Here is a 72089-nt window from a genome sequence, read left to right as displayed (position 1 = left end):
CAACCCCAAGGAGTAAGGCGACCAGGCCCACAAAGTTGGCGAGACAAGTACGTGGGATCACGGCCGGTCCTACCTGTCGTACTTGACGGCATCCCAATGAACGCATTGCTGGACACTGGGTCCCCGGTGACCACGATGTCATATGTCCTTTATAAACAATACTGGGCTGATTTAGACATTACTCGCCGTCCAGATGAATATCTTAACATCTATGACAGCAATGGTCAGCCCTTGCCTCACGTGGGGTATAAAGAGGTGACCATAAAAGTTGGCAAAGTAGAATTGCTATCACAAGGAATGATAATTGTTGATATTGATCGCCGAGAAAGTCATCCCATGATAACCTTAGGCACTAATGTTATAGAAAATTGTCTTTCAGAAATTATTGTCTACTCTAATAGTAGGCCCACCATTTTGACAGCCAGGGGGGTGGTTGATGTCCGCAGAGTGCCAGTCCGCATCCTGAATTGTGGGGAGGAGGAGGTCCATTTACCCCGCTATGCTACCCTTGCTAAATTATTCATAGTTAGTAACAACTCTACAAAAGCAGTAGAGCCCCTGCCTCTATCCAAACCGGCGGAGGATAATGGCTCTAAGGGACAGATGGAGGATTGGTGTCAGAAGCTACACGTGGGCACTGACTCCACCCCTCAGCACCAAAAACATGGAGTATACCGGGTGGTCCAGGAGTATGAGTGGATCTTCAGCAAATACCCACTAGATTATGGGCAGGTAAAAGGGGTACAACACCATATCTCCACGGGAGATCATCCACCTATTAAAGAGCGGTACTGGCCTGTGCCCCCAGCTCACTATCAATGTGCCAAAGGGATGTTACGGGAGATGAAGGAGTCTGGGGTGATAAGAGATAGTTGTAGCCCCTGGGCTTCTCCATTAGTTCTCGTCAGGAAAAAGGATGGTACAATGAGAATGTGTGTTGACTACAGACAAATTAACTGCATTACACATAAGGATGCCTACCCGTTGCCCAGAATTGAAGAGTCCCTAGCTGCATTAAAATCTGCTAATTATTTCTCTACTTTGGATCTCACCAGTGGGTATTGGCAGGCTCCTGTAGCAGAGGCGGATAAATAAAAGACCGCATTTACAATGCCGATGGGCCTCAGCGAGTTCAACTGCATGCCATTCGGGCTCTGCAACGCCCCAGGAACCTTCCAGCGGTTGATGGAGTGCTGTCTGGGAACTTCGAGACTGTCCGGCTGTACCTGGATGATGTCATTGTCTACTCCAAGTCCTATGAAGACCACGTGAAGCACCTGGCAGAGGTGTTTGAAGCCCTAGCTGGGTTTGGCCTGAAGGTGAAGCCGTCCAAATGCCACCTGTTGAAGCCCAAGGTACAGTACCTATGTCATGTGGTAAGCGCCGAAGGTGTAGCACCAGACCCTGAAAAGGTCACCGTAATCAAGGACTGGCCAAGACCCTCCACTATTAAGGAAGTGCGGCAGTTCTTCGGGGTGGTAGGCTACTACCGAAGGTTTATCAAAGGCTTCACCAAGATAGTGGCACCTATGCAGGACCTCCTAGTAGGCCAGTCCAGAAAGGCCAAAACCCCGAAGCCTCCGTTCAAATGGGATAAGCCAGAAGACGAATCCTTCACCCGACTGAAGATGGCCCTCACGGGAGACGAAGTCCTGGCCTACCCCGACTATGGCCAACCCTTCATACTCCATACGGACACGAGCAACGTGGGGTTAGGAGCGGTGCTGTCCCAGATACAGCAGGGCAGAGAGGGAGTAATTCCCTATGCCAGCAGGAAGCTCCGGCCCACGGGAAGGAACCCCGATAACTACAGTTCCTTCAAGTTGGAGTTCCTCGCCGTAGTCTGGGCTGTGACAGAGCACTTCAAGCACTATCTCTCCTCCTCCAAAGTTACAGTCTTCACGGACAATAACCCGCTGATGCACCTGGAAACTGCGAAGCTTGGTGCCCTGGAACAACGATGGATGGCCCGACTATTTAACTACAAGTTCACCATCAAGTATCGGGCTGGGCACAAAAATGCAAATGCTGACGCACTGTCCAGGATGTCCAACTTTCCAGATGGGGGGTAGACCTGGAAGAGATAGAGATACCGGCTTTCCATCGTCATGGGGTAACCCAGTGCTCCCTGTAGTGCCGGCGTCCCTGCCCTCTGCTAGGCAGGGACGCTGCTCCTCTCACCGCTCTGCTCCGTGCCCGGCATCCTCCCCCCGCTCTGCTGTCAGCGCGCGCTCCGTCCCGGCGTCCTCCTCCTGCTCTGCTCTCAGCGCGCGCTCCTTCCCGGCCCCTGTGCTTAGGGCGCGCGCGCGCGCGCTCCCCTCCTCTTAAAGGGGCCGCGCGCGCCGCCCTAAAGAGTCCCCGGCCAATGGCCGGAGGACTTCATCATATATAAGGCACCTCCTCCAAAATGGAGGTGCCCGAGCAATGTTGTTTGCACCTGTGTCTCACCTGTGCTTCAGCCCTCAGGTCCCGTTGCCAGTTACCTGCCAGTTACCTGCCTGATTCCTGCCAGTTACCTGCCTGTTTCCTGCCTGAATACTTGTTACCTGTCTGCCAGTCTGAGGTCCGACGGTCTGCCTTACTACTCCTGTCAGTCTGTCTAAGGACCAGCCTGCCCGCTCACCTGGGAGCGCATATCAGCTACCTGCCTGCTTGTCTGAGGTCCGACGGTCTGCTTTACTACTCCGGTCAGTCTGTCTTTGGACCAGCTTGCCCGCTCACCTGGGAGCGCTTCTCCGTTACCTGCCTGCTTGCCAGCCCGGAGGCTCCGTTGTCACGTGCTGTGACCACCAGCTATCTCAGAGACTCTTGCCCGCTCACCTGGGAGCGCATCTCCGTTACCTGCCTGCTTGCCAGCCCGGAGGTCCCGTTGTCACGTGCGGTGACCACCAGCTATTCCAGAGACTCTTGCCCGCTCACCTGGGAGCGCTTCTCCGTTACCTGCCTGCCTGCCTGCCCTGAGGCTCCGCCGTCACGTGCCGTGACCACCTGCTATTCCTGAGACTCTCGCTTGCTCACCTGGGAGCACCCATCTACCATCTGCCTGCTAGCCTACCCGGAGGCTCTGCCATCACAGGTCGTACCTACCCCTTACCCAGAGACTGCCCTGATCACTTGCCGTATCTCCCTGTCCGTTCACCCAGAGACTGCCCTGATCACTCGCCGTATCTCCCTGTCCGTTCATCCAGAGACTGCCACCCGCTCCCTTACAAGGGCCGCCCCCTTGTATAGTAGCTCAGAGGTTCCGCCTCCCGGACCCGTTACAGTTTGCTCGGGCCATGGAACCCGGTGGCACCCAAGCTCCCTCGCTCTCGGACCTCTGTCTTGAACTGTCCCGTCAGAGGTCCCAACAGGAGACCATCCTGGGTCACCTGCGGAATGTTAATACTCGCCTGAACACTCTGTCTGATCCACCAACAACCTCCGCCAGTACCATGGTATCCTTTTCCGGACCCCGGCTCTCTGCACCTCCTCGCTTCGGAGGCGACTCCGTCCTGGCTCGGGGCTTCATAAATCAGTGCACCCTGCATTTTGAACTATTATCCCACCAGTTTAACTCCGACCGAGCCAAAATTGCCTTTATCATGTCCCATCTCACCGGGGAGGCCCTGGCCTGGCTAAATCCTCTATGGGAGAGAGGAGATCCCCTGGTGTCCGACTTGCCTGCCTTTCTCATGGCTTTCCGGAAAGCCTTCGACGAACCCGGACGGAGGACCTCATCCGCATCTTCTCTGCTTCGCCTCCGTCAGGGAAGCCTCACCGTGGGCCAATATGCCATACGGTTCCGTACCCTTGCCTCGGAGCTGGCCTGGGATAACGAAGCCCTGGTATCCGTCTTCTGGGAGGGTCTGTCCGGCCGTATTAAAGATGAACTTGCTGGTCGGGACATTCCTACCACTCTCGATGATCTAATAACCCTTGCCACCCGGATTGACCTACGGTTCCAGGAGCGTGCCAAAGAGGTCACCCGTGAGAGAAGGATTCCACGTCTAGCTCCTACTTTCCAGGAACCCGTCATTCCTTCCGTTTCTCCACAGGTACACTCTCCTGAGCCTATGCAGGTCGACCAGACCAAGATGGTCAAATCCCGTCAGGATTTCCGCCGTGCCGAGGGGAGCTGCTTCTACTGTGGCAGTAAGGAGCATCTGATCCGTGCCTGCCCGGAGAGGTCGGGAGAACGCCTGTATCTAGGTTCACTCAGAGGGGTCGATCTAGACAAAAATAAATCCTCTCCATCCCTGCTGTTGTCAGTCTCAATCATCTGCGGGGAGAATCGTTATTCCGAACTAGCCCAACTTGACTCTGGAGCAGCCGGAAATCTTATTTCACAGTCCCTGGTGGAGAGATTCCGCATCCCCACCAAACCTCTGGCTGTACCCTTGTCTGTTGTTGCCGTGGATGGGGGCCTCTTACCTCGCCCCATCCAATTCATCACCGAATCCATTACTCTGCAGGTAGGAATGCTGCATTCAGAGAGTATCTCCTTTCACGTTCTGCCTGGTCTCCCTCACGCCCTCTTGCTAGGTCTGCCTTGGCTCCAGAGACATGCACCCGTGCTTGACTGGCAAACCGGAGAAGTCCTTCACTGGGGACAGGCCTGTCATAAAACCTGCCTGGTTCCCGTCCATTCCGTCCGTCCCTCTCCTATCCCAGCTAATCTACCTGGACTTCCGATTCCTTATTGGTCTAGTGCTGATGTCTTTGTTAAGGAGGAGGCAGAGACATCACCACCTCATAGACCATGTGACTGCCCCATCGATCCCGCCAGAGTAATGCAGGTGGCTCCCGTGAGTCTAAATTGTCTCCCTCCTGGTAAGACGTTCGTATCGGTACCTGATCGGGAGAGAATCCTACACTGGGGTCATTCGTCTAAACTAGCTGACCACGCCGGTCGGAAAAAGACCCTCCAGCTTATTACCCGACACTACTGGTGGCCTAACCTGCACAAGGATGTTATGGACTTTGTTTCTGCCTGTGTATCCTGCGCCCGCAACAAAGTTCCGAGACACCTGTCGGCCGGCCGCCTTCTTCCTCTGCCAGTACCTGCTGCCCCCTGGCAGCATTTAGCGATGGACCCTCCTCAATTCCGTCCTGGGGATAAAGTCTGGCTCTCGTCCAAATATGTCCGACTCAAGATCCCTTCCTATAAGTTAGGGTCTCGGTTCATCGGCCCACTGGTGGTCATCGGTCAGATCAACCCGGTAGCCTATAAATTGAAACTCCCGGCCAACTTACGGATCCCTAACTCCTTCCATGTATCTCTCCTCAAACCTGTGGTACTTAACTCTTTTTCTAAGTCTACAGGTACGCCTCCTGCTCTGGTTTCTGCTGAGGACAAGTTTGAGGTAGAGAACATTCTTGCCAGCAAAAGGGTAAGAGGAAAGACCTTTTTTCTAGTAGATTGGAGGGGGTTTGGTCCTGAGGAGAGAACGTGGGAGCCCCGGGAGAACATCCATGCCCCTCTCATCCTAGCTAAATTTCTGTCTGGCCTAAAAAAGGGGGGGCCTAAAGGGGGGGGTACTGTAGTGCCGGCGTCCCTGCCCTCTGCTAGGCAGGGACGCTGCTCCTCTCACCGCTCTGCTCCGTGCCCGGCATCCTCCCCCCGCTCTGCTGTCAGCGCGCGCTCCGTCCCGGCGTCCTCCTCCTGCTCTGCTCTCAGCGCGCGCTCCTTCCCGGCCCCTGTGCTTAGGGCGCGCGCGCGCGCGCTCCCCTCCTCTTAAAGGGGCCGCGCGCGCCGCCCTAAAGAGTCCCCGGCCAATGGCCGGAGGACTTCATCATATATAAGGCACCTCCTCCAAAATGGAGGTGCCCGAGCAATGTTGTTTGCACCTGTGTCTCACCTGTGCTTCAGCCCTCAGGTCCCGTTGCCAGTTACCTGCCAGTTACCTGCCTGATTCCTGCCAGTTACCTGCCTGTTTCCTGCCTGAATACTTGTTACCTGTCTGCCAGTCTGAGGTCCGACGGTCTGCCTTACTACTCCTGTCAGTCTGTCTAAGGACCAGCCTGCCCGCTCACCTGGGAGCGCATATCAGCTACCTGCCTGCTTGTCTGAGGTCCGACGGTCTGCTTTACTACTCCGGTCAGTCTGTCTTTGGACCAGCTTGCCCGCTCACCTGGGAGCGCTTCTCCGTTACCTGCCTGCTTGCCAGCCCGGAGGCTCCGTTGTCACGTGCTGTGACCACCAGCTATCTCAGAGACTCTTGCCCGCTCACCTGGGAGCGCATCTCCGTTACCTGCCTGCTTGCCAGCCCGGAGGTCCCGTTGTCACGTGCGGTGACCACCAGCTATTCCAGAGACTCTTGCCCGCTCACCTGGGAGCGCTTCTCCGTTACCTGCCTGCCTGCCTGCCCTGAGGCTCCGCCGTCACGTGCCGTGACCACCTGCTATTCCTGAGACTCTCGCTTGCTCACCTGGGAGCACCCATCTACCATCTGCCTGCTAGCCTACCCGGAGGCTCTGCCATCACAGGTCGTACCTACCCCTTACCCAGAGACTGCCCTGATCACTTGCCGTATCTCCCTGTCCGTTCACCCAGAGACTGCCCTGATCACTCGCCGTATCTCCCTGTCCGTTCATCCAGAGACTGCCACCCGCTCCCTTACAAGGGCCGCCCCCTTGTATAGTAGCTCAGAGGTTCCGCCTCCCGGACCCGTTACACTCCCATTGTGTGAAGAACAGGTGCTACACCAATAGAGAGGTCACGTTCAACTCATTGCCCCACCATGGATGCACAGAAACGCAGGATAGCGACCCGGCTGTCCGCCTAGTCAAGGAGTTGCTGACGCAAGCTGACTCGCGCCCTGACCCAGATACTCCACAGGAGACCCAACAGTTGTGGAAGGAGAAGGGCAAACTGTTCATTTACGAAGAAAAGCTGTGTCGAAGAAGCATCAACTCCCAGACGCATGAACTTGTCTGGCAAGTGGTAGTCCCGAGGCGGGATGCGTCGATGGTCTTAGAAGCGTACCATGATGCAGCAGGACACTTCGGGTGGAAGAAGTTGGAAGTCCTGCTACGTGAGCGATTTTACTGGGCTGGCATGAGAAAAGCAATCGAGAGATGGTGTCGAGAATGCGGACCATGCAACCTGAGACGAAAAGACCGTGACAGCCAGAGGGCTCCCCTGCAGCCCAACATCACCAAACAGCCACTCGAACTGGTAGCCTTGGACCACGTGAAGCTAGCCCCAAGCAGGTTAGGCTATGTCTACGCTCTCACCATCGTAGACCACTACTCCCGGTTTCTGGTAGTAGTGCCAGTGAAAGACCAGACGGCTCAGACGGCAGCCAAGGCATTTCAAAAGCACTTCTGTCGCCTGCACGGTTACCCTGACCGTGTGCTTACTGATCAAGGTCCAGCCTTTGAAGCGGAAGTGTTCCAGGAATTCTGCAACCTGTACGGCTGCAAGAAAATCAGGACAATGCCGTATCACTCCCAAACCAACGGGTTGTGTGAAAAGATGAACCAGGTGGTGATAGACCTGTTGAAGACGTTGCGCCTTGAATAACGTAGCCTGTGGCCAAAGAAGTTGCCAGATCTGGTGGATCTATATAATCACATCCCGGTGAACCAATTGTATACCCGCTTACCTGATGAGGGCAAGACCTGGTAAGCTGCCTGTCGACTTGGACATGGGAGTCCTAACACCAGATATAACCTCACCAGATGCGGATTGGGATACCGAGCGGCAGCAACAATACTACAAAGTGCAAGAGTGTGTTGAAAGAAGTTTGTCCCAGGCAAGACAGAAGCAAGAGAAAACTTAAAATCAACATGCACCTGCTGTCCCCTTGCTACCTGGAGAACAAGTCCTTAAGAGAAAGAGACGACTCCACAAACTAGATGATCAGTGGGAGGTAGAGCCGTACACCATCCTACCCTCGAGTTACGATAACACCTAAGTGTGCCTCATCTGCAAAGATGGAGGAGAAATTTCAGCGGCAGTCTCAAGAGACCACTTGAAGATATGTCCTGAGCAGTTAAAACACACTAAACAAAATCAAGACAACCCTCAGCCCACAGAAGAATTGGAGGAAGTGGTCCAAACAGTACTCGGAGAATTTCCCCGGTCGTGGACACAGGTAAACAATGCAATTGTAGTACCGGTCATTAACTTTCTCCAAGCAGCCTCACCGGAAACTGCAGAACTCCCAGAACAGCTGGAAGACCAGTTGGCACCAGAGACGGAAGTTTCATCATCAGCAAACCAGGAGAATCAACCCTCTGCTAGCAGTGAACCTGTCGTACCCATGGTGAGCCAAAGAATTCGTAGGAAATTATCCATCCTACCAGTGTTACCTCAGAATACCTGTAGTGTAGTTCACACTGAACCCACCACACCAGGGGTAGACACAAGGGACCAGGGTAGAGCACTAACTACCGATGTACTACGTAGATCGACTAGAAGTACAAAAGGTCAGCTCCCTGCCCGTTGGAGAAACTAAAATGTAAAGTTTAAAGTATAAAAGTATTAAAATGTATGCTGTATATAGTTACCCGTAAGGGTATGCCAGAGACATTGCCAGTTTGATAAGTTTTATGTAGTGCCGGCGTCCCTGCCCTCTGCTAGGCAGGGACGCTGTTCCCCTCACCGCTCTGCTTCGTGCCCGGCGTCCCTCTCCCGCTCTGCTGGCAGCGCGCGCTCCTTCCCGGCCACTGTACTTAAGGCGCGCGAGCGCGCCCTCCCTCCCTCTTAAAGGGGCCGCGCGCGCCGTCCTAAGGAGTCCCCGGCCAATGGCCGGAGGACTTTACCATATATAAGGCACCTCCTCCAAAATGGAGGTGCCCGAGCAATGTTGTTGCACCGTTCTACTCTGCTTCAGCCCTCAGGTCCCGTTGCCAGTTACCTGCCAGATTCCTGCCAGCTTGCTGTCCTAATCCTGCCTGATTTCCTGTTACCTGCCTGCCTGCCTGAGGTCCGACGGTCTGCCTTACAACTCCGGTCAGTCTGTCTAAGGACCAACTTGCCCGCTCACCTGGGAGCGCACATCAGCTACCTGCCTGCTTGCCTGAGGTCTGACGGTCTGCCTTACAACTCCGGTCAGTCTGTCTATGGACCAGCTTGCCCGCTCACCTGGGAGCGCTTCTCCGCTACCTGCCTGCTTGCCTGCCCGGAGGCTCCGCTGTCACGTGCTGTGGCCACCAGCTATTCCAGACTCTTGCCCGCTCACCTGGGAGCGCTTCTCCGCTACCTGCCTGCTTGCCTACCTGGAGGCTCCGCCGTCACGTGCTGTGACCACCTGCTATTCCAGAGACTCTCGCTTGCTCACCTGGGAGCACACATCCTCCATCTGCCTTGCTAGCCTACCTGGAGGTTCTGCCATCACAGGTCGTACCTACCCCTTACCTAGAGACTGCCCCGGTCACTTGCCGTGACCTCCAGCCCGTTCTTCCAGAGACTGCCCCGGTCACTTGCCGTGACCTCCAGCCCGTTCTTCCAGAGACTGCCCTGATCACTTGCCGTGACCTCCTGCCCGTACACCCAGAGACTGTCCCGGTCACCTGCTGTGACTGCCTGCCTGGTCGCCACCCGCTCCCTTACAAGGACCGCTCCCTTGTATAGTAGCCCAGAGGTTCCGCCTCCCAGACCCGTTACAGTTTGCTCGGGCCATGGAACCCGGTGGCACCCAAGCTCCCTCGCTCTCGGACCTGTGTCATGAACTGTCCCGTCAAAGGTCCCAACAGGAGTCCATCCTGGGTCACCTGCGGAATGTCAATACTCGCCTGGACACTCTGACTGTTCCACCAACAACCTCCGCCAGTGCCATGTCTCGCAATCCGGCAGCTCCGCTGTCCACTAACACCATGATATCCTACCCCGGACCTCGGCTTTCTGCACCTCCTCGCTTCGGAGGCGACTCAGCCCAGGCTCGGGGCTTCATAAATCAGTGCACCCTGCATTTTGAACTATTGTCCCACCAGTTTAACTCCGACCAAGCCAAAATTGCATTCATCATGTCCCATCTCACCGGGGAGGCCCTGGCCTGGCTAAATCCTCTATGGGAGAGAGGAGACCCCCTGGTGTCCAACTTGCCTGCTTTTCTCACGGCTTTCCGGAAAGTCTTCGACGAACCCGGGCGGAAGACCTCATCCGCATCATCGTTGCTACGCCTCCGTCAGGAAAGTCTCACCGTGGGCCAATATGCCATACGGTTCCGTACCCTTGCCTCGGAGCTGGCCTGGGATAACGACGCTCTGGTTTCCGTCTTCTGGGAGGGTCTGTCCGGCCGTATTAAAGATGAACTTGCCGGTCGGGACATTCCTACCACTCTCGATGACTTAATAACTCTTGCCACCCGGATTGACCTACGGTTCCAGGAGCGTGCCAGAGAGGTCACCCGTGAGAGGAGGTTACCACGTCTAGCTCCTACTTTTCAGAAACCCGTCACTCCTTCTGTCTCTAACCAGGTACACCCTCCTGAGCCTATGCAGGTCGACCAGACCAAGATGGTCAAGACCCGTCAGGACTTACGCCGTGCCGAGGGGACCTGCTTCTACTGTGGCAGTAAGGAGCACCGGATCCGTGCCTGCCCGGAGAGGTCGGGAAACGCCTGTGTCTAGGTTCGCTCAGAGAGGTCCACCTAGACAAGAATAAATCCTCTCCATCCCTGCTGTTGTCAGTTTCAATCGTCTACGGGGAGAACCGTTATTTCGAACTAGCCCAACTGGACTCTGGAGCAGCCGGGAATCTTATTTCACAGTCCCTGGTAGAGAAATACCGCATCCCCACCAAACCTCTGGCTGTACCCTTGTCTGTTGCTGCCGTGGATGGGGGGCTCTTACCACGCCCCATCCAACTCATCACCGAATCCATTACTCTGCAGGTGGGAATGCTGCATTCTGAAAGTATCTCCTTCCATGTTCTGCCTGGACTCTCTCACGCCCTCTTGCTAGGCCTACCTTGGCTCCAGAAACATGCACCCGTTCTTGACTGGCAGACCGGAGAAGTCCTTCGCTGGGGACAGGGCTGCCATAAGACCTGTCTGGTTCCCGTTCATCCCGTCCGTCCTTCTCCTACCCCAGCTAATCTACCTGGACTTCCGATTCCTTATTGGTCTTATGCTGATGTCTTTAATAAAAAGGAGGCAGAGACACTACCCCCTCATAGACCATACGACTGCCCTATCGACCTGTTACCTGGTACTTCTCCTCCCCGTGGGCGTATTTATCCATTATCCGCTGCTGAGACCCGGTCGATGTCCGAATATATTGAGGAGAATCTGGCCAGGGGATTCATCCGGAAATCTACCTCCCCGGCGGGAGCAGGCTTCTTTTTCGTCAAAAAGAAGGACGGCTCTCTCCGTCCCTGTATAGACTATAGAGGCCTTAACCAGATCACGGTGAAGAATAAGTACCCCCTTCCGCTCATTCCGGAGTTATTTGATCGTCTGAGGGGGGCTAGAATCTTCACCAAACTGGACCTCCGTGGGGCGTACAACCTGGTTCGTATCCGTCAGGGGGATGAATGGAAGACGGCATTCAACACCCGGGACGGCCACTATGAATATCTGGTAATGCCCTTTGGCCTCTGTAACGCTCCTGCCGTCTTTCAAGAGTTGGTCAATGACATCTTCCGGGACCTTCTCTACTCCTGCGTAGTGGTGTACCTGGACGACATCTTGGTCTTCTCTCCGGATCTCCAGACTCACCGGAGGGATGTTCGTCAGGTCCTGCTCAGGCTCAGGCAGAACCATCTCTACGCTAAATATGAGAAGTGCCTCTTTGAGCAGACCTCGCTTCCGTTTCTGGGCTACATTATCTCTCAGACCGGCCTACAAATGGATCCTGAGAAACTGTCTGCCATCGAGAAATGGCCCCGACCAGAGGGGTTGAAGGCTATTCAACGGTTCCTGGGCTTCGCCAACTATTACCGCCTCTTCATCCCGCACTTCTCTTCCGGACTGCCCCAATTTCCGCGCTCACCCGTAAGGGTACTAATCCCAAAGAGTGGCCGCCCGAAGCAGAGGAGGCCTTTCTTTCCCTAAAACAGGCCTTCTCTTCCGCCCCGGTGCTGCATCGCCCGGACGGCAACAAGCAGTTCTTCCTGGAAGTTGACGCCTCCTCCTCTGGAGCCGGAGCGGTACTTACTCAAAAATCATCTTCCGGGAGAATGGTAACTTGTGGCTTCTTCTCCAAACTCTTCTCCTCTTCTGAGCGCAACTATTCCATAGGAGACCGAGAGTTATTGGCCATCAAGCTGGCGTTGGAGGAGTGGCGTTACCTACTCGAGGGGGCTCTTCATCCGGTAATAATTTACACTGACCACAAGAACTTGGCTTACCTCCAGCATGCCCAGAGACTTAACCCGCGCCAAGCCAGGTGGTCCTTGTTTTTTGCTCGCTTTGATTTTGTTCTTCATTTTCGCCCGGCTGACAAAAACGTCAAAGCAGACGCCTTGTCCCGATCCTTTCTGGTGTCCGATCTCGAGGAAGAACCTAAACATATCATCGATCCCGCCAGAGTAATGCAGGTGGCTCCCGTGAGTCTAAATCGTCTCCCTCCCGGTAAGACGTTTGTTTCAGTACCTGATCGGGAGAAGATCCTACACTGGGGCCATTCGTCTAAACTAGCTGGCCACGCCGGTCAGAAAAAGACCCTCCAGCTTATTGCCCGGCACTATTGGTGGCCTACCCTGCACAAGGACATAATAGACTTTGTTTCTGCCTGTGTGTCCTGCGCCCGCAACAAAGTCCCGAGACATCTGCCAGCCGGACGCCTCCTTCCGCTTCCTGTACCTGCTGCCCCCTGGCAGCATATAGCAATGGACTTTATAACTGATCTCCCCGTCTCTGCCGGTTGTACGGTCATTTGGGTGGTCGCTGACCGCTTTTCCAAGATGGCTCACTTTATTCCCCTGCCAGACCTTCCGTCTGCACCCGAGCTGGCTAAAGACTTTATCCGCCACATCTTCCGTCTTCATGGCCTGCCCCTCCACATCGTGTCGGATCGTGGGGTACAGTTCACCTCACGTTTCTGGAGAGCCACTTGTAAACTACTAGACGTCACCCTGGACTTCTCTTCCGCTTACCACCCACAGTCCAATGGTCAAGTGGAGCGGATCAATCAGAACCTGACCAGTTACCTCCGGCACTTCGTTAATGCCCACCATTCTGACTGGGTGGATCTCCTACCATGGGCCGAGTTCTCTTATAATAATCACGAGAGCGAATCCTCCTCCAAATCCCCGTTTTTTGTAGTCTTTGGTCAGCATCCTCGGATTCCTTTTCCTGTCTCCACCTCTGTGGACAACCCGGCTGCGGAATCTCTCGTTAGCAAATTTTCCTCCATATGGGAGAGTACCCGGTCCGCACTCCTTCTGTCATCCGAGCGTATGAAAAGACACGCTGACAAAAAACGCCTGGATCCTCCACAATTTCGTCCAGGAGATAAAGTCTGGCTCTCATCTAAATATGTTCGACTCAAGATACCTTCTTACAAGTTAGGGCCTCGGTTCATCGGTCCTCTGGAGGTCATCAGTCAGATCAACCCGGTGGCCTATAAATTGAAACTCCCGGCCAACTTACGGATCCCTAACTCCTTCCATGTATCTCTCCTCAAACCCGTGGTGCTTAACTCTTTTTCCAAGTCTACAGGTACGCCTCCTGCTCCGGTTTCTGCTGAGGACGAGTTTGAGGTAGAGAACATTCTTGCCACCAAAAGGGTAAGAGGAAAGACCTTTTTTCTGGTAGATTGGAAGGGGTTTGGTCCTGAGGAGAGAACGTGGGAGCCCCGGGAGAACATCCATGCCCCTCTCATCCTAGCTAAATTTCTATCTGGCCTAAAAAAGGGGGGGCCTAAAGGGGGGGGTACTGTAGTGCCGGTGTCCCTGCCCTCTGCTAGGCAGGGACACTGTTCCCCTCACCGCTCTGCTCCGTGCCCGGCGTCCCTCTCCCGCTCTGCTGGCAGCGCGCGCTCCTTCCCGGCCACTGTGCTTAGGGCGCGCGCGCGCGCTCTCCCTCCCTCTTAAAGGGGCCGCGCGCGCCGTCCTAAGGAGTCCCCGGCCAATGGCCGGAGGACTTTACCATATATAAGGCACCTCCTCCAAAATGGAGGTGCCCGAGCAATGTTGTTGCACCGTTCTACTCTGCTTCAGCCCTCAGGTCCCGTTGCCAGTTACCTGCCAGATTCCTGCCAGCTTGCTGTCCTAATCCTGCCTGATTTCCTGTTACCTGCCTGCCTGCCTGAGGTCCGACGGTCTGCCTTACAACTCCGGTCAGTCTGTCTAAGGACCAACTTGCCCGCTCACCTGGGAGCGCACATCAGCTACCTGCCTGCTTGCCTGAGGTCCGACGGTCTGCCTTACAACTCCGGTCAGTCTGTCTATGGACCAGCTTGCCCGCTCACCTGGGAGCGCTTCTCCGCTACCTGCCTGCTTGCCTGCCCGGAGGCTCCGCTGTCACGTGCTGTGACCACCAGCTATTCCAGACTCTTGCCCGCTCACCTGGGAGCGCTTCTCCGCTACCTGCCTGCTTGCCTACCTGGAGGCTCCGCCGTCACGTGCTGTGACCACCTGCTATTCCAGAGACTCTCGCTTGCTCACCTGGGAGCACACATCCTCTATCTGCCTTGCTAGCCTACCTGGAGGTTCTGCCATCACAGGTCGTACCTACCCCTTACCTAGAGACTGCCCCGGTCACTTGCCGTGACCTCCAGCCCGTTCTTCCAGAGACTGCCCCGGTCACTTGCCGTGACCTCCAGCCCGTTCTTCCAGAGACTGCCCTGATCACTTGCCGTGACCTCCTGCCCGTACACCCAGAGACTGTCCCGGTCACCTGCTGTGACTGCCTGCCTGGTCGCCACCCGCTCCCTTACAAGGACCGCTCCCTTGTATAGTAGCCCAGAGGTTCCGCCTCCCAGACCCGTTACATTTTATATGTGTTTATCCAGTTACCTGAAAGGGGTACAAAGACTTGTAGGTTATGGACAGTGAATAACCAAAGAACTTTCCATTGTAAATAGTTGCACTTATTAGAGTGCCCCCCTTATTGGTTTTATGATTATAACAAATGACCTTAGAACAAAAAAACGTTTGGCGTGGCCGAAGACGTGGTCCAACACCTGGATCATCCATGCCCTGCAGCCACGCCCAGGGCCTACATTGAGGGTTTGCGGACGGGTCCCTCATGTTCAAGTTTGCACCTTAATAAGGAAAATGGACACCTGGTTGCAGATTATACTGTAACCTGTTAAAGACTGTAATGTTAATAATTTTCTATGTGCCTTGTTGTTGTTATTTGTTACTTTTGAAAAATATTCTCAGTCCGGGAGTACTGAAATTAACAAGGAGGGAATGTGGCACCCTAGTGGTACGGTTGCCACAGTGGCTTTGCCTCCCTCAAAAGAGGTAATGCCATGCCTGGAAGCAAGCAGGGATCCCCTAGTCAGGGATACTAAGCATGCAACATTTTTCTGGCTCCAGACCAGCAAGGGGAGCTCCTCCCCTTGGTAACTGGGATCTGGGGGCGGAGTTAGTTAGTCTTAGTATTGGTAGTTGAGTTTAGGACGTCGAAGAGAGAGGAGCTAGGTATTGGAGCTGAGGTAGCTCGTCCTAGCTAGAAAAAACACAGAGGACCGGACACCGGAGTCCGAGGCTGTGGGGCACTGAAGGCCCAGCAGCAGATACCGTAGGGCAGGAGATTGAAGGTCTCCTGGCCCCATCAGACGCCCGGAGGCTCAGCAGCACAGAGGGACCAGCACCGCTACGTGGGATCAATGCATGAGTAAGGCCCGAGCTGCAAGCCATACGGGTGAGCACAGAACATTATACTCAGGGACATGGGCTATAGCACAGCTACAAGCAGCAAAGCCAAAGAGTATAGTGAGAAGGGGAGGCCTACAACCTCACCTGGCAAGGAGGACTCTATGCTTGCTTCCAGGCTGACCGGACTCTTACCTCTAGCCAGTACCCCAATCCAGTCTTGCCTAATTGTCATCAGTAAAGACCCTGGGACTGCACTATACTGACTCTGTGGTTATTACTGCACTACGACACCCTGCACAACCACCAACATTTACACCCTGCCCTGAAGCTAACTCTTCCTGTGGGGAGTCATAACATCCTTGCTGCAATACCACCAGCTTAAGAGGACTGCTCCGCAGCGGCGGCCCCTTTAGCTGCATTCCACAGGTGGCGTAGTCGGACTCTTTAATAAAACCTATACATATAATTTCCCTTGGATTGACCGCCCTGGGTCACGGACCGGGTCACCGCCACTGTGACTACAACCCCCAGCATCTACCAGCCCGGCACCGGGTACCCCACGGCCCAGGGGGCGCGTCATATCCATAGACGTTCCCAGCCTGATAATATCAGTAATATCAGCCTGTAGCTGTCTGCTTTACCTTGGCTGGTTATCAAAAATAGGGGGGACGCCACGTCATTTTTTTAAATTCATTACTTATTAAATAGGTCAGAAAATGTTAAAAACACCATGAAAGGTAGTAAAGGGTACAATTTTATAATATTTAGGGTGGGACGTAGAATAATATAAGCTCTCCCTTTTTAGGTCAACTCTCTCTGAACTGCTTCCAGAGGACAGTGTGGTAAGCTTCGCCTCACAGGGTCTTCTATAAACCCGATGACGCAATGCAGCCGGCCAATCACAGTAATGCCAATAACCAACATGGCTAAGGCCATGTGTATGGAAAACATTTCCTGCATGTTTGTCAGCTGTCACAGCCGCACAATATGCGGGCCGGGGACTTGAGCATGGCGCGTGAGCATAGTAGAATTAATTCTCAGCCTATTAGTTCAGCCACAACAGTCACAATTTCTTATGTGGCCCCTCAGGAAAATGAATTGCCGACCCCTGATCTAAATGATTTATAACTTGAGTCGCTTATCTTTAATTGCTCAATAGTTGTCACAGTTGTTAATAGTCATGTGCAGCCAATGAGTTAAATGTTCTATGGTAAAAAAAGACACATGAGAAATAAATCTACACAATGTTTCCTGTAACAGAACTGAGTATATTTTTAAGGTATGTTCACAGTTGGCAGTTTTTTTTCAGCCGTTTTTTTTCTTCTGAGGAAATAAAACGCTGCATTTTACAGAGCCGGCTTAGAGAATGAGGTTTCTAAACTCTCAATCACACGCTGCATTTTACAGAGCCAGCTTAGAGAATGAGATTTCTAAACTCTCAATCACACGCTGCATTTTACAGAGCCAGCTTAGAGAATGAGATTTCTAAACTCTCAATCACACGTTGCATTTTTTTTCCTGTGTTTTTTTAAATCTGCAGCTTGTCAATTCTTTCAGTTTTGCAGCGCTTTTCACCCATTAAAATAAAAAAAAAACATTAAAAGAGCTGCAAAAACGCGAGTATTGTATGCAGCGTTTTTCCTCCTACCACTCAGGTTTTCGGGGTGGAAAAAAATGCAGTGAAAATGCAACGTGTGAACATCCCCTTATCCTGGTTGTGCTGTAATTGGAAATAAAATAAAACGTCCATAATAACATGGAGATGTAATTCATTCTATGGTGTTTGCACTGTCAGCATTGCTAGGTGGCATCTTTTTGTGCAGAGCCGCCAGTTTAACATTCTGTGACAAGATTCCATGATGACATCACTGGTGATGGTCGGCCATTATGACATCACAGCTCACAGCCATTACTTATAGAATGTACACAGGGTCACGGGTGCCTTTCTTGGCTTCATAGTGACTGATAGCATTTGCAGTTTTTCGCTATGGCTGAATTACTTTTGGATAATCTTGAGGTAGACGCACTATGGGAGATTATTATCAATAATAACCCAGACACTGCGCTTCTACCACCTGATGGCGTCCTCAGCTTCACTCACCGGATGGTGATAAAGCTAGTAAATGACTGCCTGACCAAACACTACCAAGGTCATCTAACGTCAGACTATCTGATGGATTTACCTCAGAACATCAGGACTTTACTACAGCAGGTAAGTGGCGGACGCTCCGCACAAATCTTCTCCATAATCATAGATAATAATAGTGGGACAGAAACTTCTTCAGAGGAGCAGATGTCACATACAATGGCCGCCTCCATTGTGCCCTTTCTCACTCAGGATTTTCATTTTTATTTCTTTTCTTTTTTATAGGCTGAAAAAAGATTTCAAAACGGCGATTTGGCTTTTATTAAAGAACTCGCCGAGAAAGTCCTGTCTGTCCTGGAACATCCGGCCCGCTCATCGGAACGCCTGGTAAGGAGCCGTCATCTTCCCTATCACACGTCCTTGTTTTCTGATCTTCTCCAGATCAGCAGTCAGATATCAGATCTGGTGGTAGATGTTACAGGCCTCCTGTCAGCTCCTGGCAGGCTCAGCATATGTATGGCCGCCAGTCTGTGCTGCTCCCTCGCCTGTGAGGACAGTCTGTATTCTGCTGATGTAGTCACAGCTCAGTGGTGGGAAGTCTGTATTACCGCTTCTGTCTATCACTATTATCAGAGTCTTCCTGCTTGTAAATGCTGAAGCTGAGATAATAGGCGATAATAGTGCACACAAGTCTCTTCTACACTATATTAACATGGACTTGTGGAGAGGAACTGCAGTGTAAAGCAATTCCACCCAATACTGTAGGGAATGGAGTACAAGATGTACCCATGATATAAAGAATGCAGGTAACACAGCTCTGGGGTATCACAGTGCAGAAAAGTCGAAGTTTACACTGAACGTTTGATTTTTCAATCTAAATTTATCTTAATCCACCTAAATGAGAGAACTTTCTGAGAAATATTATCAAGATGGCGCATTATTTGTATAGTTACAATTGCTGCATCTGTAAATGTGGGTTTAGTGCTTCCTGATTTATGTGTTTCGTGATTTGGTGAAATCTTCCACATATTAAATATATATATTATAATTATTAGGAAACAGCAAAAGGCAACACCAAAGATGGGCAAAATCTACACCCGGAAATAATCCCTGACCCTAATACAAGTCAGCCGGAACTGACCAGCGATCTGATTACAGGTAAGCCGACCATCCGACCTTCTACCTATAATATAATCAGGGATGTGACAGAGACAGAAAGACACATCCCAGACAGGGAGGGAGGAGGATGAGGATGGAGGAGGAGTGTGGCGACTGATAAAGCGGTATGCGTAGGCGCTTACCGTGTATTGCGATCTCCAGTGGGGACATACCCTGATCTTCAGAGAGGCCGGTGGAGGAGACTGGCGCCAGAGGATGGGGGGGGAGCATATACCATGATGGGGGAGCATATACCAGGATGGGGGACCAGGATGGGGGAGCATATACCCGGCTGGGGTGGGAGCATATAACATGATGGAGGAGCATATACCAGGATGGAGGATCAAGATTGGGGAGCATATACCAGAATAAGGGGTAGCATATACCATGATGGGGGAGCATATACCAGGATGGGGGATCAGGATGGGGGACCAGGATTGGGGAGCGTATACCAGAATGGGGGAGCATGGACCAGGACGGGGGAGCATATTCCAGGATTGGGGACCGGGATGGGGGAACAAGGACCAGGATGGGGGAGCATATACCAGGATGGGGGAGCATGGAGCAGGATGGGGGAGCATATACCAGGATAGGGAACCAGGATGGGGGAGCATATACCAGGATAGGGAACCAGGATGGGGGAGTATGGACCAGGATAGGGGACCAGGATTGGGGAGCATATATCAGGATAGAGGAACAGTATTGGGGAGCGTATACCACTATAGGGGACCAGGATTGTAGAGCATATACCAGGATGGGGGAAAGCATATACCAGGATGAGGGACCATGGACCAGGATGGGGGAGCATATACCAGTATAGAGGACCATGATGAGAGAGCATATACCAGGATGGGGGACCAGGATGGGGGAGCATATACCAGGATAGGGGACCAGTATGAGGGAGCGTATACCAGGATGGGGGGAGCATATACCAGGATGGGGGACGAGCATAGGGGAGCATATACCAGGATAGGGGATTAGGATGGGGGAGCATATACCAGTATAGGGGAACAGGATGGAGGGGAGCATATACCAGGATGGGGGACCATATACCAAGATGAGGAACAATATACCAGAATGGGGGACAATATACCAGGACTGGGGAGCATATACCAGGATAGGAGAGCATATACCAGGATGGGGGAGCATATTCCAGGATGGAGGAGCACATACTAGAATGGGGGCCCAAGATGGGGGAGCATATACCATGATGGGGGAGCATATACCAGTATGGGGGAGTGACGCGCCCCCTGGGACATATTCCTTTTTGAGGGGAATACCCGGCACCGGATCAGATGGGGGGTTGTAGTCTCCGAGCGGCTGTGACCCGGTCCCGTGCCCAGGGCGTCAAGCTAAGTGTTATGTGGCAGCTTTACAGATGTTACTAAAGTTCTTTTGTGTCGACTACGCCACCCGTTGTGATGCGGTCACTGTGGCCGCCGCTGCTGCAGGGTCCGCTGAGGCTGATGGTGGGTGCGCAGCTTGGTGAGATAACCCCCAACGGGAGGGGTATAGCCTCAGAGGGGACAGGCGCAGAGGATGGGGGTTGTGGTGGTGCGGTGCAGCCGGCAATGAAGACAGACTCGGGTTGTGCAGTTAAGGGTGTTTACTTACTGCAGATGTTGTACTGGTCACTCCAGCTGCTAGTGACCACCCGAGCCGTGCTGCGTCCACCAGGTCCTGGATCCAGCCAACCCCCAAACAAGTCCGGAGCGTGGCCCTGAGCTCTCCCTCTGTCCTTTCTTCAGCCGTCCCCACCAGGGATTCACCTAGGTCCAGCTCCCTCGGGCCTTCTTTTGGGACACCCTTGGCCCTGGGTTCCCCGACCCTTCATGTGGTGTGCCTTCGGGGTGAATGTAGTGGGTGACCGTGACAGACACTGCCCACGGTCTCCGGTCTCTGGCTGGGGAATGTCTTTGCCCCCACCAGCTTGGGTTCCGGTACCCTCTTGCTGACTCCTCACCCGGTGCTCTAATTTGGGTTCTTGGGTCCCTTCAGTATTCCCCCTCTGGGTCTTTCTCTGCTCCACTCTCTCTCTCTCCAGGGCTGCTGTTTCCTTCTCTCTCCTCTCCAACTGACTTGTTCTCAGCGTCTGACCCTGATTCTAGTTGGTGCCCACCTTATATATCCCTCTATGTGTGAGCTCAGGTGACCAGCACCCAATGAGCTCCTATCACTACCCAGACTGCTCCCCCTATCTGCCCCTACACTACATGGGATGTACCACCCCCCTCCCACTCCAGCCAGGAACAGGCTCGGTTGTACCTGCACATTTCTAAGTGGGAGTACCGTCGGCCTGCTCCTCTGGAATGGGATGTATGTAGTGCATGCAGTCTATCTGAGCTCAGTTCCACACTCCTTCCTTACCCGGGAGTGGAATATCACACCTCTGGGTTGAGGTGCAATACCCCTGTAGCAGCCGAATCCTCAGGGTGCTACATTCCCCCCTGGTAAATCACAGCACGTCCTCGGGCTGTAAGACATAAAACACCAAAACATACAAAATTTTTATATGAACATATAAAACATATAAACATTATATATATATAAAACTTTTTATATAAACATTCTCGTAGACTTCTCTTGTCTCTGGTTCCTCCTCCGGACACTGTGCAACGTGTGTCCGGGAAAAGTGCGACAGTCTCTTAGAAAAATCTGGTTTTCTTATAAAACCGGTAGGGGGCGCTTTAGGAAGCGCAACTATATACAGGGAAAGTTGAAAGTTGGCCGCTCTCAGTCCTCGGCCAGTTAGAGGAAAGGGAATGGCTGCTCACAGTCCTCAGCCTGTAGGATGAAGGGGTTAACGGGTAAAACAGTTCACTGGTCCCAACGGGGACTATTTTAGCAGCAGCAGTTTCAGTTTCTATATACCCCGATTGGGTAACTATTTACAGCTCCTGCTCTGCCGCACTCAACGGCGTCTTCCTCCTGCTCTTTCTTGATATGATGTTTCTTCAGACCCGTCCGGGTCCTCTGGCTCCTCCTCCCCGTACCGCAACTCCTCCTCCGTCAAGCGGTGTACGTGGAGGGCGTAAGGTCCTTTGGCACACTTGTGCCGGGTGAAAGTGACCTCGTCTCCGACGTAGAGGTCACGGCCTTTGTGACCTTCCGGCAGGTGGGACTCGACGTCTCTGCGGGTCACAAAAATGTCACCGCGGTTGTTACGGTCCCGAATAAAGCCCCACCCATGCTGCGGGTTGAACTTTATCACTGTCCCGATGGTGCGGGGACAATGCGCTGCACGGGGGTTCCTCCTAGTCCGGCTCTTCTGCTCCGCGCTCTGGATTTGGGCCTGTTGTTCTCTGACCCGCCTCTCCTCCCGTTCTCTCTTAAACTCTGCCAGCTGTTGACAGCAACACTCTGTACGTTCAGCTGCGGCTGCCCGAGTTTCTCCGGTGAACCCCATCAAATCTTCTCCCGTGGGGTCCCACACGAATTGGGCTTCTGCTAGAGGAGGCGAGACCCGAGCCACGGGCTTCGGAGCCGGAATTAGGGGCTCACACAAGGGCCCTAGTCTTTGCTGCCGCTCCAGCTCAGGGTACCCTTCGGGCCAGATGAAGGGCCGCCCGTCCGGCCATGTGAGCTGGCCGAAGAGGTCCTCCCCCAGGTGTGGCACCCTAGGTATTGCGGGCGCGGGCGCGGTGGTGGTGGCGCCCGGGTTGCCCAGGCCTTGCGGCCAGGCCTGGGGCACCTGGAAGGTGAAGGGCACCGTTAGGACGGCGGCGCCCTGGGCTACCTGGCCTTGCGGCCAGGCCGGAGGCTCCGCGGAGGTAGGGGGCGCTGTTGGTGGTGCGGCGCCCGGGGGTACTAGGCCTTGCGACCAGGCTGGTGGTAATTCCTGCTTTGTCACGCTCCGGGTCGGGGCGCGTGACGTCACAGGGGTCGCTGCAGCGGCTTCCGGTCGGGGCCTAGTCCATGGCGGTGACCTGGCGGCTACGGGCACAGCAGGGGGACTTTCGGGCTCTGCGACGGGGAGCTGGGGCAGGTAAGCGGTGTCACGGCTTGGGGTATAGGCGTCCCCTTTACCTGCCTCCATGCGTTCGGCTCCCTCCTCGGCGCCGTCTCCGGCCTTGGGTCCTCCTGCGCCATCCTCAGAGGCGGTCTGCTTCCTCTTCCAGGGTAGCGTGCTCCGTTGACTGGTCTCTGCTTGCTGGGTCATCTCCCGGCTCCACTCCGCCAGTATCTCGCGCTGTACCCGGGCCATCCTCCTTGCGAGGCCCTCCAGGGCAGTTTGTGCACACTCCCGGTCTCGGGGGAGCTGCGCTAGGATCTCCGCTAGACCTAGCGGGGTTGTGGACTCTAGCAGGCTCCTGACCATCGGGTCGGTGCTGCTCTGCTCTGCTTCCGGCAGGCTCCGGGCCAGCGGGCCGGTGCTGCTCTGCCCTCCTTCCTCGGTCTCTAGCAGACTCCTGGCCAGCGGGCCGGTGCTGTTCTGCTTTCTCTCCATCTCCGGGTGAGCTCCTCCGCTACTCCTTGTTAGACCTCTTGCCTCCGGGTGCGCTCGCTCCAGACTGCTCCAAGCGACACCCATCTTTTCTCTTCTCTTTCGTCTCCTCCCACTTAGAGGGCGGTCCCGGGGCAACTCGGTGACTGTCAGCTCCAGGGGGAGTTCTTTCACGCTGACAGACACCTCTAGCATCACAGTCTCTGTTGGTGGGGGCGGTTTCCACTTTTGGCGCCATTTTCTGTCCTGGCCCACGATGGGAGGTGGCCTCTTGCCCTCCTTTGGCACGCCCATAATGGCGTCCGCTGCTCTTCCAAGGCGGGAAATCTGCGGTTTTGGCGGGAAGCGTCGCCCAGTGGCGGGAAACTCTGCAGATGGCGGGAACAAGCTGGAAATGGCGGACAATCGGCGGGAAACGACTGGTGATGGAGTCCGATGGCGTGGACCCTCCGGAACCGGCGGGAGACTTCTTTCTGAGGTAAACTTGCACTTTTCTTCAGGCACGCAGTACCCGGGTGTTGCGGGCACGTAATCCTGCCGACTACGCCAAAGTTGACGCGCCCCCTGGGACATATTCCTTTTTGAGGGGAATACCCGGCACCGGATCAGATGGGGGGTTGTAGTCTCCGAGCGGCTGTGACCCGGTCCCGTGCCCAGGGCGTCAAGCTAAGTGTTATGTGGCAGCTTTACAGATGTTACTAAAGTTCTTTTGTGTCGACTACGCCACCCGTTGTGATGCGGTCACTGTGGCCGCCGCTGCTGCAGGGTCCGCTGAGGCTGATGGTGGGTGCGCAGCTTGGTGAGATAACCCCCAACGGGAGGGGTATAGCCTCAGAGGGGACAGGCGCAGAGGATGGGGGTTGTGGTGGTGCGGTGCAGCCGGCAATGAAGACAGACTCGGGTTGTGCAGTTAAGGGTGTTTACTTACTGCAGATGTTGTACTGGTCACTCCAGCTGCTAGTGACCACCCGAGCCGTGCTGCGTCCACCAGGTCCTGGATCCAGCCAACCCCCAAACAAGTCCGGAGCGTGGCCCTGAGCTCTCCCTCTGTCCTTTCTTCAGCCGTCCCCACCAGGGATTCACCTAGGTCCAGCTCCCTCGGGCCTTCTTTTGGGACACCCTTGGCCCTGGGTTCCCCGACCCTTCATGTGGTGTGCCTTCGGGGTGAATGTAGTGGGTGACCGTGACAGACACTGCCCACGGTCTCCGGTCTCTGGCTGGGGAATGTCTTTGCCCCCACCAGCTTGGGTTCCGGTACCCTCTTGCTGACTCCTCACCCGGTGCTCTAATTTGGGTTCTTGGGTCCCTTCAGTATTCCCCCTCTGGGTCTTTCTCTGCTCCACTCTCTCTCTCTCCAGGGCTGCTGTTTCCTTCTCTCTCCTCTCCAACTGACTTGTTCTCAGCGTCTGACCCTGATTCTAGTTGGTGCCCACCTTATATATCCCTCTATGTGTGAGCTCAGGTGACCAGCACCCAATGAGCTCCTATCACTACCCAGACTGCTCCCCCTATCTGCCCCTACACTACATGGGATGTACCACCCCCCTCCCACTCCAGCCAGGAACAGGCTCGGTTGTACCTGCACATTTCTAAGTGGGAGTACCGTCGGCCTGCTCCTCTGGAATGGGATGTATGTAGTGCATGCAGTCTATCTGAGCTCAGTTCCACACTCCTTCCTTACCCGGGAGTGGAATATCACACCTCTGGGTTGAGGTGCAATACCCCTGTAGCAGCCGAATCCTCAGGGTGCTACAGGAGCATATACCAGGATGGGGGATCAGGATCTAATGTCTTAGTCAGGAGAAATCTAATATAAATCTAGATGGAAGTTCACTGGGGGGGAAGAAAAAGTCAGAGTGCAGTAACATGCCCCCAGTGCACTTCCAGGCTAACTTGCATATGGCTGCTCTGCTTGAACTGTCTCTTCCCATCACTCACATGTACAGTGAGGGTGATGAGTTCCTCATTCATGTGATGATTGGGGATTCCTCCATCATTTATATTACATGTATCTGTCTATGGATGTGCCGTACGTTCTCATATTTAGAATCCCCATATAATTAGTAATAGCCCCATTTACAGACGTCCTGCCATTTCTCCATTATATTGCTGTATTGTGTATATAGGATTGATATAATCTAATACATTTTATTTCTTCATCGTTTTATCACTATTTTAGATACAACTGTGCTGGCGGATGCTGACAGTGTAATCTGTGAGATCCCAGAGATCCAAGAACCTGCCGCTGTAAGTATCATAGAGGGAGATGTCTGTATATCACCAGATCATGGGGTGTGAATGACACGTCCTGTATTATCCCCATATAACCATGGGACATCTCTATTCTAAATGTAGATGACACTATTGTGTTAGATAATAGCACTTATACTAAAGGGAATCTGTCACCAGATTGTGCTACTCACCTGAGAGCAGCATGATGTAGGGGCAGGGACCCTGATTCCAGCACTGTCACTTACTGGGTGCAGCAGTTGTGATAAAATCTCTCTTTCTCTGCATGCTGGGCTATGTATAACTGCCCACAGCACTGATTGGCAGCTTTCTTGTACAGTACGCTGTGGATAGGCAGAAATCCACTAATCAGTGGTGGGGGCAGGGCTACACAGAGCAATAGGACTACATGGCACAAGACAACTAGTCCTGTAGTGATAATCTCTTGCTGATTAAACACTGATTTTAATAAAACAACGACACAGACCCTAGTAAGTGACACATCGCTGGAATCAGGATTTCGGCCCTTACTTCATGCAGTTCTTAGATTACATATAAAACACAACTTGCTGACAGATTCCTTTTCAGTTCTCTTCTGTGATCTCCCATATTATTCTGCACTGTACAATGATTCCGGTGTATGGCGGATCCCCCTTAAATTACCCCCATGTCTGCGGCGCGTCCTGCTTGTATCGCCCCCTACATACAATCAGTGTAAATCAGCTGGGACATAACATAGGTGGAAGATGGTTTTGTATCCGGAGCTTTTTTCTTGCAGCTTTTTTATCTGAAAATCATTTCTTATTTTTTTATAGCGTTTGATCGAATCATTGATCCCGGCGAGAAAGCCGCATATGAGCGACTTCCAAACATCCAGACTGATCGGCAGCGGAGCTTTTGGGTGAGATTTCTGTTGGTATAATCCATATTTCTCAGGTTCCCTATGACAATGCTTCTGCCTCTGTGCTCTGCCATTCAGCGTTATCATAGGGAAATGATCTGAGTCCACATCACTGTTCTAATTCTCACTATTCAGGTCATTTATATACAGTTGAGCAAACTGATCTATAACAAATCAGACTGTAAGGGCCTGTGCACACATTGCAGATTTTTTGCATTTTTGCTGTTTTTTCTGCTCAGAATTGTCACAAAACCTGAGGGATTTCATGTTGCCAGCAAAGTGATGGAGACTCCTGAAATCTTATGCACACGATGCTTATTTTTCCTTGCAGATTTGCAGCACATCTGCATCATGTCATTTCTTTCAGTATTTTTTCTGCAGATTTCACACATAATAATAAGTGGGGAAAAATCTGCAACAAAAACGCAGGTAAAAACATGACAAAACGCACCTCTTTTTTGCATAGTTTTTCCTGCCTAGGGATGCAGATTTGGTGGAAAACTTTCTGCTCCAAATACTTCATATGGACACATACCCTTAAGGAAAGAGATAAAATAATATATTCCATTCCCCTGTCCTAGCCCCTCACCTGTTCTTATGCTGCACCTCCACCAGGGCTTCCTTCTCCTCCTCAGCGGACTTTGTTTTTTTGGGGGCGGCTCCATTATGGAGCTGATAAGAGAGATTGGCTGCACACGGTCATGTGAGGATTGACACGATACTGACGTCAATGACATCTGCACCCACATCCTCCACCATGACAATGTGAGTCCAATCACTGGCCTCAGCACCAGAAGGGGGCGCCAGAACATCCAGAGACTGGCACAGAGGACGCAGGACTGCAGCGATGGACAGGCGAGAGCCTAGGATAGGTGGGTATAACATGTTTTATTATTTTTTAACTACTTCCATCCCATCCTTTTATTATGCCATAGGGTATGGGAGGAGCATAACAAATTTCTTCTTACAGCAATTGGAGGAATTTCAATTTGCAGTAAATTTCACTTGGACAGAATCGTATCTATTCACCAAATATAGAGAATCTGGCCAAGAAGAATTTCGGTAGATTCTCTCCCATGTCTCTAATGCGACATGGGTGAGGGCTCAGACAGACATGGCATTGTGCAGATCTCCCATAGTTGATCTAGAAAGTGCTATTTTATTAATTTCTTGAAATGAATATCCAGTGACGGACAGATTTCAAGAATTGGTACAGAAGATCATGTAATGACTTCTATAGATGGACTATTAATAAGGATTCATTATAACCCATAGATTCTCCTTTTCTCCAGGGCCGTATACTTAGTGCACCATAAAGACTCACACCAGATCTTTGCAATGAAGAAAATGGCCAAGCAGAACCTGGATACTCCAAGAAAAGTGGAATTGGCCTTTCTGGAGAGGGACATCTTAACATTCGCTGATTGTCCCTTTGTGGTCTCCATGCTCTGCTCCTTTCCAACTAAATCTCACCTGTGTATGGTTATGGAGTATGTAGAAGGTAGGACATATACATTATTTTATATTCAATCCATGTCTGCTTACATCTTATCACCGCTCATATAATTAGGATTTGTCCAAGTGGTTGGCTACATCCCCACAGAGAATTTACTATAGGTTATATATTACCAAGATACCTGGAAATTCATTGATCTGTGTGCACGGGTGCTATGGTGCCCATGAGTCGGAGGGGTCCTGCACCACTTTGCTTTGTTTCCCATCCCTGATCCTATCATCAAAATTTCAGCATAGCCACATCCTCAGAATGCGAATATGGCTGAACAGAATGGTGGATAAAGAAGCCAAAAGCTCCCTGATCCACCATTCAGCCTGTGGTGAGTCTGAGACTCTGTGCACTGAAGGTGAAAAGTCGCAATAGCATCACGCCTGTAGTGTGGCGACTCAGTACTCACACTGCACTGACCAGAATGCCTGGGGAATGGGGTGAGATGAGTAGTGCTTTTTTATGTTAGTATTTGCAGGGGCCATAATACTGAATGGGTGGCTGGCAGTAGCCAATCATACTGTTTGGGGCACTGGTGGGGGTCATCATGCTGATTTCAGGGGGGCAAAATACTGAGTGGTGGGGCTGAAGGGAGCAATAATAATGAGCTGGGGGCTAGTGGGGACAATTATACTGAGTGGTGGCAACCATAATACTGAATAGGGGGCTGAAGGTAGCCAATCATACTAATTGGAGCATTGATGGGGGCCATCATACTGATTTGGAAGATGGAGGGGCATGATACTGATTGGAGGCTTGGTGAGGGCCATAATACTGAGAGTTGGTGGGTGCCATAATACTGTGTAATGGGGCTGGAGGGGGCCATCATACTGAGTGCTGGGGCCATTTTACTGATTAGATGGATGGTTAGGGCCATAATACTAAGTGGTAGGGCTGGGGGAGGCCATGATACTGATTGGAGCGCTGGTGAGGCCCATAATACTGATTGGTGGGGCTGGTGGGGGCCATGATACTGATTAGATGGCTGGTGAGGGCCATAGTACTGAGTGGTGGGGCTGGTGAGGTCCATAATAATGAGTGATGGGGCTGATGGGGGCCATAATACTGAGTAGTGAGGCTTGTGTTAGCCATAATACTGAGTGGTGGGGCTGCTGGGAGTCATAATATTGAGTTAAGAGGCTCGTGGGAACAACTATACTGATTTGTATAAGTGGTGGGGCTGGAGGCGGCCATGATACTGATTGGAGGGCTGGTGAGGCCCATAATACTGATTGGTGGGGCTGGTGGGGGGCCATGATACTGATTAGATGGCTGGTGAGGGCCATAATATGAAATAGTGAGGCTGGTGGGTGCCATAATACTGAGTGATGTGGCTGGTGGTGGGCATAATACTGAATTGGGGGCTGTGGGAGACATAATATTGTGTGAGAGGCTATGGGAGACTGTGAATGCTCCTATATTGAGTTGCCGACTGTGAATGCCCCTAAACTGAGTGGGGTCCTCATACTGAGTGGTGTGCTGTGGGAGTCCTTATTCTGTGTGGGGATCCTCATTCTATGTTGTGGTCAAAATTATGTGTGAGCGGCCACTCATATTGAGTGGGACATGTATTTATGTAATTAGTTAAGGACCACATTTTACCACTACTTTTGTCTAATATTATGTGCACTATCCTTTACATCTGTATATATTCTCTCCTGCCAAATATATCTGCTGACTTCTCATTATTCGTCACAGGGATCTGATTTATAAACCCCTCACCTGTCATATTTCCTTTTTTTCTATAGGTGGAAACTGTCAGACCCTTCTAAACACCAGGGGTCATTTATCTGTCCCCTTGACCCGCTTGTACTTTGCAGAAGTGGTTGTTGCAGTGGAATACTTGCACAGCTGTGGTGTGGTGCACAGAGACCTGAAACCGGAGAAGTAAGTGCCCCTGTAGTATAATAAGGAGGGAAAGTTATTATTTATTATCATATAGTCTGTAAGGCTAAAATCATCTTTTTTTTCGCAGCCTCCTGATAACATCTGCTGGACACATTAAAGTTACCGATTTTGGGCTTTCAAAAGTTGGTGTCATGATACCAAAAACCAACATCTACAAGCAATTAACAGAGGACATCACCAGAGAGTTCCGGGACCATGAGGTCAGCATCACTTACAGAAACCCAGCTTGTTCTTTACAAATCTCATCACACTATTGCTTCTTCTCTACGTTCTTCATTCCTAGAGAACTTTTCCACTGATATTTTATCTTCTGTCATTGTGTTTTTATGGTGAGAACTTGTCATATTAATGGTATCATCAATCTCATCTCTTTCTTCTATTGCTTTCCAGGTCTGTGGCACCCCATATTATGTAGCCCCAGAGGTCATCCTGAAAAAAGGCTATGGGAGACCTGTTGACTGGTGGTCAATGGGGATCATACTACATCAATTTCTTGTGGGATTGGTTCCATTTTATGGAAATTCCCCAACTGAGATTTATGAAAATGTTGTCACAGGTAAGTAGAATAATCCGATTATAGCTTTGATTGGTTACATTTGTTTACTTATTTCCTTTGCTTTATCGTACAGTCCAATAAAGAGATTTCATTTTCTGTCTTTTTCTATATAACAGGAGGCGTAATTTGGGATTGTAATCCCGTTCCTCCCTTTGTTGCTCAGAACCTCATCACTAAACTGCTCAGAAAAATTCCTGCACAAAGACTTGGGACAGGTAACAGTTTACTTATAACACCAAGGACATATCGCTCAAGTCCATGAGACTCAGCACTTCTCTATCAGCTCATCCATTTTTAGTTCGCCATAATATGACTTTCAGTATATTTCCTTCATGTTTGCTCAGTTATGTCATTAGTTCAGATTAAGTTAAACAGTTCAGATATGGAGCAGTCTCTGGCAATATCCGCAATACTTTTGTTTTGTCTTCTACAGCAGGAGCATTTCAGATCAAAGGTCATCCATTCCTGAGTGATGTAGACTTTGACAACCTTTTAAGTCAGAAGCCTGAGTACGTTCCTCAGCTTTTGTCAGACGTGGACACAAGCTCCCCTATCAGTAAGTAGAAGGAGACGTCATCTAGACAAATCAGCTATTTGTCTCGTCTACCATAATTTGAGGCAATTGGCTCCCATTAATATTACGGATAAATGGTGACTGTGCTAAACTAACAATCTCTAATAATACTTCATTACTTATCTCTGGTAGATCACTCTGATATAAACAAACATCTCGTCTCAGAGGATGAGGAGGACAATGAGAGCTTTAACTTCCAGAATTTTACATCTTCTTCTGAAAAGCTTTCTAAAGTAAGTATGAGAACAATAAATCTAAAATATGTAAAAAAAGACCTCTAAAAGTAAAAAAAAAGTATTTAATATCTTCTTGTTGTCCGCATTTAGCTCTGTACCACCGCTACCAGGAGGATGAACAATGAGGATCCCAAGTCCCCTCCAGAGTGTACCCCGGCATCCAGCACAAGCATCTCAGAAATGTGAGTAGATTCTAGGGTCATTACTGGGAGCTCCATACTGATATATATGCACAAACCCAAATATAGGACATAAACACCATAACAACAAATACAGCATGCATCTCCCGTGATTAGCAGTCATTGTCCTTTTGGCTTCAGAAACCTCTGGTGGTGACAGCCCATAATTGCAGCCAGTCATGCACTTTTAGTGCTGCCCACACTGTAGGAGAGATGTAGTACTACATGCCAGCCATTCTTGGTAGTGGTTTTTCGCTCTGCTTTATAGAAGGTAGTTTTGAGTAGGAAACCTTCCCTACCATAACTCTTATATATCCTAATAGGCCTTATTGTTGATGTTAATCTAGTGAGACAACCCCTTCTATACCGAATTTACTTGTAATTTACACGTTTATCTTCTTCCAAACAGGCAGAAAGAATCTTTTCCTGTGTCTATTAGAGATGATGCTATTACCAGCTTGCCACCCTCGTCCCCATTGTCAGGTATGTACATGTCTACAGCACAAAAAATGAGAATGTTGATGTCAAGGCTCAAATATTTTCATATGGTATTTTTGTTAGTGGTCTTCTATGTTATACATGTTTCATGGATCCCAATTATGTTGCCCATAGGCCCATACTGTATCTCCATTTGCCTAATTTTGTAAAGTTTTTCCAGATTACCAGATGTATAGGGGACAGGAGTAGAACAATTCTACTATATGCAGGAAAGATACAAAGCAGATCCTATAAGAATATATTGTTAATGAGGGCTTTTTTCTACTTTCTGATTAGAAATTCCAGCTGACGTGGAAAGAAAATCTTCAATATATCTGAGTATAGAGCAAGAAATCTCAGAAAATGAAGAAAAGGGGGAAAAGAGACGAGGTAAGTGTGAGAGTCAGCTCCATGTTGTGTGATGTCATTCAGTGAGAATAATTCATGTGGAGCAGTTGTTGTTAGGGATGGGCAGACCCGTGGATATTCGGGTCCATCAGGCTCAAGAATGTTACCCTAACGTGATCCCGAACCCGAACGGGATGTGGTGAATATTCATGGGACTTTAATAGCGGGCACACAGACAGCTGAGCGCAGCAGGAGCTGCGTTGCGGCTACCACGTGCAAACTATTAGGGAAAATGAGTGGTCACTGCTCCCCACGCATGCAGTGAATATTTCAGCACAGAGGGGAACACAGCGCTGGAGGAGAGAGGAGGTGAGTATGATTGTTTATTTTTTTTATGAGCAGCGTGACAGAGATCAGGGGGTGCCAAGCATACCAGGATGAGGGGGCCATACATACAGGGATGAAGGGGGCCATGCATATAAGTGATGAGGGGGGCGATGCATATAAGGATGAGGGGGGCTATACATACAGGGATGAGGCATGAGGGGGGCCATACATACAGGGATGAAGGGGGCCATACATACTTGGATGAGGGGGTCCATACATACAGGGATGAAGGATGAGGGGGGCCATACATACAGGGATGAAGAGTGCCATACATACCAGGAAGAGGAATGAAGGTACCATACATACCAGGAAGAGGGATGAAGGTGCCATACATACCAGGATTGGTGTGCGGGGGCGCCATACATAACAGGATGAAGAGTGCCATACATACCAGGAAGAGGGATGAGGGGGCCATGCATACCAGGATGGGGGATTGGGGTGCCATGCATACCAGGATGGTGGATTGGGGTGCCATTGCATATCAGGATGGAGATGAGGGCCACATATAACAGGAAGGAGGGGGCCATATATACCAGGATGGGGGATATTAACGGAAGTGGGGTACATTACCCCTATAACAGTGTCAGCAGCAGACCCCCTCCAGCTTAACAGGGCATCATGACAACATTTTTTGCTTAAATTTTTTTTCTATTTTGCTCCTCTAAAACCTAGGTGCGTCTTATAGTCCGAAAAATACGGTATTCACCAGCCGGTGCCTGTGCATAGTTAGAAATTTGTCAGTGAGATATATAATTTAGTGCAGTGTGTGTGTGTAGCTTACTGTACATGTATTTAGATAATAATTAAAAAAATAAAATAAAAAAATGCCCAGATGAGGGAAAGCAGACAGCTCGGGACTGGTGTTATTATTCTGGGAAGAGGCCAATGTCCATGAAGCTTCCCAGGCTATTAATATCAGCTCACGGCTGTCTGCATAGCCTTTACTGATTATTAAAAGGGGGTGCACCCCCAAAAGTGATGTGGGGTCCCCTTTATACTGCGCCGGCCAATCACAGGCATACCAATACTTGGCATGGCAGTGATGGGGCCTGAAGTGCCCACTCCAGAAAAGTTTGTTGATTGGCTGTTCTGCATCCTTTCAACAAGCTTTGTTCGGACTGCTGAACCCAAACAGTAACACAGACTTCCGGGAGACACTAGATGTCCAGTACGGACTGTCACATATATGATGGCTGACAATGATCCCTGACCTCTTTATGAATAAGATTCCTCTGCCGTTCAGCCACAGTGACCGCACAGTAGTATCAAGTAATAAGTCGTCCCTTTACTTACATTATAGACACAAAGCAGATCCTATAAGAATATATTGTTAATGAGGGCTTTTTTTTACTTTCTGATTAGAAATTCCAGCTGACGTGGAAAGAAAATCTTCAATATATCTGAGTATAGAGCAAGAAATCTCAGAAAATGAAGAAAAGAGGGAAAAGAGACGAGGTAAGCGAGAGAGTCAGCTCCATGTTGTGTGATGTCATTCAGTGAGAATAATTCATGTGGAGCAGTTGTTATTAGGGATGGGCAGACCCGTGGATGTTCGGGGAACACAGCGCTGGAGGAGAGAGGAGGTGAGTTTGATTGTTTATTTTTTTTATGAGCAGCGTGACAGGGATCAGGGGGTGCCAAGCATACCAGGATGAGGGGGCCATACATACAGGGATGAAGGGGGCCATGCATATAAGGATGAGGGGGGCGATGCATACAAGGATGAGGGGGGCTATACATACAGGGATGAGGCATGAGGGGGGCCATACATACAGAGATGTGGCATGAGGGGGGCCATACATACAGGGATGAAGGGGGCCATACATACCGGGATGAGGGGGGCCATACATACAGGGATGAAGGATGAGGGGGGCCATACATACAGGGATGAATAGTGCCATACATAGTATACATACCAGGAAGAGGAATGAAGGTACCATACATACCAGGAAGAGGGATGAAGGTGCCATACATACCAGGATGGGTGTGCGGGGGTGCCATACATAACAGGATGAAGGGTGCCATACATACCAGGAAGAGGGATGAGGGAGCCATGCATACCAGGATGGGGGATTGGGGTGCCATGCATACCAGGATGGTGGATTGGGGTGCCATTGCATATCATGATGGGGATGAGGGCCACATATAACAGGAAGGAGGGGGCCATATATACCAGGATGGGGTATATTAACGGAAGTGGGGTACATTACACAGTGTCAGCAGCAGACCCCCTCCCCCTTAACAGGGCAGCATGACAACATTTTTTGCTTACATTTTTTTCTATTTTGCTCTTCTAAAACCTAGGTGCGTCTTATAGTCCGAAAAATACGGTATTCACCAGCCGGTGCCTGTGCATAGTTAGAAATTTGTCAGTGAGATATATAATTTAGTGCAGTGTGTGTGTGTAGCTTACTTTACATGTATTTAGATAATAATTAAAAAAATAAAATAAAAAAATGCCCAGATGAGGGAAAGCAGACAGCTCGGGTCTGGTGTTATTATTCTGGGAAGAGGCCAATGTCCATGAAGCTTCCCAGGTTATTAATATCAGCTCACGGCTGTCTGCATAGCCTTCACTGATTATTAAAGGGGGGAGCACCCCCAAAAATGACGTGGGGTCCCCTTTATACTGCGCCGGCCAATCACAGGCATACCAATACTTGGCATGGCTGTGATGGGGCCTGAAGTGCCCACACCAGAAAAGTTTATTGAATGGCTGTGCTGCATCCTTTCAACAAGCTTTGTTCGGACTGCTGAACCTGAACAGTAACACAGACTTCCGGGAGACACTAGGTGTCCAGTACGGACCGTCACATCTATGATGGCTGACAATGATCCCTGACCTCTTTATGAATAAGATTCCTCTGCCGTTCAGCCACAGTGACCGCACAGTAGCATCAAGTAATAAGTCGTCCCTTTACTTACATTATAGACACAAAGCAGATCTTATAAGAATATATTGTTACTGGTTTTTTTTTCTACTTTCTGATCAGAAATTCCAGCTCTCGAGAAAAGAAAATCTTCGCTGTATTTGCTTATAGAGCAACAAAACTCAGAAAATAAAGAAAAGAGGCAAAAGAGACGAGGTAAGTGTGAGAATCAGCTCCTTTACTTACATTATAAATACAAAGCAGATCCTATAAGAATATATTGTTACTGAGTTTTTTTTTTTACTTTCTGATCAGAATTTCCAGCTCAGAAAGAAAGGAAATCTGAAAAAAATCTGAGTACACAGGAACAAAACTCAGAAAATGAAGAAAAGAGAGGAAGGAGACGAGGTAAGTGTGAGAATCAGCTCTATGTTGTGTTATGTCAGTGAGAATAATTCATGTGGAGCAGATGTCATCTGTCAGTGATGGGATTGTCGCATGTATGATGGCTGACAATGATCCCTGACCTCTGTATGTTAAGATTCCTCTGCCGTTTGGCCGCAGTGTCCACGCAGTGGTATCATGTAATACGGAGTCCCAGTACTTACATTATATTGATTTCTCTTCTCATAGGTTCCCTCCTCCGCCGGATCTTATCATCCTGCCGGCGTGGATTGTCCAGGGCTGCTCGGATATGTGCATGTTGTCACTGTTCCCCCAGCATCATCTAAAAGACTGAAAACCTCCGCATCTAGAAACCAGAAATGCAGCAGATCCCCCATCACTGCTGAACCTGTATAGAAGGACCTTCACCAGCTTCCTGTGGCCTTCTCACTGGAACATCTTTACCCGGATATGTTTTGCCTCTATCATCAGGCTCCGCGGTATTCATACTACTCGCCTGACTTGGCTTTTACTGATCACCTGGTATCTGACCCCAGCTGTGTTCATGACTATGATTTCATCTATTAATAATATTCATGGTTTTGTTCATGTCTTAACCTTCTATCCTATTATTAATAATAAAAAAATAAAAATAAAAGCTGTTACTGTTGCTCTGATTTTTTTTCATCTTGAGTTCACAACTAATTGTAACTCACTAATTGTTCTTCTTAACACTAAATGCATTTGTCATTATTCTGAATGCAGCAGCCAGGCTCATATTTCAGTCCAGCAGCTACACCGGCGCCTCCACAGTACCAGTCATTGCACTCTCCCACAAAGCTCTCCACAGTGCTACACTGTTCTACAACTCCTCCCATATGTCAGTCTACTACCATATCTACACTCCAATGAGCAAAGACTAATATCCTCCATAATCAGGACCTCCCACTCTCACGTCCATGACTTTTTCTGTGCTGCACCAGCTCTCAGGAGTGCATCAGGTTCATTCCTACTGTCTATGGATTTAAGTGTTCACTAAAAACAGAACACTTAGCAAGACTATCAAGTCATGTCACTAATCTAAGTTTTGCCCCCAGCACTCAGTAGCACTTAATATCTGTACATATGTACAGATATTGGCTGGTGACCTGTTCATTTAGTCTTAACTCCTCGAAGATAGGTGCTCCCTAAAACCACATCTGTTTAGGGCGGCCTATCACGCTCCTTAATCAAAGTCCTTTTATATATTTATAGCCCATTCATTATTTCTCCAAACATAAGTCACTCCACCGCACCCAAAACCACTACAAATCCTGGCTGGCGACAGCTCCTGCAGCCTTTATCTCTCCCTCATCCCCTCAAGATGGCGGACCATCATTGTAAATAAGCCCCTGTACTTTGTGTCCCCCCACCTCATTATAGATTGTAAGCTCTTACCAGCAGGGTCCTCATTAGTTTTGCTTTAATTATTGTATTATCTTTAGCTATGTTACTTATGACTGTTGTATATGAACCTGAATTGTAAAGCGCTGAGGAATATGTTGGCGCTATATGAATAAAGATTATTATTATTAAAGCAAAACAACAACATGCTTCATACCGCCAAATCTTCCTTAACTCCTTAGTGACCAAGCCAATTTTGACCTTAATGACCTGCCCAAATTTTTGAAGTTTGACCAATGTCAATTTATGTGGTAATAACTCTTTAACGCTTCAACGGATCCCACTGATTTTGAGACTGTTTTTTTATGACATATTGTACTTCATAATAGTGGTAACAATTTTTCAATATGACTTTCATTTATTTGTGAAAATATCGGAAATTTGGCGAAAATTTTTAAAATTTCACAATTTTCAACCTTTTAGTTCTTACGCCCTTAAATCAGAGTGTCATGTCACACAAAACAGTTAATAAATAACATTTCCCACATGTTTACTATACATCTGCGTCATTTTTGAAACATCGTTTTTTCTGTTAGGAAGTTATAAGGGTCAAGAGTTGACCAGTGATTTCTCATTTTTACAACAAAATTTACTAAATATTTTTTTTAGGGACCACATCACATTTCAATTGACTTTGGGGGGCATATATGACACAAAATATCCAAAAGGGATACTATTCTAAAAATTGCACCCCTTAATTCCTCAAAACCACATTCAAGAAGTTTATTAACCTTTCAGGTGCTTCACAGGAACTAAAGCAATGGCAAGGAAAAAATAAATATTTTTTCCACAAAAATTTTACTTTAGCCCCATTTTTTTTATTTTCACAAGTGTAACAGGAGAAATGGACACCAAAAATTGTTGTGTAATTGGTCCTGAGTATGCCAATACCCTATATGTGGGATAAAACTACTGATTGGGCACACGGCAGGGTTCAGAAGGGAAGGAGCATAATGTCTTTTTGAATGCAAAAATAGCTGGAATCGAGAGCAGACGCCATGTCGTTTGGAGAGCCCCATATGTGCCTAAACAGTGAAAACCCCTACAAGTGACACGATTTTGGAAACTAGACCTCTCAAGGAATGCATGTAGATACCTGGTGAGCACCTTGAACGCCCAGGTGCTTCACAGAAGTTTATAACGCAGAGCCGTGAAAATAAAAAAAAATCTATTTTTTACCACAAAAATATACTTTTAGCCCCAAATTTTTTTTCCCACAAGGGTAATGGGAGAAAATGGACCCAAAAATTTGTTGTGCAATTGCTCCTGAGTACGCCGATATCCCATATGTAGGGGAAAACTATTGTTTGGGCACATGGCAGGGTTCGGAAAGGAAGGAGTGACGTTTTGGAAAGCAGACTTTGATGGAATGGTCTGCGGGTGTCATGTCGTGTTTGGAGAGCCCCTGATGTGCTTAAACAGTGGAAAGCCCCCCACAAGTTACCCCATTTTGAAACCTACACCCCTCAAGGATTTCATCCAGGGTTATGTATAGTAAGCATTTATAAACCACAGGTACTACACATAATTTGATAACATTAGGTCGCCACATCGAAAATTGTAATTTATTTCACAAAAATGACGTTTTAGCCCCAAATTGATTATTTTCACAATGGATAATAGTTTAAAAAAAGTAACGTGATAATCAAAAACTTCTATTTGGGCACATGGCAGGACTAGGAAAGGAAAGAGAGCTATTGGTCTGGAATATATTGTGAATGCCATGTCGCATTTGGAAATCCCCTGACATGCGAAAACAGCAGAAGCCACCACAGGGGACCCAATTTTGGACACTAGTCCCCTCAAGGAATTTATCTAGGGATGTATTGAGTATTTTTAACTTACAGGTGATTCACAAAACTTTATAACTTCCAGATGTGAGAACAAAAAATTATTTTTTTATACTAAAATACTGTTTTAGCACCAAATTTATAATTTACACAAGCGGTAATAGGAGAAAATGGACCCCATAATCTGCAATTTTTACTGAACACAGTGATACCCCATATGTGGTTGTACACTAATGTTTGAGCACACAGCAGGGGTTGGATAGGAAGGAGCGCTACTTGGCTTTTGGAACACAGATTTCGTTTTAATACAGTAATGTTCAAAACAATAGCAGTGTGTCCAAAAACATGAGTTAAGCACAAAATCTTTCTACTAGTTTTTATTTCCAGCATTGGGAACATTACACACTGTTTTCTAATTCAAAACATGAAGAGAAATGTACATAATTTTTAACTACTTTACAGAAAATGACAAAAAAAGGAGGCCAAGTACTTAAGCTTCGTAGTTGGGAAAGGCAAAATTAAGCCACAGGTCAATAAGAACGAGGCAATTCAGAACTGGCTGCAACCGCTCTCCAAGAAGCATGTGAGAGCGTTTCTTGGAATCGTGGGATATTACCAGCGGTTTATCCCAAATTTTTCTATGATTGCCGCACCACTGACGGACCTTCTGAAAGGCACAAAATCAACGAGGGCGAAATGGACGGTTGAAACCGAGATGACGTTCCAACAGCTGAAGCTGGCACTCTGTAAGCAGCCGGTCCTGGTTGCACCAGACTTTACTAAAGAGTTTGTGCTCCAGACAGATGCCTCAGAAGTTGGCCTAGGAGCCGTGCCGTCACAGGAGATAAATAGGGAAGAGCATCCCATCCTGTATATGAGCCGGAAGCTCTCATCCTGTGAGAAAAATTATGCCATTGTGAAGAAAGAATGCTTAGCCATAAAATGAGCCATACACACGCTAAGATATTACCTACTTGGCCAAAAGTTTAAATTGGTGTCAGACTATGCCCCTTTGAGATGGTTGAGGGATGGTTGAGGGAAAAGAAGGGTAAGAATGCCTGAGCACCTAGGTGGTTCTTAGGTCTCAAAGACTTTAATTTTCACATGGAGCATAGACCTGCGAAGTTACACGCTAATGCTACTGCCCTCTCCAGAATTCCCTGCTGGGAGACTGAAGGTGCCCCCCGGCTTTTGGCAGAGGGGGGGGGATATGTGACAGAGTCACTGGTATTATATGCGAGGGGAGGTATGTGTCACTCAGGATTCTCTCCTGTGTGAACTGAGACCTACTGAATCTCTGCCAGCATGTTATATGCTGTGGGTTACCTCTTTTAAAGGGTGTGGTTTTATGGGAATGACGTAGAGATGGGAGGGAAGTCATTCCCCATACCTCCTCCTCAGGGTGTGGCTGAGCAAGCTTTAAATGTTCAGTCCTGTTTTTTTTTCTTTGTGTTGTGTTTGGAGAGGCAAGGTCTCCAGGCTGGACAGCCATAGCTCAGGACAGAGGTGAAGGGTGGACATAACCTGTGTGGGTGAACGGCACATACACATATGGACTGTGCTATTGTTTATCTTTTGTTATGTTGTTTTGCTAGTAAGGCTGTGTTTATCTTTGCTGGAGTTGCAGAGCTTTTGTCACGGGTGTGTCAGAGGTGACAGACAGTCGCCCTACAGTGGGTTGCTGGAGACATCTACGTTTGGCATTGCAGACAGCTTCTTAGATAAGAGGCTGTCTTTAGGACCAAGTGGCTACCTCTCTCTTGCTAATTAGCTCTCTGGCCTGGGTGTATATATACCTGGTGTGTCTGAGAGGGAGTCGCCGGCTATATTCATTTCTACTTGTGAGGCTTATCAGGAGCAGCACTTCATCCTTTCTGGAGCTTGAGGCCATGTGTATATTTGAAATCATCTAAAGCTAAGCAATTTTCCCCTGTTTTGTCTTCTCTTATTGTCTATAGTGTTTAGTGGAGGTTGACTAGTTCTCATCTCCTTCCATCCCTAGCCGTAGCCGTACGCCAGGGAAAGTAGGGCGAGGCACGCATACGGTGATTGCAGAAGAGGCAATATAGGTACGGTAGTTAAGACAGGGTGACGTTAGACCATACTAGGAGGTCTCCACTTCCCCCTTTCCCTTTGTGTTGCACTAACTCCTGGCGTGACATTATAGCCGGCCGAGCACGTTTTGAAAAGAAAAAAAAAACTGTCATTTTTTTCCTTTGTCTGGAGAAGGGACATATCAGACCCTCATCTTCGCTAGTGGCGGCAGGGTTCTTCTTTGTGAAGAAAAAAGATGGCGGTCTACGTCCCTGTTTAGATTTCCGGGAATTACATCAAATTACCATCCATGATCCATACCCTCTTCCTGATTCTTCCCTCCAGGCTTTTTCTTCCTTAAAGAACCATTTTGCCACTGCATCTATACTCAGTCAACCCAATGTTTCTCAACCCTTTATTGTGGAGGTTGATGCTTCTGATGTTGGGGTTGGGGCTGTGTTGTCTCTGGGTTCATCCCCTGGTAAATGGCATCCATGCGCCTTCTTTTCTAAAAAATTGTCTTCAGCAGAGAGAAATTATGACATGGGTAATAGGGAACTTTTGGCGATCAAATTGGCGTTCAAGTAATGTCGACATTAGTTGGAGGAGGCTGTCCATCCTATTACTGTTATTACTGACCATAAGAACCCGTCATATCTCCAGTCAGCTAAATGTCTCAACCCTAGGCAAACCAGATGATCTCTGTTTTTTACTGGGTTCAATTTTGCTGTCACTCTTCGTCCAGGGGTCAAAAATGTCAAGGCTGATGCTTTGTCCCGGAGCTTCCCTGGTGGTGGTGACCATGAGAACCCTGCCCCGATATTACAGAAAGGGGTAGTCATTTTCGCTCTTTATCCTGAACTGGACGGTGAGGTGTTGGAGGCTCAGGGGGACGCCCCTGCCTTCTGCCCTTCAGGAAAGTTATTTGTACCATCTGACCTGCGCCGCAAAGTAATCAAGGAACATCATAACTCTGTGCTTGCTGAGCATTGGGGTGGTAAGGCAACTGCGGACCTCCTCTCTCGTCGTTTTTGGTGGCTGGGGTTGCACCGGGATCCAATTGAACACTTAGCTGCTTGTAGTATTTGCGCGCGTTCTAAGGTTTCGTATACCCCTCCGTCTTGTACTCTTCTTCCGCTACTTATCCCTAGTAGGTCACGGACACACTTGTCCATGCATTTTATTACTGACCTACCGGTTTCTGCAGGTGAAACGGTGGTTTTGGTGGTAGTAGATAGGTTCAGTAAAATGGTTCACTTTGTCGCATTACCTGCACTTCCTAATGCCAAGACACTTGCTCAGGTGTTCATAAATTATATTGTGAAGCTTCACGGGGTTCTCTCCGATGTGGTGTCTGATCAGGGGACCCAGTTTGTTTCCAAGTTCTGGAAGGCATTCTGTTCTCGACTGGGGGTGCAGCAGTCCTTTTCATCTGCCTTCTACCCTCAGTCGAATGGTCAGACCGAGCGTGTCAATCAGAACTTGGAGACATACCTCAGGTGTTTCGTTTCCGAAATCCTACTTAACGCCAGCAGAATTTGCCATCAATAATCATCGTCAAGAAGCCACTGGCAGGTCACCGTTCTTCGGTACATATGGTTATCATCCACAGTTTGGTACCTTCAGTGGGGGAAGAGCTTCATGAGTTTCTGAGGAGGAACGGTTTACATCATTGCTCTCCTCCATATGGCAGGGTGTTCTTTGAAACTTAAAGACCATGTGAAACAGGTATAAACGTATGGCCGACAGAAAACGCTTGCCAGGTCTGGACCTGAATGTGAATGATTTTGTGTGGTTGTCTACCAGGAATATAAGATTAAAAGTTCCTTCTTGGAAGCTGGGACCTAGGTTAATAAGCCCTATAAAATAACCGCCGTCATTATCCCAGCAGCGTTTCATCTTGAACTTCCTCAGGCCCTTAAAGGTCCACAATGTGTTCCACATATCCTTACTCAAAAGGTATGTGGAACCTCTTGAACCCTCAAGTCCACCACCGCTCCCAGTACTGGTTGATGGTAATCTGGAGTTCCAGATTTTGAGGCTTGTAGATTCTCATCTCAAATGTCGTTCTTTACAATACTTGGTGCACTGAAAAGGCCATAGTCCAGAGGAGAGGATGTGGGTTTCAGCGTCAGAGGTGAACGTTCCCAGATTGGTTAGCTCATTCCACACCTCTTTTCCTGAGAAACCCGGTCCTGAGGCCACTCGTAGAGGGGGGGCTACTATCGCAAGTGTGTCAAAGGTGACAAACAGTCGCCCTGCAGTGGGTTGCAGGAGATCTCTACGTTTGGCATTACAGATAAGATAAGATAAGATTGTAGATAAGAAGCTGTCTTTAGGACCAAGTGGCTACCTCTCTCTTGCTAATTAGCTCTCTGGCCTGGGTGTATATGTAGCACCCCGAGGGCTCGGTTGCTACAGAGGTATTGCATCTCAGCCAGATGTGCGATATCTCACTCTCAGGTATGGATGCAGTGTGGATCAGGACCCTGACACCTGCATGCATTACACCACATTTCCGGAGGGCAGGGCGACCGATATGCTCCAAGTAGAGCACGACAGTCCCTGTCCCTGGCTGGAGTGGGGGGAGGGAACACCGAGGAAGTGGGAACCCTGTAGTGCAGGAGCAGGGAGGAGGTAGTTCCTGGGTGCACCTAGAGGGAGGTATAAAAGGTGGGCACCATCTTAGATCAGTGTTCAGTCTGAGAGAGGAAGTGACAGAGCAGGGCCTCTGTGGAGCTCTGCTCCGGAGGCAGGCCTAGCCTGTGAGGCCCAGCAAGCACTGAAAGAGAAGTCAGTTCAGTGAGAGAAGAAGAGGGAGCAGGAGGTGGGAGCAGAGGCTCTGCATGGGCTCTGCTCCGCAGGCAGGCCTAAGAGAGAGGCCAGAGCCTGGAGGAAGCAGAAGGAAGGAGAAGGAAGAAAGAGGAGCGGAGGAGGCTCCAGGAACAAGGAACAAAGGGACCCCAAGGGTGCGGACCGGTGAGTCGCCACTGCACGCCCGAATCTGCCTGCGTAGAAGGGTCAGGCTAAAGGGGGAGACCGGTCCCCGAAACTAGTGGAGGCGGGGAACTACCCTCAGCTAGAAACCGGAGGCTGCGACATTTCATGTGGCGCAGCCCCTCGCTACACCCGCTAGGAAGGCACCATATAGGGTCAAGGAAACTGGCGCCAAGTTTACCAAAAGAAGGCCCGAGGCAGCCGGACAGAAGCGAGGTCACTGGCGGGGTATGACAGGCCAGAGAAAGGACACACAAAGGGGGTCCTGTGAAACACTCCGGAGATACCTGGGAGTTGGCCGAGCCCCTCACCTGGTGAGCACAGTACGACGTAGGCAGCCGTTACCTGCAGAAGTGGTCTGGATAATAAGAACTGTGAGTAAAGACCCTGGACTGCATCACTGACTCTGTGTCGTCACTGCTACTCCTGCACCATCACTCCCATCCTCCGCTTACACTGCCCTGAGACTACACTCCTCCCGTGGGGAGTTGTACTACACTCTGCTGCACTCACAACACCAGCCTCAGCGGTCTGCCCTGCAGCGGCGGTTCATCCTGACCGCAATCCACGGGTGGCGTAGTCGGACATTTAATATCATAAAAACCACACAAATAGACTGCCATTTGAGTTGACCACCCTGAGCCATGGGACCGAGTCCCCGTCGCACAAAGACTACAACCCCCAGCATCTGCAATGAGTCCGGTTCCGGGTTTCCCCACACGCGCGCGGCCCAGTGGGCGCGTCATATATATACCTGGTGTGTCTGAGAGGGAGTCGCCGGCTATATTCATTTCTACTTGTGAGGCTTATCAGGAGCAGCACTTAGTCCTTTCAGGAGCTTGAGGCCGTGTGTATATTTGAACTGATCTAAAGCTAAGCAATTTCCCCGTTTTGTCTTCCCTTGTTGTCTATAGTGTTTAGTGGAGGTTGACTAGTGCTCATCTCTTTCCATCCCTAGCCGTAGCCATACATGAGGGAAAGTAGGGCAAGGCACGCGTGCAGCGATTGCTGAAGAGTCAATATAGGGGCGGTAGTTGAGAAACAGTGATGCTAGACTAGACTAGGAGGTCTCCACTTCCCCCTTTCCCTAGTGTCTGGGCTCCCTTTCCCTTTTCCCTCTGTACTGCACTAACACCTGATGTGACAGCATTATGCCATATAATAAAGCCTGCAGAGAAAACCTGGTTCCTGAGTCTACTTCCGGAAGCGGCCGAGCAAGTCGACCTACCACACCATGTATAAAAAGGCTACCACACCATGTTTATTTTTACTGTCCCTATTCTAGTCCTATTAATTACTCAAATTTTTTTTAATTCTTTTATCACACACAAAAAAAATAAATAATCGGATGCCGATCAGCGCTCAATGGCTGTAGGACGCATACACAGATCTGGTGAAAAAAGAGGATAAAAAAAATAGAAAGGAAGGAAAAAAGTCCTAGCCAAATGTGAGCATTGGTTCCAATTAGTGATGTGCGTCTGATCAGCGGCTCGGCGGCTGCAGGACGCATGCATGGAAGTGGTGTAAAGGAAGGGTGGAGGTCGGGGATTAGAGGAAAAAAAATTACTGGAAAACAGCGAGCACGAGTGCCGATTAGTGATTTGCGTCACTGATCAGTGCTCGGTGACTGCAGGACGCATGCACGAGTAACTAAAATGCTCCTTACTCGGACCAAACAATTCCTAATGCTCGGGTGCTTGTTTCGAGTAATGAGTATAATGGGAGTCAATGAGAAATCTGAGCATTTTTCCGGCAGACCCTACAAGGAGGTCTGGGGGGCAGAGAAAATGTTCAAATGGATGAGAAAGGTGCTGAATGGAAGGAGAACAGCATGGGGAAGACCCCTGGAAGCATCTCTGACTCCCAGATCACAGCTGAGAACAATGGTTTCACACTTTTACTCCACTTTAAGGACTGACAATAAAACATTCCAAATCAACGATAAATTGCATTTTAGATGAAAAAAAATGTTAAGAAATATGTTTCCTGTATAATAACTTGTATATAAGGCAAAATTTAAAAAGCATTTTAAAAAAATTATAATTTAAGTAAACCAAAATTGTTTTTTTTATGAAAAAATAGTAAACTTCAGTGTAATTTATGAAGGAAGCACGAACTGCCAAAAATTATCGACTCGGATACACCCTGTATTAGACATAAAGGAGGGTCTCATACACATTCTGTTCAAATTGTCATGTAGTGGTACTCCTAGACTCATAAAGGCTATGCACTAAGTGCAAATCCTGCCAAAAATTACAAGCAGGGTTATCCATACTCTCTTGAAGGCACCAACTGTAGTGCCTCATTCAAATATTGTGAACAAAGTGTAGTTGTGGTACTCCTACATTCATAAAGGCTTTGTACAAGTACAAAGGCAGGAACAAATTATAAGTAAGGTCATCCATAGACCCTAGAAGGCAACAACTGGCAGGCCTCATTCAAATATAGAACATTAAAAACACTTTATATGCTGCTGTCATCAGGTGGTGTGTAAAAGCCTGGTATAATCCATGCTTTGTTCATTGTTATCAGTCAGCCTTTCTGTTGCAGGAGAAAGCGCCTGTCCGTTATGACCCCCCTTTGGCACTAAAAATCTGCTGAGACAAGACCCTAGCGTCAGTGCAGCACAACACCTCCAAGGCATAGAGGGACAGCTCATGCCAGGTGTCCAGCTTTGAGACCCAATAGCTGAAGGTCGCAGAGGAATTAACAAATAAGCTGGTTTGGTTGGCCAGGTATTGCTTGACCATCTTTGAAAACTTTTCCTTCCTTGTCAAAAATACCTGGCCATGATGACGCGCCCCCTGAGCCATGGGGATACCCGGAGCCGGGCCTTGTAGATGCTGGGGGTTGTAGTCACCGTGGTGGTGACCCGGTCCGTGACCCAGGGCGGTCAAACCAAGGGGGTAGTCTATATGTACAAATGTTAATGTCCGACTAAGCCACCTGTGGATTGCGGTCATTGGTAACCGCCGCTGCGGAGCAGTCCGCTGAAGCTGGTGGTATGTGCAGCAAGGTGATGTGACTCCCCACAGGAGGAGTGTAGCTTCAGGGCAGCGTGCTTGGATGATGGTGATGATTGTGATGGCGTTCTAGTGCTATGAGTGCTGGCGCCGCAAGGAACACAGAGACAGGATAATGCAGTCCCAGGGTCTTTACTCACTATTGTTGTAGTTCAGATTACAGGTACCAAGCAATCATCCCCCGTCGTGCTGTGCATACTCAGTGAGGGGTTCAGTCCACCCTCAGGTATTTCCAGAGCACTTATCAGGACCCCGTTCTGTGTACCTTCCTCTGGCCTCTTCCTGCACCTCACACCCAGCGCCACTTCTATCCGGTACCCTCGGGCCTTGGCGGGCGACGTGTGTTCTGTCCCCTGGGTCCTGTGCGGATACCTTCTTAGTGTACTGGTGTGGACTTGTGGTCTGCAGTACTTGAAATGCTGCAGCCTCCGGTTCCTAGTTAAGCATTTGCTGTTTCTCTACTAGTTGAAGGACCCGGTTCCCTGTTCTGGCCTGACCCCTCTACCTCCTGGTACGGGTGGCTTGCTGCACGACCCGTACTCCTAGGGTCCCTTCACTCCTCATTCCTGGAGCCGTCCTGCTCCCTCTCCTCTCTCTCAGGCTCAGGCCTCCTGACTTGGCCCGCCTTTGGAGCAGAGCTCATACAGAGCCTCTGCTCCCTGACTTCTCCTCAGTCTGTCTGACTGGAACTCCACCTGCTCTTCTGTCTGAACCAAGATGGTTCCTTACTTTTATACCTCCTACACATGTGCTCCCAGTATCTATGTCCTCCACCCCATCCACTACATAGTTCCCCCTCTCTAGGTGGTTCCCCCCACTCCAGCCAGGGACCAGGGACTGTGCTCTCCCGTAGGAGCAATCTCGCCCTGTCCCCCGGAAATGTGGTGTAGTGAATGCTGGTGTTAGGGTCCTGAGCTGTACTCTTTCCTTACCTGGGAGTGCAATACCTCTGTGGCGACCGAACTCTCAGGGGCGCCACACCCCCCCCTGGTAAAACACAGCACATCCGCGGGCTGGAACAGAGCAAAAGACAGGGTAAATTAGGACATGCTAATTTTTGGATGCATCACATTATATAACATTATGGATACTTTTTAAAGGACATTTCTCTTCACACTTATAAAATATTTCTTCACACATATAAGACATTTTTAATATAAACATTCTTCATATCAACACATTTTCAAGTAAAACTTTTGGTCAACCGGTCACAGTAATGCCTGCAACCAGGTGTCCATTTTTCGATAAAGTGCAAACTTGCAAACATGAATATGAGGGACCCGTCCCAAACCCTCAACGGAGGCCCTGGGGTGGCTGCAGGGCCTAGACGATCCAGATGCTGGACCTCGTCTTCGGTCACCTACAACAGGTTTTTGTTCTGAGGTCACTCGTTGTAGTTCTTATAAAACCAATAAGGGGCACCTCAAGAGGTGCAACTATTTACAAGAAGCGGCTGCTCCCAGTCCTCAGCCGGTTAGTCTCTGGACCCTTTACGGGTAACTAAACAACCTGGTAAAAACACAAACGGTGAACCTGCAGCGTCTATGCTGCTGTACGGGTACTGATTACTACTGGCAGTCCTTAGTAGTATTGCTCCCTCCAGGGAGGCTCTAGTTCATCACAAGCTGACCCAGCCGGGTCTTCAGCTTCATACTGGTAGAAGCCGTGCTCTTCTACCACCTTGTGGACATTTAAGGCGTACCAGCCTCTGACTCCTTTGTGACGGGTATAGGTCACGATGTCTCCGGGGTAGAGGTCCCTATCAGGGTGACCTGCTATTAGGTGGGACTCCACGTCCCTCCTGTTGACGAACAGATCAATGTCTGTGTGTGGGTCCCGGATGAATCCCCACCCGGCATCCAAATTGAATTTAACTACGGTCCCTTCTTCCTTGGGACCGTGGGTGGCTTTGTTGGCCTGGCAGGCCCGGGTCTTTTCCTGCATATTCTGGGCCTCTAATTTCTCCCACCGCACGCGCCGTGAGCTGCGCTCTTTTTCAAATTGGACCAGCTGCTGGTGGCAGAACTCTTTGCGACGGGCTGCGGCTGCCCTGGTCTCCTGGGACAACCCCATCAGGTCCTCCCCAGAGTGATCCCACTCAAACTGGGCCTCGTCTTCCGGCAACCGGGAGATGGCGGCAGGCTGCGGAGCGGGTAGGAGCGAGGGCCGCTGGTCCTCCACCTCCGTGGACCAGTCCCACCGGCAACGTCTGTATACCCACTTGGCTGGTGGGGGAGTTGGTTCCTGCAGGGGACCCAGAAGCTGGCTGGCTGTGCCGGTGCCCGGAGGTGGCGGTGTCTGGGCTTGCGGGGCGTGCAGGGCAGGCGCGCCCGGGACTTGTGGACCTTGCGGCGGGGTCAGGTGTGGGCCGCCGCTGGTGGCGCCTGGGGTCAGCAGCTCCACCAGCGGGCCCAGGAGCAGGTCGACGCTGGCGGCGCCCGGGGCTGGAGGGCTTGGCTGGGGGCCTAGGAGCGGGCCGCCGCTGGTGGCGCCCGGGGCTGGAGGGCTTGGCTGGGAGCCTTGCTGCGGGGTCAGGAGCGGGCTGGTGTTGGTAGCACCCGGGGTCAGCGGCTCCACCAGGGGGCCCAGGAGCAGGTCGACGCTGGCAGCGCCCGGGACAGGGAAACTCCTCCTACCTGCTCCCGCGGCTGCTCCTGCGTCACGTGTCGCCTCCTGGCGCTGGTCGGGCTCCGCTAAGGCTGGGGCACCGCCGGTGCTTGGTAGCGTCGTCGGCTGCCAGTTCGCCATCCGCTGTTCCATCTCCCGTCTCCACCCGGTGATGGCGTCTCGCTAGGCCCTCTCCATCCTCCGGCCCTGGTCTTCCATCCCAGAGTGGAGGAACTCCGAGTCCTCCTGGGGCAGCTTAGCCACTAGCTCCTCCAAGGTGTAGGGTGCTGCGGCCTGCAGCAGGCCGCTGACTGGGGCTCTGGTGCTGCCGTCCTCCATCTTCCCTACCGGGTGCGGTCTGTCTAGACTGATCCAGACCACGCCCTGTCTCCCAGTTTTCTTCTCTCCTCTCCCCTTTTGGGGGCGGTCCCAGGGCTGTTTGTTGCGGTCCCATGGCAATCTGCTGTCGGTTACTTTCAGGGTCAGCCCCCCCCACCTTGATGGACACACTTGCATACATGACCACTGCTGTTTGGGGCGGGCTCCGCTTCTGGCACCATTCTGGGACCTGGCCCACGATGGGAGGTGGTTTCTTGTCGTCTTTTAGCACGCACATAATGGCGCCCGTTCTTCTGGGGCGGGCGCCACATTTAGTAGAAAACACAGTCTTTAGGCGCGCGATACCCGGTGATAACGGGTGGGCTCATATCCTGCCGACTACACCAAAGTTGACGTGCCCCCTGGGCCGTGGGGTACCCGGAGCCGGGCCGGTAGACGCTGGGGGTTGTAGTCACTGTGGCGGTGACCCGGTCCGTGACCCAGGGCGGTCAATCTAAGGGTAGTATTTGTGTGTAGGGGTTTTATAATGTCCGACTACGCCACCTGTGGAGTGCGGCCAATGAGGCCGCCGCTGCGGAACAGTCCTCTGAAGCTGATGGTTTGGCAGCACATGTGGTATAACTCCCCACAGGAAGAGTGTAGCTTCAGGGCAGTGTGAGTGGATGATGGTGATTGTAGTGCAAGGAGTCAGTAATGAAAACAGAGTCCGTGTGATGCAAACCCAAGGTCTTTACTCACAGTTATTGCAGTTCTGGTTACAGGGACCCATGTAACGGCCCTCGTCGTTCTGTGCTCACTCAGTGAGGGGTTCAGCCGACCCCCAGGTAACTCCGGAGTATTTAGCAGGATCCTGCTCTGTGTGTCTTTTCTCTGGCCTTCTCCCTGCACCTCACACTCAGTGACACTTCTATCCGGTACCCTCGGGCCTTGGCGGGCGACGTGTGTTCCGTCCCCTGGGTCCTATGTGGCTACCTTCTTAGTGAGACTGGTGTGGACTTTTGGCTTACGGTACATAAAGTGCTGCAGCTTCCGGTTTCTAGTTGAGCCTTGCTGTTTCTCTGCTAGTTGAGGGACCGGTTCCCCTTATCTGGCCTGACCCCTCTACCTCCTGGTAGCAGCGGGCGTACGGGTGGCCTTCTGCACGGCCCGTACCCCTAGGGTCCCTTCAGTTCCTGGAGCCTTCCTGCTCCCACTCCTCTCTTCTCTCCTTCAGTCCTGGGCCTCACAGGCTAGGCCCACCTCTGGAGCAGAGCTCATACAGAGCCTCTGCTCCTTCACTTCTCCTCTGACTGAACTCTCTAAGATGGTGTCCCTATTTTATACTGCTCCCACTCAAGTGTTCCCAGAATCTGCGTCCTTCACCCCATCCACTACATGGTTCCCCCTCTCTAGGTGGTTCCCCCCACTCCAGCCAGGGATCAGGGACTGTGCTCTCCCGTAGGAGCAATCTTGCCCTGTCCCCCGGAAATGTGGTGTAGTGAATGCTGGTGTTAGGATCCTGAGCCATACTCCTTCCTTACCTGAGAGTGAAGTACCACACATCTGGATGAGATGCAATACCTCTGTGGCGACCGAACCCTCAGGGGCGCCACAGCCCCAACAGTGCAAACAACTCTGTATGATGCCCCTGAAACCCCCCACATATAGTATACAGCTCCAACTTTGCCCACAACACTTTATGATGCCCCCTCAGCCCTCCACACATAGTATATGGCCCCAATAGTGCCCACAACACTGCATGATACCCAACAGCCTCTCACACATAGTATACAGCCCTAACAATGCCCACACACTGTATGATGCCCCACAGACCCCAATCACAACATAGTATTATGTTTCATAAAGTGTACACACACTCAGCTGTCACACACAGACACAGATAGACACACTGTGTATATACACTGCTCAAAAAAATAAAGGGAACACTCAAATAACACATCCTAGATCTGAATGAATGAAATATTCTCATTGAATACTTTGTTCTGTACAAAGTTGAATGTGCTGACAACAAAATCACACAAAAATCATCAATGGAAATCAAATTTATTAACCAATGGAGGCCTGGATTTGGAGTCACCCCCAAAATTAAAGTGGAAAAACACACAACAGGCTGATCGTACTTTTGTGTAATGTCCTTAAAACAAGTCAAAATGAGGCTCAGTATTGTGTGTGGCCTCCACGTGCCTGTATGACCTCCCTACAACGCCTGGGCATGCTCTTGATGAGGTTGCGGATGGTCTCCTGTGGGATCTCTTCCCAGACCTGGACTAAAGCATCCGCCAACTCCTGGACAGTCTGTGGTGCAATGTGTAGTATTGAGCGAGCATGCTCGACACTGCTCGGTACTCGCCCGAGCATCACGCTACTCGGAATGTTCGGCGAGCACCGAGCATTTCCGGGTTACTCGGGCGGGAGCTCGGGTCTCCGCCCTGCATGTTTGGCGCTCTTTACAGAGCCAATGAACATGCAGGGATTGCCAGCCAGTCACTTTAATGCCGCAGCCATATTGTTTGTGGGCATTAGTGATTGGCTGGCTGCACAGCGTCACCTCGAGTATTTAAAACCGGGCGCCGCCATCTTGGACACAGTCGCTCCAGAACAGACAGTGTAGTGACAGCGCTGTTGATTTAGGGAGAGATATATAGTTAGTGTAGGGTCTGTAAAGGCTGCCAGATCAAACAAACAGTCCTTCTAAGGACTAATATCCATCCCAGATATCAGGCAGGCAGGCTGTATAGGAGACGCAGTGGTTATACCAGCAAACGCTGCATTACAGTCCTGTGTGCTCCTGTTGCTGAAATTGCTGGACTTAGCTCCAGGTCTCGGGGGCCAGGAAAAATTCTTTTTTTTTCATCTAAATCCTCTTTTTTTTTCCTCCTTCACACTGTACAAATACCCATCTTATTAACCTTTTGGTGCCCCCCCTCCCAAAAAAAAGCGTGTCTCTGATTTTTCAGACACAAATATATCTGTTGAAAATAGTCTGGTGTAGGTCAGAGAAATAGAAGTGTGGTTTTGCAGTTCCATGGGCCATTTGTATCTAAAAAAACAGTTTGAGTGTGTCGCTCACTGTTCAGCCACAAATATATATATTTAAAAAAGTCTGGTATACACCAGTAAATTATAACTGTGGTTTTGCTGCTCCACGGTAAAAACTCTCTATTATCCTGATTTTGGCAATTTTTGCCGTAAAAAAAAATAATAGTGTCTCCCTGATTTTTCAGACACAAATATATCTGTTGAAAATAGTCTGGTGTAGGCCAGAGAGACAGAAGTGTGGTTTTGGTGTTCCACGGTAAAAAATCTCTATTATCCTGCTTTTGGCATTTTTTGCCGTAAAAAAAATAATAATAGTGTCTCCCTGATTTTTCAGACACAAATATATCTGTTGAAAATAGTCTGGTGTAGGCCAGAGAGACAGAAGTGTGGTTTTGCTGTTCCACGGTAAAAAATCTCTATTATCCTGCTTTTGGCATTTTTTGCCGTAGAAAAAAAAATAATAGTGTCTCCCTGATTTTTCAGACACAAATATATCTGTTGAAAATAGTCTGGTGTAGGCCAGAGAGACAGAAGTGTGGTTTTGCTGTTCCACGGTAAAAAATCTCTATTATCCTGCTTTTGGCATTTTTTGCCGTAAAAAAAAAAATAATAGTGTCTCCCTGATTTTTCAGACACAAATATATCTGTTGAAAATAGTCTGGTGTAGGCCAGAGAGACAGAAGTGTGGTTTTGCTGTTCCACGGTAAAAAATCTCTATTATCCTGCTTTTGGCATTTTTTGCCGTAAAAAAAAAATAATAGTGTCTCCCTGATTGTTCAGACACAAATATATCTGTTGAAGATAGTTTTGTGTAGGCTCGAGAAATACAAGTGTGGTTTTGCAGTTCCACGGTTCAAACCTCTGTATCATCCACTTTTGGGCCATTTGTATCTAAAAAAAACAGTTTGAGTGTGTCACTCACTGTTCAGCCGCAAATATATATATTTAAAAAAGTCTGGTATACACCAGTAAATTATAACTGTGGTTTTGCTGTTCCACGGTAAAAAATCTCTATTATCCTGCTTTTGGCATTTTTTGCGGTAAAAAATAAATAATAGTGTCTCCTGATTGTTCAGACACAAATATATCTGTTGAAAATAGTCTGGTGTAGGCCCGAGAAATACAAGTGTGGTTTTGCAGTTCCACAGGTCAAATCTCTGTATTATCCTGCTTTTCGCAATTTTTGCCGTAAAAAATAAATAATAGTGTCTCCTGATTGTTCAGACACAAATATATCTGTTGAAAATAGTTTGGTGTAGGCCCGAGAAATACAAGTGTGGTTTTGCAGTTCCACGGTTCAAACCTCTGTATTATCCACTTTTGGGCCATTTGTATCTAAAAAAAACAGTTTGAGTGTATCGCTCACTGTTCAGCCGCAAATATATGTATTTAAAAAAGTCTGGTATACACCAGTAAATTATAACTGTGGTTTTGCTGTTCCACGGTAAGAAATCTCTATTATTCAGCTTTTGGTATTTTTTCCGTAAAGAAAAACAGTAATAGTTTCTCCCTGATTGTTCAGATTGTTTAAAAGAGTTGGGTGTAGGCCAGAGAAAGAACTGTGGTTTTCCTCTTCCCCGGTTCTAATCTACTTTTTATTACCCTTGTTCCATTGATAGTGCGAGTGTAAGCTATTTTGCTTCCTTTACAATGGGCAAGGCACGTCGCAAGGGACGTGGAAGTGGACGTTCTGGTGATGGTGCGTGCAGAGGACGGGGCCGTGGCCAAGGTGAAAATGTGCCACAACCAACAGCCACATCTTCTTGCTCCCACTTCTTGACCGAATTACTAGGGAAGCACAGAACAACACCAGTATTGCGAACTGATCAGTGTGAACAGGTTATTAATTGGATAACAGATAATACTTCCAGTTACCTGGGCACCACCACCTCCGGCCTGTCTTCCACACGGTCGACTCTTAGTAGCCATGAGTCTCGACCGCATACTCCTCCTCACCCTGATGCTCCTTCCCCCCACCATGCAGAGTGTCGTCAGACAGTAACTGATCCCACACTTGGACACTCTGAAGAGCTGTTCACTGGTCATTTCCAGATTTGTGCCCCTCGCCTGCTCCGCTTGAAGTGGTGGAAGAGGAGATCCCATGTAGCGATGCACAAATATTTGAACAGCCACGGACACAGGAAGTCGACGCTGGCAATTTGTCACAAGAGGTGGACGATGATGAGACACAATTGCCAGGAAGTGAGGAGGAGGATCGTGGTGCGCAAGTGGAAGAGGAGGAGGTGGTGGATGATCTAGTAACTGACCCAACGTGGCAGGAGGACATGCAGAGTGACGCCAGCAGCTCTAAGGGGGAGGGAGGCAGAGTACCCCAACAGACAGGAAGAAGCAATGTGGTGGCCGCAGACTGTAGGCGGGCAACAGTTCCTCGTAACACCAACACGAGTGACGTTGGCACTACAAGCGGTAGGTCTTCCAGAGTCTGGAATTTTTTTAAAGACTCTGCTGATAACCCCAAAAGGGCCATTTGTACCACCTGCCATGCCAGCATCAGCAGGGGTGACAAAACTACCAGCCTGACCACCACCAGCATGATCAGGCACATGGCAGCAAAGCACCCGACTTTGTGGGGCGAACCCCAGGGTCCACGACCAGTGTCAGCGGGTGTCACCACTGCTTCTTCCGCTGTTGTGCATCCAATAGAACCCCCTGTTGTGTGTGCAAAGCAATCCCCTGTCCATACTGCATGTAAAGATGCCCCCTCCTCTCAGTCTTCACTTGTTATGGCAGTTTCTCAAGAAACAGCATCAACGTCCACGTCCCACCGCAGCGTTCAATTGTCCATATCCCAGACCTTTGAACGAAAGCGGAAATTCGCAGCTAACGCCCCACAGGCCACAGTCCTAAATTAGCACATTTCACGACTACTTGCATTGGAAATGCTGCCTTTTAGGCTGGTGGAGACGGAATCCTTCCGTAACCTTATGGCGGTGGCCGTCCTTCGGTGCTCGGTCCACAGCCGACACTATTTTGCCCGGTGTGCCATCCCCGAACTACACAAGCACGTGTCCCAAAGCATCTGCCGTGCCCTCAACAAAGCAGTTACTGGGAGAGTCCACCTGACAACGGACACATGGACAAGTGCTTGTGGCCAGGGACAGTACATCTCCCTGACGGCACACTGAGTAAACATAGTGGAAGCCGGGATCCAGTAGGACCTTGGGATGGAACACATCCTCCCTACACCAAGGATTGCGGGCCTTATGTCAGTCAGAGTTGCCCCCACAGTGTACAGCTCCTGCGCATCATCTTCCTCCTCCTCATGTTCAGCCTCCATCTCAGATATCACCACATCAGTTACAAGCTGGAAGCACTGCAGTACTGCCTCCCCCAAGCGGCAACAGGCTGTGCTGAAACTCATAAGCTTAGGTGAGAAACCTCACACTGCTTGTGAGTTGTGGACAGCTGTGAAAGAGCAGGCAGATCTGTGGCTGAGACTGCTGAACCTACATCCAGGCATGGTCGGGTGTGACAATGGCCGTAACCTGGTGGCGGCTCTGAGGCGAGATCACACACGTACCATGCCTGGCTCATGTGCTTAACCTCGTGGTTCAGCAGTTTCTTAAATCGTACCCCGAGTTGCCAGATCTGCTCATCAAAGTACGCCGCCTGTCAGCTCATTTTCTCAAGTCGGCTACAGCTTCCGCCGCCCTTGCTGTGTTGCAGCAGCGATTGCAGCTTCCCTCACACCGACTGGTGTGTGATGTTCCCACACGTTGGAACTCTACCCTCCACATGTTGCAAAGGATTTGTGAGCAGAAGAGAGCAGTTGTGGAGTACCAGCTGCAACAAGGCAGTCGATATTCAGGTCAGACTCCACACATAAGACCTCAGGAGTGGACCTAGATGTCTGACATCTGTACCATCTTGACAAACTTTGAGGAGTCCACCCAGATGGTGAGTGGCGATGACGCCATCATTAGTGTCAGCATTCCACTTGTCTGTCTTTTGCAACGCTCTCTGCAGAGAATTAAAGAGGAGGCATTGCAGCCAGAGTATGATGAGATGGATCAAGAAGCCGTAGCGGTCGATTACACACAGCCCAGCCTCATCTCATCCCAACGTGCATTGGGGGACAATAAGGGAGAGGAGGAGGAGGAGGAAGAACAGGAGCTTGTATCATGCGCTGTAGACGGTAGTACCTGTACAACTGTCATACCGTCGGGTCAGCATGGGTGGCCTGAGGACAGAGGGGAGGAGGAGGAGGGAATAATATTTGTAATATGCTGTACTGCATGACTCTTGTAAGGGGCATTGCAAGTTCCTCCGTCCTAATTTTTGGCAGCTTTTGCTTGGAAGGCATAAGCAAATACTATGGGAGACACACTCCCCAATCATGGGAATAATGTTTTTAAGATGCTGTACTGTATGGCTCATGTAAGGGGCATTAAAACAGTCTTGTTAAGCTACTGCGATCTCCACCACTTTTCCGAGGGGCATTAAAACCGTCTTGTTAAGCTACTGTGACCTCCATGTCTCTTCCAAGGGGCATTCAAACCGTCTTGTTAAGCTACTGGGACCTCCACGTCTTTTCCGAGGGGCATTAAAACCATCTTGTTAAGCTACTGTGACCTCCACGTCTCTTCAAAGGGGCATTAAAAGCGTCTTCTTAAGCCACTCTGAACTCCACAGCTCTTCCAAGGGGCATTGAAATGTTGTTTTTAATTACCTCTAACCTCCACGACTCTTCCAACGGGCATTGCATTTCCTCCTAATTTTAGTCAGCTTTTGCTTTTCAATGCAAAGGCGAAAACTAAGGGAGACCCACTCCCCAATAATGGGTAGAAAGTTTTTAGTACGCTGTAATCCACGTCTGTTTCAAGGGGCATTGCAGTTCTTCATAATTTTTGGAAAGCCTTCCATTCACTGCTTAGGCCAACAGTGTACAGGAGACCCAGTTGCTATAAATGGAAAAAACGGTTTAGTTAAGGCCCTCTGACCTCCATGTCATTTCCAAGGGGCATTGGAGTGCCTCAAAATTTTTGGTAGGCATTGCACTCACTGTATGCCCTATAACTGTGTAGCCGAACCGCTCCTTTTGTTACAGAAACATATCCTACAAGACATATGTGGTTGACTGGCCTGATATTGATGTGAATGGTCCCTGTTCCTCCTGCTCTTTCTCCTTTGCCACTACCTCATCCATCATTTATCACCTGAAGCTTTGTTTTAACGGGAGTCATAGAACTGGAATAGTAGCAGGAAAACATCCAGCAATCCACGGAGGAGGTAGGATATGCGCCAAAACGCTGACCACCTCAGGCCTAGCCGCTACTACATACATGCGCTTGCATTCCAAGAAAACAAAGCAGATGCTAACTTCTATCATCATCATCATGGTCCTCACCTTGGCACTCTCAACTCCCCTGATGGAGAAGCCAGGGCCCACCGGAGGAGTCTGGTTCTCTGGTGGGCTCGTCCAATGCTGCCCTAAAGCAGGCCGGGCTAAGAAAAGTGTGTGTGGGGATGTTCCAAGGAGAAATAGGGGTGGCTGGGGACCATTTATGGACACCCGGCTGCCCCCAGGCGGCTGGGGACCGTGTGTGGACACCCGGCCAACCCCTTGCGGCTGGGGACCGAGTGTGGACACCCGGCCGCCGGGCGGCTGGGGACTGAGTATGGATACCAGGCAGCCAACGCAGCCATGATGTGGTGGCCAGATTCCGCCTCCACATGCCTAAAAGGCCCAATTTGAAGTGCAAGCAAGCAGTATGGTATTGCAGCCTGGGGGTGGGTGGGTGGCAGGCTGCACACTTACGCTTGCATTCCAAGAAAACAAAGCAGATGCTAACTTCTATCATCATCATCATGCTCCTCACCTTGGCACTCTCAACTCCCCTGATGGAGAAGCCAGGGCCCACCGGAGGAGTCTGGTTCTCTGGTGGGCTCGTCCAATGCTGCCCTAAAGCAGGCCGGGCTAAGAAAAGTGTGTGGGGGATGTTCCAAGGAGAAATAGGGGCGGCTGGGGACCGTTTATGGACACCCGGCTGCCCCCAGGTGGCTGGGGACCGTGTGTGGACACCTGGCCGCGGGGTGGTTGGGGACCGAGTATGGACACCCGGCCGCCCCCTTACGGCTGGGGACCGAGTGTGGACACCCGGCCGCCGGGCGGCTGGGGACTGAGTATGGATACCAGGCCGACAACGCAGCCATGACGTGGTGGCCAGATTCCGCCTCCACATGCCTAAAAGGCCCAATTTGAAGTGCAAGCAAGCAGTATGGTATTGCAGCCTGGGGGTGGGTGGGTGATTGGCTGCATATTTGTGCTTGCATTGCAAGGAATGGGGGAGGTACAATTGAGCACTGCCCTGGGACAAGAACTTGCACGGGGATAGTTGCAAGTCTGTATCTTCTGATGCGGCAAGGATGACTTCTGATGGGCACACATTTAGGCAGTGACCTGGGTGTCAGAGATGCTTCCAGGGGTCTTCCCCATGCTGTTCCCATGTCTTTTCAGCACTGTATGCATGTGTCACACAGCACATGGCCAGATAAGGTTGTAAAATGTTAAAATGACATTTCCCGGTGAATGCATTTGTCACGGTTGAAAGCAATACAAATGTGTAAAAACGCATAAAAAATGCTACTTGTGAAAATAGCCCAAGGTGTGGAGGAGCATTTTTTTTGGGGTTATTTATTTTACCTTATACACAAGTCTTTACCCGGGAAAGGAACTTCCTTAACATATTTCACAGGAAAGCACTTCAGTTTCGTTTTTGAACGTTTTATTGTGAGCCCTTAACAGTGGCTTAATATCTCTGACCACGTTGCTGACAGCAGTGACCTGGGGGTCAGAAATGCTTCCTGGGGCGATCCCCATGCTGTCCCCATGTCATTTCAGCACTGTCACTATCGTTTTGGGCACTTGTTAGGCTTTTAAAAGACTGCCGGGGGAGCCGCCGCAAAAATGCTCGGGTCTCCCATAGACTAACATTGGGCTAGTTGCTCGGGTCGAGCACCCGAGTATCACGGCGAGCTCGGCCCGAGCTTCAAGCACCCGAGCATTTTAGTGCTCGCTCAACACTAGCAATGTGACGTTGGTGGATGGAGCGAGACATGATGTCCCAGATGTGCTCAATCGGATTCAGGTCTAGGGAACGGGCGGGCCAGTCCATAGCTTCAATGCCTTCATCTTGCAGGAACTGCTGACACACTCCAGCCACATGAGGTCTGGTATTGTCCTGCATTAGGAGGAACCCAGGGCCAACCACACCAGCATATGGTCTCACAAGGGGTCTAAGGATCTCATCTCGGTACCTAATGGCAGTCAGGCTACCTCAGGCGAGAACATGGTGGGCTCTGCGGCCCTCCAAAGAAATGCCACCCCACACCATTACTAACCCACTGCCAAACCGGTCATGCTGAAGGATGCTGCAGGCAGCAGATCGCTCTCCACGGCGTCTCCAGACTCTGTCACATGTGCTCAGTGTGAACCTTCTTTCATCTGTGAAGAGCACATGGCACTAGTAGCGACTTTGCCAATCCTGTTGTTCTGTGGCAAATGCCAAGCGTCCTGCACGGTGTTGGGCTGTGAGCACAACCCCCATCCGTGGACGTCGGGCCCCCATACCACCCTCATAGAGTCGGTTTTTAACAGCTTGTGCAGACACATGCACATTTGTGGCCTGCTGGAGGTCATTTTGCAGGGCTCTTGCAGTGCTATTCCTGTTCCTCCTTGCACAAAGGTGGAGGTAGCGATCCTGCTGCTGGTTTGTTGCCCTCCTACGGCCCCCTCCACGTCTCCTGGTGTACTGGCCTGTCTCCTGATTGCGCCTCCAGCCTCTGGACACTACGCTGACAGACACAGCAAACCTTCTTGCCACAGCTCGCATTGATGTGCCATCCTGGATGAGCAGCACTATCTGAGCAACTTCTGTGGGTTGTAGAGTCCGTCTCATGCTACCATGAGTGTGAAAGTACAACCAACATTCAAAAGTGACCAAAACATCAGCCAGAAAGCATTGGTACTGAGATGTGGTCTGTGGTCCCCACCTGCAGAACCACTCCTTTATTGAGTGTGTCTTGATAATTGCCAATAATTTCCATCTATTGTCTATTCCATTTGCACAACAGCATGTGAAATTGATTGTCAATCAGTGTTGCTTCCTAAGTGGACAGTTTGCTTTCACAGAAGTTTGATTTACTTGGATTTATATTCTGTTGCTTAAGTGTTCCCTTTATTTTTTTGAGGAGTGTATATACATACACAGTGGGGGAAATAAGTATTTGATACCTTGCTGTTTTTGTAAGTTTGCCCACTTACAAAGACATGAACAGTCTATAATTTTAAGGGTAGGGTAATTTTAACATTGAGAGATAGAATATCCAAAAAATGTGTTCCTTTGGTGGTGATCAGTCTCCGTATCAAGCCTCGCCGATGTGTCCCGAGGCATCTCCTTCGGTTGCTGGAGTTGGGGCGCCTCCTGCTGGTGGCCCCACGTTGGGCGCCAAGAATGTTAGGGTGGTCCTATATCAGGACGCTCGATTGCCTGCTCCTGACCTAATGGTTTAAATCAAGTGCATGCCCAGAAGAAATAAAACCATACACAGTCAGGTGCAGCTCCTCTCTTGACAGAGTAGGTGCGTCAAATCTTTATTGCGACACAAGCAAGGGGCATTTTATATCATCGCATACTAAGGCGTAGCTAGCTGATTGTCATGTCCTTTTCCATTGGATAGTCCATATATGGCTTGTATACTTTTTTTGATCAAAAATAGTTCACTAAGTACCCTATATTTATTATGCAACTTTGCTTTACATTTATATATAATGATGGTAGGGTATGAGATATATTTTTGTCTTTTGTCTTTTGTAGGTTTTGCTTCTTTTTGCTAGTGTGAACATGCTCCTATTCCTTGCATGTCTACCATCTTAGACCTCAGTTCACATTGCTTGGTTTTTTGTCTTGTTTGCATTCTGTGCAATTTAAGGGTGTGGCATCCCCTTTGTTGAGCTGACTGGTATATATGTAGCTTACCACGGGCCTGGGTGGTCTGGAGTTGGGACCCGGTCCTATTTGTCTACCCTTTTATATGCATTATTTCAACTTTGATATACAGTAAGGTTTTTAATATAGGCAGTATAGGTACCGTCCCAATTTAGGGTCACCTTGCCGCTGGTGGGACGGCTTGTATACTTTTTTTGATCAAAAATAGTTCACTAAGTACCCTATATTTATTATGCAACTTTGCTTTACATTTATATATAATGATGGTAGGGTATGAGATATATTTTTGTCTTTTGTCTTTTGTAGGTTTTGCATATATGGTCTTTGCATTGCGTAGACTTCCAGCACGAGATATCTTGCTTTCCAGGGCTTGGTCCTGAGTGCAGGCGCCATCTTGTCTCACAGCACTTTCTAGCATCTCTACTGACTCATATAAAGGCAATAATTAATTTCATAAACAACTTAATTTATTCATCTTAACACCTGTGTCTACAAAAAAATCAGTTTTGCAGAAGATTACTAACTACATTGTTTCTTTCTTCCTGACCCTCTCCTATTGCTGCACTGAGATTTGTGAAGTAAGTATAATAGGATCTGCAATTATCAAGTGAGAAAACCTTACAAGGTCCAGCACAGAAGGTGGGTGTGCATGCATTTGCCTGAGTATGCATGTCCCTGTGTCTGCAAAATATATTTTTTGTTGATGATTATTAACTGCATTATTTCTTTCTTCCTGGCCCTCCCGAAATGTTGCCCTGAGATTTGTGAAATAAATATCGTAGGACTTGCAATTATCAAGTGAGAAAACCTTTTAAGGTCAAGCACAGAATGTGTAAATTCACGCATGCACACCCAAATTCTGTGCTGAAATTTGAAAAGTTTCTCACTTAATGATTGCAGGTCCCATGATATTTACGCGACAAATCTCAGTGCAGCATTGGGGGATGACCAGGAAGAAAGAAACAATGCAGTTAATAATCATCAGCAAAAATGATTTATTGCACACACAGGCACATGCATACATAGGCAAATGCACGCACACCCACCGTCTGTGCTAGACCTTGAAAGGTTTTCTCACTTGATAATTGCAGGTCCTATGATACTCACTACACAAATCTCTGTGCATCATTGGGGGAGGGTAAGGAAGAAAGAAACAATGCAGTTAATAATCATGTGCAAAGATGATTTTTTGCAGACACAGGCACATGCATGCACACCCACCTTCTGAGCTGGACCTTGAAATGTTTTCTAACTTGATAACTGCAGGTCCTACGATACTTCACAAGTTTCAGTACAGCATTGAGGGAGGATCAGGAAGAAAGAAAAAATGCAGTTAACAATCATCAGCAAAAATTATTTATTGCAGACACAGGCACATGCATACACAGGCAAATGCATGCACACCCACCTTCTGTGCTGGACCTTGAAATGTTTTCTCACTTGATAATTGCAGGTCCTATGATACTTAGTCCACAAATCTCAGTGCAGTCTTGGGGGAGGGGCAGGAAGAAAGAAACAATGCAGTTAATAATCTTCTGCAAAACAGATTTTTTGCAGACACAAGCACATTTACGCACACCCTCCTTCTGAGCTGGAATTTGAAAAGTTTTCTTACTTGATTATTGCAGGTCCTATGGTACTTAGTCCATCATTGGGGGAGGGTAAGAAAGAAAGAAACAATGCAGTTAATAATCATGCACAAAGATGATTTTTTGCAGACACAGGTACATGCATGCACAAGCAAATGCATGCCCACCCACCTTCTGTGCAGGACCTTCAAATGTATTCTCACTTGATATTTGCAGGTCCAATGATACTTACTACACAAATCTCAGTGCAGCATTGGGAGAGGGTCAGGAAGAAAGAAAAATTTAGTTAAAAATCTTCTGTAAAAATGATTTTTTGCAGACTCAGGCATATGCATACACAAGCAGAGGCATGCACACACACCTTCTGTGCAGAACGTTGAAAGGTTTTCTCACTTGATAATTACAGGTCCTATGATACTTAGTCCACATATCTCAGTGAAGCATTGGGGGAGGGTCAGGAAGAAAGAAACAAAGCAGTTAATAATCTCCTGCAAAACTGATTTTTTGCAGACACAGGCACATGCATACAAAGGCAAAAGCATGCACACCCACCTTCTGTGATGGAATTTGAAAAGTTTTCTCACCTGATGATTGCAGGTCCCATATTTACGCCACAAATCTCAGTGCAGCATTGGGGGATGACCAGGAAGAAAGAAACAATGCAGTTAATAATCATCAGCAAAAATTATTTATTGCACACACAGGCACATGCATGCACAGGCAAATGCATGCACACCCACCTTCTGTGCTGGACCTTGAAATGTTTTCAAACTTGATAATTGCAGGTCCTATGATACGCGACAAATCTCAGTGCAGCAATGGGAGATAGTCAGGAAGAAAGAATAATTCAGTTAATAATCATCAGCAAAACTGACTTTTTGCAGACACAGGCACATGCATACACAGGCAAATGCACGCATGAACACACACCTTCTGTTTTGGACCATAAAAGGTTTTCTCACTTGATAATTGCAGGTCCTATGATACTTACTCCACAAATCTCAGTGCAGCATTCGAGAAGGGTCAGGAAGAAATAAGGCAGTTAATAATCATCTGAAAAAAAAATTTTTTTGCAGACAAAGGCACATGCATACACAGGCAAAGGCACGCACACCCACCTTCTGTGCTGGACCTTTAAAGTTTTTTTCACTTGATAATTGCAGGTCCTATGATACTTCTCAAGTTTCAGTACAGCATTGAGGCAGGATCAGGAAGAAAGAAAAAATGCAGTTAATAATCATCCGCAAAAAAGATTTTTGTAGATACAGGCACACGCATGCAAAGGCAAATGCACACATGAACACCCACCTTCTGTGATGGATCTTAAAAGGTTTTCTCACTTGATGATTGCAGGTCCCAAGAAATTTACGCCACAAAGTGCAGCATTGGGGGATGGTCAGGAAGAAACAATGCAGTTAATAATCATCAGCAAAAATTATTTATTGCAGATACAGGCAAATGCATGCACACCCACCTTCTGTCCTGGACCTTGAAATGTTTTCTCACTTGATAATTGCAGGTCCTATGATACACGACAAATCTCAGTGAAGCATTGGGGGATGGTCAGGAAAAAATAAAAATTCAGTTAATAATTATCAGCAAAACTGATTTTTTTGCAGACACAGGCACGCATGCACACTCACCTTCTGTGTTAGACCTTGAAAGGTTTTTTCACTTGATAATTGCAGGTCCTATGATAATTCGTCCACAAATCTCAGTGCAGCATTGGGGGAGGATCAGGAAAAAAGAAAAATTAAGTTAATAATCATCTGCAAAACTGATTGTTTACAGACACATGCACATGCATACACACGCAAATGCCCGCATGCACACCCACCTTCTGTGCTGGAATTTGAAAAGTTTTCTCACTTGATGATTGCAGGTCCCATGATATTTACGCCACAAATCTCAGTGCAGCATTGGGGGATGACCAGGAAGAAAGAAACAATGCAGTTAATAATCATCAGCAAAAATTATTTATTGCACACACAGGAACATGCATACATAGGCAAATGCACGCACACCCACCTTCTGTGCTAGACCTTGAAAGGTTTTCTCACTGGATAATTGCAGGTCCTATGATACTTACTACACAAATCTCCGTGCATCATTGGGGGAGGATAAGGAAGAAAGAAACAATGCAGTTAATAATCATTTGCAAAGATGATTTTTTGTAGACACAGGCACATGCATGCACACCCACCTTCTGAGCTGGACCTTGAAATGTTTTCTAACTTGATAACTGCAGGTACTACGATACTTCACAAGTTTCAGTACAGCATTGAGGCAGGATCAGGAAGAAAGAAAATATGCAGTTAACAATCATCAGCAAAAATTATTTATTGCAGACACAGGCACATGCATACACAGGCAAATGCATGCACACCCACCTTCTGTGCTGGACCTTGAAATGTTTTCTCACTTGATAATTGCAGGTCCTATGATACTTAGTCCACAAATCTCAGTGCAGCATTGGGGGAGGGGCAGAAAGAAAGAAACAATGCAGTTAATAATCTGATGCAAAACTGATTTTTTGCAGACACAAGCACATTTACGAACACCCTCCTTCTGAGCTGGAATTTGAAAAGTTTTCTTACTTGATTATTGAAGGTCCTATGGTACTTAGTCCATCATTGGGGGAGGGTAAGAAAGAAAGAAACAATGCAGCTAATAATCATGCGCAAAGATGATTTTTTGCAGACACAGGTACATGCATGCACAAGCAAATGCATGCACACCCACCTTCTGTGCAGGACCTTCAAATGTATTCTCACTTGATATTTGCAGGTCCAATGATACTTACTACACAAATCTCAGTGCAGCATTGGGAGAGGGTCAGGAAGAAAGAAAAATTTTGTTAAAAATCTTCTGTAAAAATGATTTTTTGCAGACACAGGCATATGCATACACAAGCAGAGGCATGCACACACACCTTTTGTGCAGAACGTTGAAAGGTTTTCTCACTTGATAATTACAGGTCGTATGATACTTAGTCCACATATCTCAGTGAAGCATTGGGGGAGGGTCAGGAAGAAAGAAACAATGCAGTTAATAATCTCCTGCAAAACTGATTTTTTGCAGACACAGGCACATGCATACAAAGGCAAAAGCATGCACACCCACCTTCTGTGATGGATCTTAAAAGGTTTTCTCACTTGATGATTGCAGGTCCCATGAAATTTACGCCACAAATCTCAGTGCAGCATTGGGGGATGACCAGGAAGAAAGAAACAATGCAGTTAATAATCATCAGCAAAAGTTATTTTTGCACACACAGGCACATGCATACACAGGCAAATGCATGCACACCCACCTTCTGTGCTGGACCTTGAAATGTTGTTCACTTGATAATTGCAGGTCCTATGATACTTACGCCACAAATCTCAGTGCAGCAATGGGACATGGTCAGGAAGAAAGAAAAATTCAGTTAATAATCATCAGCAAAACTGATTTTTTGCAGCCACAGGCACATGCATACATAGGCAAATGCACGCATGCACACCCACCTTCTGTGCTAGACCTTGAAAGGTTTTTTCACTTGATAATTGCAGGTCCTATGTTACTTTGTCTACAAATCTCTGTGCAGCATTGGGGGAGGATCAGGAAAAAAGAAAGATTTAGTTAAAAATCATTTGTAAAAATTATTTTTTGCAGACACAAGCATATGCATACACTTGCAAAGGCACGCACACCCACCTTCTGTGCTGGACCTTGAAAGATTTTCTCACTTGATAATTGCAGGTCCTATGATACTTAGTCCACAAATCTCAGTGCAGTCTTGGGGGAGGGTCAGGAAGAAAGAAACAATGCAGTTAATAATCTTCTGCAAAACTGATTTTTTGCAGACACAGGCACCTTTACACACACCCTCCTTCTGAGCTGGAATTTGAAAAGTTTTCTTACTTGATTATTGCAAGTCCTATGATACTTAGTCCACAAATCTTCGTTCATCATTGGGGGGAGGGTAAGGAAGAAAGAAACAATGCAGTTAATTATGATGCGCAAAGATGATTTTTTTCAGACACAGGTACATGCATGCACAGGCAAATGCATGCACACCCACCTTCTGTGCTGGACCTTCAAATGTTTTCTCACTTGATAATTACAGGTCCTATGATACTTCACAAGTTTCAGTACAGCATTGAGGCAGGATCAGGAAGATAGAAAAAATGCAGTTAATAATCATCCGCAAAAATGATTTCTGCAGACACAGGCACATGCATACAAAGGCAAAAGCATGCACACCCACCTGCTGTGATGGATCTTGAAAGGTTTTCTCACTTGATGATTGCAGGTCCCATGAAATTTACGCCACAAATCTCCATGAAGCATTGGGGGATGGCCAGGAACCAAGAAACATTGCAGTTAATAATCATCAGCAAAACTGATTTTTTGCAGACACAGGCACATGCATACATAGACAAATGCATGCATGCACACCCACCTTCTGTGCTGGAATTTGAAAAGTTTTCTCTCTTGATGATTGCAGGTCACATATTTACGCCACAAATCTCAGTGCAGCATTGGGGGATGACCAGGAAGAAAGAAACAATGCAGTTAATAATCATCAGCAAAAATTATTTATTGCACACACAGGCACATGCATGCACAGGCAAATGCATGCACACCCACCTTCTGTGCTGGACCTTGAAATGTTTTCAAACTTGATAATTGCAGGTCCTATGATACTTACTCCACAAATCCCAGTGCAGCATTTGGGGATGGCCAGGAAGAAAGAAACAATGCAGTTAATAGTCATCAGCAAAAATTATTTTTTGAAGACACAGGCACATGTATAGACAGGCAAATGCATGCACACCCACCTCCTGTGCTGGACCTTGAAAGGTTTTCTCACTTGATAATTGCAGGTCCTATGATACTTACTCCACAAATCTCAGTGCAGCAATAGGAGAGGGTCAGGAAGAAAGAAATAATACAGTTAATAATTATCTGTGAAAATAATATTTTGCAGACACAGGCACATGTACGCACACCCACCTTCTGTGCTGGACCTTCAAATATTTTCTCACTTGATAATTGCAGGTCCTATGATACTTAGTCCACAAATCTCCATGCAGCATTGGGGGAGGGTCAGGAAGGAAAAAATAATGGAGTTAATAATCATGCGCAAAATTGATTTTTTGCAGACAGAGGCACATGCATACACTGGCAAATGCACGCACACCCACCTTCTGTGCTGGAGTGGGAAAGTTTTTGTCACCTGATAATTGCAGGTTCTATGATACTTCTTCCACAAATCTCTGCGCAGCATTGGGGGATGGTCAGGAAGAAATAAACAAAGCAGTTAATAATCATGCGAAAAATGATTTTGTCACATGGTTACCACGACAGTTTGGAGCCAGGAGACCTAAGCGTCATATTGCTCCTACTCCGGCTCTGAGACAAAGCACTTCTCTGTCATTTTAATTGTGTGTATTTATTCTGGCTGAACAGGGGTTAAGCGGCCATGTTGGATTTCCCTGTGCTCACAGCTGAGCTCGGTTAGCCACTCCTTTTCCCTTTATAATCTGGGCTCTGATACTAATCTATGTCAGAGGAGGGAGAGGAGTTTCTTATGAGAAGGAGTGTTGGAGGAATTACTTGTGACTGGTGTCTGGTTTGTATGCGTGTAATTCCTTATCCTTCTCCATTTTGGTTTATTCCCCCTACCTTCACACCCTGGTGTTTCCCTCTGTAATATGTGAGTGAATATTTCGTATGCCTGGAGTTTTCTATTAACCCCTGTCTTTGTAGCCCTGTTTGTCGGGTTGGTGTACTACAGTGCACAGTAGCGCCACTCTTCCCCAGGTGGCGGAGAACAGAAGGAGGGCTAAGGCAGGAGTTAGGGCGAAGGCGGAGGCCAGCGCCGGACTGGAGTGTCTGGGGCCCACCAGGGAAATTGACTCCAGGGGCCCACCCACCCATGCCAACCCACCCTTCAGCTATTTGCAAATACCGGTTAGCCGTTATACCCATTATATTGGCGGCTCCTGCCCATCACTGTGCCCTCACCAGAACTGCGATGTTCAATTACTGTAGTTTGCATTAAAGGGTTTTTATTGGTGAAAACAAGTTATCAGCGATGCACAGGTTGGGAAGGTGATCACTTATTTATTGGTGGAATCCGCACTGTCAGAAGATTGTGGCACTTTGAGTATTTGGTGAGATTTTTACCTCAGTATTTATAAGACAAAACCAGGAGTGGAGCAATCCGAGGTAATGTTTTATGCATTTCTCACCCACTTCTGTTTTTTTCTTATAAATACAGAGGTGAAAATCTCACCAAATGCCAACTTGCTTTCTCTGGTGAACCTCTGTAACTGCATCTCTGCTGCTGTGTAATAGTTACAGGACAGGGAGGGGTTAAACATCCAAGTATTTAATATCTGTTGGAAATAAAGAGGTTTCCCCTAATTGATATCAGATAAAACAAATGACCAACCACAATCCACTCTACCAAGACCAATATTACCAGATAGAAGGCAGAAGTACTACCACACCGTGACCAGATCACATATTACCACCACATAGTGCCCAAATAATGCCACATACAAGGCACAAATACCGCCACACCATGACCAAAGCACATAATGCCACCACATAGTGACAAATAATACTAAAATAATAAAAATGTAAAAAAGCTCTGTATATTGGGTCAGTGTACAGGTTATACAGTGATCACCAGTGACATTATACACAGGAGCTCTGTATATAGTGTACAGGTTATACAGTCATCACCAGTGACATTACACACAGGAGCTCTGTATATAGTGTCAGTGTGTGTGTATAGGTAATACAGTGATCACCAGTGACATTACACACAGGAGCTCTGTATATAGTGTCAATGTGTGTGTATAGGTAATACAGTGATCACCAGTGACATTACACACAGGAACTCTGTATATAGTGTCAGTGTACAGGTAATACAGTGATCACCAGTGACATTACACACAGGAGCTCTGTATATAGTGTCAGTGTGCGTGTATAGGTAATACACATACTCACAAGTTCTTTATCTGCCGCAGACCAATATATCACATCTTCTATGCAGGACTTATCTCTGCAGAAAATAACTATAGCTATAACTGATCACTTCCAGAGCACAATCCACACTTTTCCCAAGATTTCTACACTGCATGAAATGACAAGAAAAGCAACCTAGTGCCGCACTACACAGTAACAGAGCTCCAATGTCATTCTTTGCCTGCTCATCTCTGTCAGCAGACATATTTGTCTGATGGCAAAGATGTAGCAGAGCTGAAGACAGAAGACCTATGGATTATGTTGGAGTGAGGATTTTTCTTTATTAAAGATGGAGTCCCTAAATGTGTTTTATTTTTAATAAAAAAAAAATTCTGTCTTTTTTTTTTCTGTTTACTAGAAATTCATGGTGGCTATGTCTAATTTGGCGTGACACCATGAATTTTGGGCTTAGTACCAGCTGATAATACAAAGCTGGCCTGGTACTAACCCTATTATTACCCAGGGTGCCACTCCCACCAGGGCCGCTGGAATAGCCAGGTAAAGCATGTGGAAATGGTGCTAGGATGAATGCGCCCTTTTCAGGGGTGGCTGCGGGCTGCGATTTTCAGCGTGGGGGGCCAAGAACGCTTGGGCCTTACCATGCCATGCTGCGAATCCCAGCCCCCAGCTGCCTTGTTTTATCTGGCTGGCGATCAACATATGGCGGGAGCCCACGCATTTTTTTTTTTTTTTTTTAAAATGTTAAATACGTTTAAAACAAATATTCGGCTTCTCTGTCTTTTGATCGCCAGCCAAGGTAAAGCCAGGCAGCTGGGGTGGCAGGCCGTAGTTGTCTGCTTTATCTGCGGTGAGAATCAAAAATTCTGCGGAGCGCTACATCGTTTTTAAAAATTTCTTTTCACACTTCTATATGTGACAGACCCAACAGCCAATCGCAGATGCTGTCAAAGAGGATGGGCGTCTGTGATTGACTGTTCGACTAATGTACAATTAGCCCATATATTCTAGTATGGTACTATGTATGGGCTGCTTTCAGGTTACTCAAGCAGCCAATCACGATGCCCATTCTCTGTGTCAGCGTCTGTGATTGGCTGTTGGGACTGTCACACATATAGAAGTGTGAAAATAAATAATAAAACAAAAATGACATAGCGCTCCGCAGAATTTTTGATTCTCAGCGCAGATAAAGCAGACAGCTACGGGCTGCCACCTCTGGCTGCCTGGCTTTACCGTGGCTGCTGATCATAAGTCTGGAAAGGCCAATGTTTTTTTTTTTAAATTATTTAAAAAAATAACAATAAAAAAAATGCGTGGGCGCCCACCATATTTTGATC

The sequence above is a fragment of the Phyllobates terribilis genome, unplaced genomic scaffold (genome assembly GCF_046119375.1).
Source record: "Phyllobates terribilis strain yellow unplaced genomic scaffold, ASM4611937v1 Scaffold_331__1_contigs__length_2093441, whole genome shotgun sequence".
Lineage (NCBI taxonomy): Eukaryota > Metazoa > Chordata > Amphibia > Anura > Dendrobatidae > Phyllobates > Phyllobates terribilis.
The sequence above is the reverse complement of the archived record's forward strand: the minus strand, read 5'-3'. Positions refer to the sequence as shown.